Source organism: Oncorhynchus keta, chromosome 2, assembly GCF_023373465.1.
Source record: "Oncorhynchus keta strain PuntledgeMale-10-30-2019 chromosome 2, Oket_V2, whole genome shotgun sequence".
Taxonomy (NCBI): domain Eukaryota; kingdom Metazoa; phylum Chordata; class Actinopteri; order Salmoniformes; family Salmonidae; genus Oncorhynchus; species Oncorhynchus keta.
The window spans coordinates 26,568,652-26,640,740 of NC_068422.1; the positions used below are offsets into that span (position 1 = coordinate 26,568,652).

The 72,089-nt window shown below is 42.9% G+C and overlaps 1 protein-coding gene across 1 annotated transcript; it reads right to left on the reverse strand.

Moving 5' to 3' along the window:
• Positions 1–13,741: 13,741 nt before the first annotated feature.
• Positions 13,742–51,730, reverse strand: sfrp5 (secreted frizzled-related protein 5). Its single transcript, XM_035794393.2, has 3 exons — positions 50,551–51,730; positions 35,484–35,561; positions 13,742–18,829 (listed from the first exon to the last, which is right to left on the reverse strand). Exons 1-3 carry the CDS (start codon positions 51,137–51,139, stop codon positions 18,501–18,503), a joined length of 996 nt encoding a protein of 331 aa, XP_035650286.1. The 5' UTR covers positions 51,140–51,730; the 3' UTR covers positions 13,742–18,500.
• Between the last annotated feature and the right edge of the window lie 20,359 nt (positions 51,731–72,089).

The window sequence follows — 72,089 nt, forward strand, 5'->3', positions numbered from 1 at the left end:
TAACTCTCTCCTCTGCTCTCATCCTTCTAGACCTATCGGCTGCCTTCGATACTGTGAACCATCAGATCCTCCTCTCCAAATCAAATCAAATCAAATCAAATGTATTTATATAGCCCTTCGTACATCAGCTGATATCTCAAAGTGCTGTACAGAAACCCAGCCTAAAACCCCAAACAGCAAACAATGCAGGTGTAAAAGCACGGTGGCTAGGAAAAACTCCCTAGAAAGGCCAAAACCTAGGAAGAAACCTAGAGAGGAACCGGGCTATGTGGGATGGCCAGTCCTCTTCTGGCTGTGCCGGGTAGAGATTATAACAGAACATGACCAAGATGTTCAAATGTTCATACATGACCAGCATGGTCGAATAATAATAAGGCAGAACAGTTGAAACTGGAGCAGCAGCACAGTCAGGTGGACTGGGGACAGCAAGGAGCCATCATGTCAGGTAGCTGGGGCACGGCCCTAGGGCTCAGGTCCTCCGAGAGAGAGAAAGAAAGAGAGAATTAGAGAGAGCATATGTGGGGTGGCCAGTCCTCTTCTGGCTGTGCCGGGTGGAGATTATAACAGAACGTGGCCAAGATGTTCAAATGTTCATAAATGACCAGCATGGTTGAATAATAGTAAGGCAGAACAGTTGAAACTGGAGCAGGAGCATGGCCAGGTGGACTGGGGACAGCAAGGAGTCCTCATGTCAGGTAGTCCTGGGACATGGTCCTAGGGCCCAGGCCAGTTGAAACTGGAGCAGCAGCATGGCCAGGTGGACTGGGGACAGCAAGGAGTCATCATGTCAGGTAGTCCTGGGGCATGGTCCTAGAGCTCAGGTCCTCCTGAACGCACACTTAGATTCACACAGGACACCGAATAGGACAGGAGAAGTACTCCAGATATAACAAACTGACCCTAGCCCCCGACACATAAACTACTGCAGCATAAATACTGGAGGCTGAGACAGGAGGGGTCAGGAGACACTGTGGCCCCATCCGAGGACACCCCCGGACAGGGCCAAACAGGAAGGATATAACCCCACCCACTTTGCCAAAGCACAGCCCCCACACCACTAGAGGGATATCTTCAACCACCAACTTACCATCCTGAGACAAGGCCGAGTATAGCCCACAAAGATCTCCGCCACGGTACAACCCAAGGGGGGGGGGGGAAACCCAGACAGGCCGACCACAACAGTGAATCAACCCACCCAGGTGACGCACCCCCCCAGGGACGGCACGAGAGAACCCCAGCAAGCCAGTGACTCAGCCCCGTAACAGGGTTAGAGGCAGAGAATCCCACCCTCTCCGAGTTGGGCATCTCCGGCGCGGCCCACGCTTAGATTGCGTCCTACCTGACAGGTCGCTCCTACCAGGTGGCGTGGTGAGAATCTGTCTCCTCACCACGCGCTCTCACCACTGGTGTCCCCCAGGGCTCTGTTCTAGGCCCTCTCCTATTCTCGCTATACACCAAGTCACTTGGCTCTGTCATAACCTCACATGGTCTCTCCTATCATTGCTATGCAGACGACACACAATTAATCTTCTCCTTTCCCCCTTCTGATGACCAGGTCGAATCGCATCTCTGCATGTCTGGCAGACATCAGTGTGGATGACGGATCACCACCTCAAGCTGAACCTCGGCAAGACGGAGCTGCTCTTCCTCCCGGGGAAGGACTGCTCGTTCCATGATCTCGCCATCACGGTTGACAACTCCATTGTGTCCTCCTCCCAGAGCGCTAAGAACCTTGGCGTGATCCTGGACAACACCCTGTCGTTCTCAACTAACATCAAGGCGGTGGCCCGTTCCTGTAGGTTCATGCTCTACAACATCCGCAGAGTACGACCCTGCCTCACACAGGAAGCGGCGCAGGTCCTAATCCAGGCACTTGTCATCTCCCGTCTGGATTACTGCAACTCGCTGTTTGCTGGGCTCCCTGCCTGTGCCATTAAACCCCTACAACTCATCCAGAACGCCGCAGCCCGTCTGGTGTTCAACCTTCCCAAGTTCTCTCACGTCACCCCGCTCCTCCGCTCTCTCCACTGGCTTCGCATCCGCTACAAGACCATGGTGCTTGCCTACGGAGCTGTGAGGGGAACGGCACCTCAGTACCTCCAGGCTCTGATCAGGCCCTACACCCAAACAATGGCACTGCGTTCATCCACCTCTGGCCTGCTCGCCTCCCTACCACTGAGGAAGTACAGTTCCCGCTCAGCCCAGTCAAAACTGTTCGCTGCTCTGGCTCCCCTAATGGTGGAACAAACTCCCTCACGACGCCAGGACAGCGGAGTCAATCACCACCTTCCGGAGACACCTGAAACCCCACCTCTTTAAGGAATACCTAGGATAGGATAAAGTAATCCTTCTCACCCCCCTTTAAGATTTAGATGCACTATTGTAAAGTGACTGTTCTACTGGATGTCATAAGGTGAATGCACCAATTTGTAAGTCGCTCTGGATAAGAGCGTCTGCTAAATGACTTACATGTAAATGATGTAAATGTATATTTGGTTAACTTTATTACTAACTATTTAGCAGTCGTATGGCTTGGGGGTAGAAGCTGTTCAGGGTCCAGACTTGATGCTTCGGTTCCGCTTATCGTGTGGTATTAGAGAGAACGGTCTATGAATTGGGTGACTGGAGTTTTTTTAAGGCCTTCCTCTGATATAGCTTGGTATAGATGTCCTGGATGGCATGGAGCTCGGCCCCAGTGATGTACTGGCCGTAGGCAGTACCCTCTGTAGCGCCTTGCAGTTGCCATATCAATCGGTGATGCAGCCTGTCAATATGTTATCAATGGTGCAGCTGTAGAACCTTTTGAGTATCTAAGGGCCCATTCCATATCTTTTCAGTCTCCTGATGGGGAAGATGCATTGTCGTGCCCTCTTCATAACTGTGTTAGTGTGTGTGGACCATGATATATCCCTCTGCTGTTTCCTGAAGTCCACAATCATCTCCTTAGTTTTGTTGACGTTGAGTGTGAGGTTATTTTCCTGACACCACACTCCGAGGGCCCTCACCTCCTCCCTGTAGGCCGTCTCGTTGTTGGTAATCAAGCCTACCACTGTTGTGTCGTCCACAAACTTGATGATTGAGTTGGAGGCGTGCGTAGCCACGCAGTCGTGGGTGAACAGGGAGTACAGGAGAGGGCTCAGAACGCACCCTTGTGGGGCCCCAGTGTTGAGGATCAGCGGGGTGGAGATGTTGTTGGCGGCCCATCAGGAAGTCCAGTACCCAGTTGCACAGGGCGGGGTCGAGACCCAGGGTCTCGAGCTTGATGACGAGCTTGGAGGGCACTATGGTGTTAAATGCCGGCCGAGCTGTGGTCGATGAACAGCATTCTCTTGTCCAGATGGGTTAGGGCAGTGTGCAGTGTGGTTGAGATTGCATCGTCTGTGGACCTATTTGGGCGGTAAGCAAATTGGAGTCTAGGGTGTCAGGTAGGGTGGAGGTGATATGGTCCTTGACTAGTCTCTCAAAGCACTTCATGATGACGGAAGTGAGTGCTACGGGGCGGTAGTCGTTTAGCTCAGTTACCTTAGCTTTCTTGGGAACAGGAACAATGGTGGCCCTCTTGAAGCATGTGGGAACAACAGATTGGGATAGGGATTGATTGAATATGTCCGTAAACACACCAGCCAGCTGGTCTGCGCATGCTCTGAGGGCGCGGCTGGAGATGCCGTCTGGGCCTGCAGCCTTGCGAGGATTGACACATTTAAATGTTTTCCTCACGTCGGCTGCAGTGAAAGAGAGTCCACATGTTTTGGTTGCGGGCAGTGTCGGTGGCACTGTATTGTCCTCAAAGCGGGCAAAAAAGTTATTTTGTCTGCCTGGGAGCAAGACATCCTGGTCCGTGACGGTGCTGGTTTTCTTTTTGTAATCCGTCATTGACTGTAGACGCTGCCACATACCTCTTGTGTCTGAGCTGTTGAATTGAGATTCTACTTTGTCTCTATACTGACGCTTAGCTTGTTTGAATGCCTTGCGGAGGGAATAGTTACACTGTTTGTATTCGGTCATGTTTCCAGTCACCTTGCCCTGATTAAAAGCAGTGGTTCGCGCTTTCAGTTTCACGCGAATGCTCCCATCAATCCACGGTTTCTGGTTTGGGAATGTTTTAATCGTTTTTCCAGCCCTGGTTGCGCAATCGATATGCTGATAAAATTTAGGGAGATTTGTGTGTATTAGGTAGTGTTGGGAAATTGTTAGATTACTTGTTAGATATTACTGCACTGTCAGAACTAGAAGCACAAGTATGTCGCTACACTGGCATTAGCATCTGCTAACCATGTGTATGTGACCAATAACATTTGATTTGAATTTTATTTGAATGGGGCGTGCTTGGCCCTCCCTTTCCTATAGTTCACAATCAGCTCTTTTGTCTTGCTGACTTTGAGGGAGAGGTTGTTGTCCTGGCACCACACTGCCAGGTGTCTGACCCCCTGACCCCCTCCCTATAGGCTGTCTCATCATCGTCAGTGATCAGGTCTACCACCGTCGTGTCGTCAGTAAACTTAATGATGGTGTTGGAGTCGTGCATGGCCACACAGTTGTAGGTCAAAAGGAAGTACAGGAGGAGACTAAGCATGACGGATGTGCTGTTACCTACCATCACCACCTGAGGGTGGCCTGTCAAGAAGTCCAGGATCCAGCTGCAGAGGGAAATGTTCAGTCCCAGGGTCATTAGCTTAGTGATGAGCTTGGAGGGCACTATGGTGTTGAACATTGAGCTGTAGTCTGTGAACAGCATTCTCACATAGATGCTCCTCATGTCCAGGTGGGAGAGGACAGTGTGGAGTGCAATAGAGATTGCGTTATCTGTGGATTTGTTGGGGCGGTATGTTCATTTATTTATTTTGTATTTATTAATTCACCTTTATTTAACCAGGTAGGCCAGTTGAGAACAAGTTCTCATTTACAACTGCAACCTGGCCAAGATAAAGCATGTGAATTGAAGTGGGTCCATGGTGTCTGGGATGATAGTGTTGATGTGATAAATGACCAGCATTCCAAAGCATTTCATGGCTACAGATGTGAGTGTTACGGGGCAATAGTCATTTAGACAGGTTACCTTGACATTCTTGGCACAGGGACTATGGTGGTCTGCTTGAAACATGTAGGTATTACAGCCACAGTCAGGGAAAGGAGAGAAAATGTCTGAGTACACATCCTGCTAATCCGTCTGTTTACCTGTTTAAAGGTCTTACTCACATTGGCTATGGAGAGCGTGTTCACACAGTCATACAGAACAGCTGGTGCTCTCATGTATGGTTCAGTGTTGCTTTCCTTGAAGCATAGAAGGCATTTAAGCTGCTTGGTTGGTCAGAGTCACTGGGCAGCTTGCTGCTGGGTTTCCCTTTGTAATCCATGATAGATTGCAAGCACCACCACATCGGTAGGAATCAGTAAGTAGGAATCAGGAGGATAGAGTTATGGACAGATTTGTCAAAAGGAGGGCGAGGGAGACATTTATTTGCGTTTATGTGTGTGGAGTAAAGGTGATTCAGAGTTTGGTCACCTCTAGTTGCACAGGTGACATGCTGGTAGAAATGAGGTAAGACTGATTTCAGTTTCCTTACATTAAAATTGCTGACCACTTGGAGTTCCGCTGCTGATTGAGCATTTTCTTGTTTGCTTATGGCACTATACAGCTCATTGAGTGTGGTCTTAGTGTCAGCATCTTTTTCTGGTGTTAAATCAACAGCTACGAAAAATATAGAAGAAAATACACACACACACACACACGCACATGCACACACACATGCACACACACGGAAAATGACATATTCACACACTAACATGCAGACACACACACACACACACACACTCTCTCTCACACACACACACACACACACATGGACACACACACACACACGGAAAATGACATATTCACACACTAACATGCAGACAGATACACACACACACACACACTCTCACACACACACACACACACACACACACGGAAAATGACATATTCACACACTAACATGTAGACAGATACACACACACACACACACACACACACACACACACACACACACACACACACACACACACGGAAAATGACATATTCACACACTAACATGTAGACAGATACACTCACACACACACACACACTCTCTCACACACACACACACACACACACACACACACACACACACACACACGGAAAATGACATATTCACACACTAACATGTAGACAGATACACACACTCTCTCTCTCTCTCTCTCTCTCTCTCACACACACACACACACACACACACACACACACACACACACACACACACACACACACACACACGCACACACACACACACACACACACACACACACACTCACACACACACACACACACACACACACACACACACGGAAAATGACATATTCACACACTAACATGTAGACAGACACACACACACTCTCACTCTCTCTCTCTCTCTCTCTCTCTCTCTCTCTCTCTCTCTCTCTCTCTCTCACACACACACACACACACACACACACACACACACACACACACACACACACACACACACACACACACACACACACACACACACACACACACACACACACACACACACATTCTCAATTGATTAGGGACAGAAAAGGGCCTGACAGGAAAGAGTACAGGCATTATATAAATTATAGTTTTTTACAATTGCTAACACACTAGAATGACATGCACAACACAATTATTTAAACTGACACACAGAGAGCAAAACGTCTTCTCAAGTCTCCAAAAGTGTAAACACATTTTCTGCTTTACACACATTTTGCAATTCAAAATGGCACTTTTTAAATGCACTGCACACGGTTCTCTGCATAAGACACAACAATCTGACATAAAGTCACATGTTTACCATTTCAAAACACTGCCATTCAAAATGACACTACATGAGCAAATTGGCCGATACATGTGCAACCTGGCCAAACACTTCAATGGTTAATTGTTACCACTTCAATCAGGAAGTAAACATTATGAAAAGACCACAGGTGAGCACCTTTTGTTTTACAACAACAATGGAAGCCGTTGCAGAGAGAGGAAGAGGAAGAGGAAGAGGAAGAGGAAGAGGGAGGGTGAGAATGAGAGGGGAAGAGTGAGAGGTAGGGGAAGAGCTGGTAGAGGAGTTCATGGCCAAAGAAGACAACAACTTTCAAATGAAATCAGAGCAACCTTAGTTGATCATGTCATCAACCATGGGCTGACAATGTGAGAGGCTGGACAGAGAGTACAGCCCAACTTGAGCAGTTTTACTGTCGCCTGTGTCATCCGGACATTTAGACTGAAGTACAGGTATGTAACCAAAATGTATTTCACACTATGTAGTACACCCCATGTCATAGTGTATCAGTTGGGTGACACCTGTTTACTTCATGAATGGTTGATGTCATACACTAACTGCACCAATTTCCTGTAGAATTTACTCTACTGTGGGGGAAATATCTTTAGGCTGTATTGTCCAAGCCCTATATTTTTGTTTTTTTGAAGGGCTGAGAGAGGCAACCATGGTGGAGGAAGGGGCCAAATGTTCACCGGGGTACAGGAAGCTGCCATTGTAAACTTGGTTTTGGAAAATAATGGATTCAGATTATGAGAAATTCAAAGCCATATCATCCAAGACAACACCATATTCAACAACATTCAACGAGTCAGTCTGTCCACATTGGATCGCATTCTCACGCGAAACCAAATCAGAATGAAACAACTTTATAAGGTGCCATTTGAGAGAAACTCTCAAAGAAACAAAGAGGTCAGACAAGCACATGTGGATGTAAGTACAATATTGACTGCAGTACACTACACGCAACAATGTTTCCCAGTGTACTGGATAACACCATATTGATTGCTTTTGTTCTTTGTTTTCAGGGAGTTCTGGAAATGGATGCTCATGCAATCCCATGTGAGTTCATCTTTATAGATGAGGCTGGGTTCAACATAGCAAAGACCAGAAGAAGGGGGAGAAACGTCATTGGCCACATGGCCATTATAGATGTTCCTGGCCAACGTGGTGGGAACATCACAATGTGCGCTGCCATCTCCAATACGCATGGTGTCCTCCACCGTCATGCCAACCTTGGACCATACAACACAGCCCATATTCTCACATTTCTGGACAGACTCCACAACATTCTCATACCACCAGAGTGTATGAATGATGCAGACCATCAAAGAACCCGGTACGTTGTAGTATGGGACAAGGTGAGCTTTCATCGTGCAGACCCAGTCCAAAACTGGTTTGCTGACCACCCACCATTTCTTGTGCAATACCTCCCACCATACTCACCATTTCTGAACCCCATAGAAGAGCTATTTTCGGCACGGCGGTGGAAGGTATACGACCGGCAGCCCTTTGTGCACATGCCTCTTGTCCAGGCTATGGAAGAGGCATGTGATGAGATTGATGTGGGCGCGATTCAGGGATGGATAAGGCACTCAAGGCGCTTCTTCCCTCGATGTCTGGCAAGGGAAGATATTGCCTGTGATGTGGACGAGGCGTTGTGGCCAGACCCAGCTGTGCAGCAAGATGCTGCCTGTGATGTGGACGAGGCGTTGTGGCCAGACCCAGCTGTGCAGCAAGATGCTGCCTGTGATGTGGACGAGGCGTTGTGGCCAGACCCAGCTGTGCAGCAAGATGCTGCCTGTGATGTGGACGAGGCGTTGTGGCCAGACCCAGCTGTGCGGCAAGATGCTGCCTGTGATGTGGACGAGGCGTTGTGGCCAGACCCAGCTGTGTGGCAAGATGCTGCCTGTGATGTGGACGAGGCGTTGTGGCCAGACCCAGCTGTGCGGCAAGATGCTGCCTGTGATGTGGACGAGGCGTTGTGGCCAGACCCAGCTGTGCGGCAAGATGCTGCCTGTGATGTGGACGAGGCGTTGTGGCCAGACCCAGCTGTGCAGCAAGATGCTGCCTGTGATGTGGACGAGGCGTTGTGGCCAGACCCAGCTGTGCGGCAAGATGCTGCCTGTGATGTGGACGAGGCGTTGTGGCCAGACCCAGCTGTGCAGCAAGATGCTGCCTGTGATGTGGACGAGGCGTTATGGCCAGACCCAGCTGTGAGGCAAGATGCTGCCTGTGATGTGGACGAGGCGTTGTGGCCAGACCCAGCTGTGCAGCAAGATGCTGCCTGTGATGTGGACGAGGCGTTATGGCCAGACCCAGCTGTGAGGCAAGATGCTGCCTGTGATGTGGACGAGGCGTTGTGGCCAGACCCAGCTGTGCGGCAAGATGCTGCCTGTGATGTGGACGAGGCGTTGTGGCCAGACCCAGCTGTGTGGCAAGATGCTGCCTAATTATTTGTCTTGCCTCTTTTTTTCTATATATTTTTTCTGCACATTTTTTCTGCAATTTTCTTTTTCAGTTTATTGTTTTTTTGTGAGCATATTTTTGTTCAGTCCAATGTAAATATATCTGCTGTGCATATGTTGCACTGACTTGTTTGGTGAAAAATAAAGAAATACATTTTTCAACAGCATGTGTGTGTATCTGCAAATATTTCTGTGCATCTGAAGAATTTTCGACAATTTGAACTATTTTAGTATTATGGCAAAGCATACTAAAGATGAGAGTGCTTTTCATTATTCCCAACAGTGTGTAGTTGGTTAGACAAAAATCTGGTAATATGAATGAAGTGTGTGCCATTTCGTGCAAACGTTTGATTTTGATAATGCTATATGTAGTTTTGGTTGCAGTGCTTCATTTTTCATATATGGGGTATTTTGCAGTTTGGGGGTGTGGTTTTGTGAGTTGTGTTAAGTATTTAGATAAAAACCTAGATTGCAAAATTGTGTTTTAACAATTGGGAAAACTGTAGTGTTGTCACAGTGACACAACACTCCCTACGCTGTCATGGCCTCACGGGTCAAAGTTGACGACCATCATAGAGGTCACTCCTAATGACCTCCCACTGTGTGTCTTTGTGTGTTTGTGGGTGCATGTGTTTATTGTGTGTGTGTGTGTGTGTGTGTGTGTGTGTGTGTGTGTGTGTGTGTGTGTGTGTGTGTGTGTGTGTGTGTGTGTGTGTGTGTGTGTGTGTATACATGAGTGTGTGCTAGTTTTCTGACTATTGTTTCTGGATTGGAATATATTACTATCCTTTCCCTAGGGCTTTCAAATTGACTTTGTTATAAATCCAGGACTCTAAGCAAACACTCTCTCTAGTTCAAGTTGTAATACAAGTTTGCTGTGTGTGTGTGTGTGTGTGTGTGTGTGTGTGTGTGTGTGTGTGTGTGTGTGTGTGTGTGTGTGTGTGTGTGTGTGTGTGTGTGTGTGTGTGTGTGTGTGTGTGTGTGTTTACGTGTGTGTGTGTTTACGTGTATGTGTGCGTGCATGAGCATTTGTGTGTGTGCGTGTGTGTATCTGTGTGTGTGTGCGTGTGTGTGTGTGTGCGTGTGTGTGTGTATGTGTGTGTGTGTGTGTGTGTGTATCTGTGTGTGTGTGCATCTTTGTGTGTTTGTAAATAGAGACAAGCAGACAGAAAGGCTCTAATCAACTGTGAAAAATGTTCCACTTATCACTGCACATCAATAAAGGCATAAATGACCTATTCTCATGATGTGTGTGTATTTGTTTGCTTGAATGGGTAGGTGTGTGCGTGTGAGTTTGAGTGTGCTTCAGACCTGTGTAGAAAATATTTGTATTTTATAGTTTATTTGAAAACATCACATTTTCAAATACTCAAGGTAGTCAAAAGGTAGTGGAAGAAGAAGAAGTAGAGAATCCACTGAAGGCAAGTATTTCCTTTGATATTCATATACAGGTCTCAGAAAAACAAATCATATTTTAAAGCACAGATAATGGCCTTTTAATGAATTGGTTTAAAATAAAGTATTTTGAATACCTCTCAGAAAAAAATAATGTGGTTATTTGATGGCTGCGAAATATTTGATAAAGAACACAAAAACTACAACAATTAGTTTAGGTATTCTAGATACATGATGATTATCACATGGTTAATGCTATCACATGTACGACTTTCAGGTATGAATCTTAATATATAGCCTATCATTAAAAAGTTCATGATTGAATCAAATAAAACATTCACATGTATCTAAATAACGGAAAGGGATACAAATGTAAATCAATCAGGCATTCAGGTACATCAAGGCAATTGTTCGTGAGAAACATGGACTCATCTCAACATTGGAGTTGGAAGGCTTGTCGAAAATACATTTTCTTAATGAGTGAAACGTAAGGTACATTAACACTGGACATCAAGTTCATATAACATACATATACAATATACCATAGATGTAGTAACCTTGTGAATACTACAATAGCAACATGGTTATTAAATAAGACTTTAGATATTGGTTTATATTTGCAAAATAAGGGAGTTATTACACCAGTGGAATAAGGTACAATCACTAATCTTGTCCACAGTAGTTTCAAAATCTCTGGGCTCATTGCTATGCAATTTAATTACCCAAGTATTATGGAACAGCATACTAATAAAAATGTGCTCTAAAAGTGATTACAGTGTTGTTACACATGCGCAATAACTGTTATTAATAGTGCTAACAGTAACGGTTAAAATATAGCCATTAAGTGTCTAAGGGAACTAAATATAGAAAACTGCCTTCTTGACAGCCAAGGTGGGTGGGAAATCATGTTCATTTGTCTGATTAAACCATCCCTTTAAATATGGTTTACTGTGTGTTTGAAATAAGAACACTCAGATAGACAAAGAGGTTCTACGTTGTTTCTGTCGAGCATCCAACTCCCTGCCTGCAATGTTTGCACATTTCTTTGAATTTCTCTGCAGTATTTTCAGGCATCATAAAATGTATTACAGCTTTCAACCTTTTCAGTGGCATGTTGAAAGAGGCACACTGTAGTTTAGTGTCACAAATTATTTGTACTTATCTGTAAAAATATCATTGGTTGATTGGTTTGAATTGATTATCTACAGCTGGGGTCTGTTCAGGAGAAAGGAAATATACAGAATGTTCAGATAGAAATGTATTGTGTAGATCAAATTTGAGCTCCTGTCAGATAGATTGGAATGGTACAGGAGATTGTGTTTGGTCTATTCATTATATCTGCAACATGCAGTTCCTGAGTTTTTTGTTATGTTTGTTTTAACCCTATCTGAAACGTCAACCCTTATCGTAACCATTCAGAATTCATGCCTAAACTTAACTGTCAAAATTGGATGATTATCCCCCGTCTGAACAAACGTTGAATACTGAAGTCAAACCATGTCAGTGTGAGATCTTGTTGGGAAAGCAGGGTGGAGGACATCAGCCAGGCTTGACAGTCTGACAGAAGCTGATGGGGGATCTGAATTAGTTTGATATTGGCCATGTCTACGTGCGTGTGGATATGCATCCTTGTGAGTGTGTTTGTGTGTCTTTGTGTGTATGCACGTGCACATGTGCTTGTGTGCATGTGTGTGTCAAGGGGACCAGGGGACAAAGCTGGCTCCTGTCTGTGTCCTGGGTCCCTCATCAGGCCCTCATTAGTCACGCTAAGTGACCTTTGAGGAGGTGAAGATAGACTTTCTGGCTGTGTCCCATCTCCTGTCTATCTACCTCTCCTTCTCCCTCTCTCTCTTGTCCCTCTCCCTTGCTAGCTAGTCTGTCTGTCTGTCTGTCTGTCTGTCTGTCTGTCTGTCTGTCTGTCTGTCTGTCTGTCTGTCTGTCTGTCTGTCTGTCTGTCTGTCTGTCTGTCTGTCTGTCTCTCTCTGTCTCTGTCTGTCTCTCTCTCTCTCTCTCTGTCTGTCTGTCTGTCTGTCTCTCTGTCTCTGTCTCTCTGTCTCTCCTCCTCTCTCTCTCTCTCTTCTCTCTCTCTTTTCTCTCTCCTGTCTGTCTGTCTGTCTGTCTGTCTGTCTGTCTGTCTGTCTGTCTGTCTGTCTGTCTGTCTGTCTCTCTCTCACTCTTTCTCTCCCTCCCTCCCCCTTCTCTCTCTTTCTCCCTCTCTTTATCGCTCTCTCCTCCGTCACTCTCTGTCTCTTCCTCCCCTCCTGGGTGGTTCAGTGGTTCGAGAGACGGTTCAACAGAGGAAGGTTTTTATATCTCATAAAAATACAGTACAGCATTGTCTAAGAATGTATTCGGAGAATGTGTGAACTATCAACTCATTTGAGTGTTTGTTATTGTATGTGTATTTGTGTGTGTTCGTTTTAGTGTGTCAGAAATGCAGCCTCTGTCTGTTGGAATCATATTTCTTTCTCTCTCTTTATCTCTCCATTTTTCTTTCTCTCGCTTTCCCTCTCTCACTCTTTATTTATTTATTTATTTCTCTCTCTCTATCTCGCTCTCTCTCTCTCTCTCTCTGTCTCTCTCTCTCCCTCCCTCCCCTTGACCCGGGTAGCAGCTCCAGCCTGGGGGGACTAGTCTGTGTGTAGCCTGATTAGAGGCAGTGTGGGCTGGGGAGAGCTGGGCGTTGTGCTGGGCTGTCTGGAGCTCCTTCAGACATATTCAGACCTGCTACTGAGGAGACAGGCTGGAACGTGGGAGGAAACGCACACACATACACACACACATACAAGGACTGGAGAAGGAGGACACCCACATGATCACTAGTGGAGAAAGGGCACTTAGAAAAGGTGACTTAGCCCTCTGAGACAGAGGCTGTTGTGTGTGTGTGTGTGTGGTCCCTTGTTTTACTATCTTCTCCCTTCTTAGACTTGAGTTAGTATTAGAAATGTAGAAAGAGAAGCAAACAAAAATGCCTAAAAGTTCCATAGAGTAAACAACATTAGATAGTGAATGACAAAATCACATATATCTTTTGGTTTGAAAATAAATGGCACCATCTTTATAAAAATGTCAATTATATTTAATTTTATATTTTATTTATTTACTTTTACAAAACAATAAAAAGTGGTTCAGTAACAGAACTACTTAAGTTTTAAAGGGTTAAAAACATAACTGCCTAAGTGAAATTAATCTTTTCATGAATTCAAGTGCTATGTCTGTATATGATTCTTGATTCTTGGTGTACCGTACCATAAAGTATAATTCAAGCAAATTATAACAAATTCATTTTTTTGTTTTAAAGTTGGGTGCTGTCCCTTTACAGTCCTTTTACCACTGGAATTGTCATCTGGTATGTCATGTGACATTTCTTCTAACATAAGGTACTCTCTGGTCTATATTACACTCAATTCCCAAATGAACCGATATTTTTCTCACAATATATTTTAATACATAGGTAAATACCTGGTAACTAGAGAGCTGTAAAATCAAGCGGTACTAAAAAGTGAAAATGTTCAATAGTGACAGTGAAACATAGTGAGAACCAGAGAGTTCACCACCCAATGGGTAGTTTTATTCCATAATATGAGTCTCTCTCTCTCTGGCCTCTCTTCTTTTTCTTTCTGTTCTCAGATTTAGTATCCTTCTCTCTCTATGTCTCTTTCTGAGGAGTAGGCTGATGGTCCCAATGCAGGCTGCTCTGTACGATAGTCAGTGGCAGCATCAATCCATCAATCCATATCTTCTTCTTCTTTCTAGGAATTCATACATCCATCTTCTTTTTGATATTTTTGATATCAACAACCTATTATTATATTTTTTTCATTTAATTAACTTTTTCATTCATTTCTACATAAAATGAGAAACACAACAAGGTATGGAAACATGTTATTTGAATATTCCATAATGTTTCTGTGTAGGCCTGCAAAATTCTGATAACTTTCCCCAAATTCCTTGGTTTTCTAGAATTCCTGGTTGAAAAATTCCTGGAATCGGGAGGGAATAGAAAGGACATGTGGATATCCTCCAATCACGTTTCTGAAAAACCTGTCTGTGTTTTCAGGAAATACCTGATCCTGCTCAGTCATGATTTTGAGCGTATGACAGAACATTCAAATAAGGTGTCATCAGCAGCTAACTAACTTTCTATATCCACTCTGGACAGACAGGTAGCTTGTCTATTTCAGTGTCTACTGAACACACAAATGGCTTGCTAAGGGCACAACCTTTAACTCAAACTTTACACATGCATTTTCTCTTACCCCTTTATCTCAAAAGCATAAACTCTCCCTTTTGACTATTAATAAATCTTGAAGCTTGCTTTACTCCAATGTCTGCATTCTTTTGAAGAATTATAAAATCATTCAAAGCACCAAAAGCATTGTCCTTACCGCAATCTGTGCAAGTCTTACCATACTTTTTACTAACCCCCTCTGCTATCGTCATAATGATAAGGGGACATCTGTAAAATATACATGTGATTGTTTTATTTATAGAATCTAACAATCTCATAGTGTCTTGGAGGATCCCGTTACCTTGTGACTGTGATAAACGCTGACTCCAATATATGGCAGGTTAGTAGCACCACCACCCCTGTATCAAAAATCTGTAGTAACCATCTCAAAAACAGGAAAGTCTGGGTTTCTTTGGGGCTCTCAGGTCAGGTATAAAATAGTGCTACTGTAGGGTAGGGGCTAGGGTAGGGGCTAGAGAAAGGGTAGGGGCTAGAGAAAGTGCTACTGTAGGGTAGGGGCTAGGGAGTGAGTTATCAGAATAGTCTACAGGGGGTGGGTGGGTAGCAGAAAGGAGATTGGGCCACAAAAAGGTTCAATGTTTGGACTAGTGGTCAGGAGGGTCTGGAGGGTCTGGAGGGGTCTAGTGGGTCTGGAGGGGTCTAGAGGGTCTGGAGGGGTCTAGAGGGTCTGGAGGGGTCTGGAGGGGTCTAGAGGGTCTGGAGGGGTCTGGAGGGGTCTAGAGGATCTGGAGGGGTCTGGAGCCGAGGTGCATGGAGGGTGTTTTCTAGAGCATGGTGGGATATGTGGGAGACTGGTGTGAGACCGGGCGAGACTTGGGAGAGAGACTGGGGAGACTTGGGTGAGAATGAGGGATAGATAGCCAGGTGAGAAGTAGCCCGAGTGCCAGTCTGTTTGTGGTATCATGCCCAACTCATTGTCATTTTGGCTTGACAAGGACAGAAATGGAGTTCGCAAGAGCACAAAGAGATCTGGGACCAGACTAGATGGGAATACTAATCCAATACTAATAGAGCTATTTGTGAGATATGAACAGTGGCTTAGTGGAGGGTATCCCCAGGTATACGCCGTATACCCGAAAAAAACGTCAGTGGAAGTACACTCACCTCTTAATCCCCCGTGGGCACTGCATACCCTCACAGCTTTTTTTTACCCCTTTTTTCTCCCCAATTGGTAGTAGTTCCAGTCCTGTCTCATTGTTGCAACTCCTGTACGGACTCGGGAGAGGCAATGGTCAAGAGCCATGCATCCTCCGAAACACAATCCTAATCCGGACGACGCTGGGCCAATTGTGCATCGCCCCATGGACCTCCTGGTCGCGGCCGGCTGTGACAGAGCCTGGGCTCAAACCCAGAATGTCTGGTGGCACAGCTAGCACTGCGATGCAGCCTTAGACGACTGCGCCACCCGGGAGGCCTCTACCCTCACTTTTTAATGAGTGTACTTCTAGTGTAATGGCGGTATACATCGGATCAATTATGTAGTACAATAAAGAAATCATGCACAAAGTATCCTACACAAACGCAAGGCATGTGAAATAAATTACATGACCAAAAGTATGTGGACACCTGCTTGTTGAACATCTCATTCCAAAATCATGAGTTGATCCCCCTTTGCTGCTATAACAGCCTCCACTCTTCTGGGAAGCCTTTCCACGAGATGTTGGAACATTGCTGCTGGGACTTCCTTCCATTAAGCCACAAGAGCATTAGTGAGGTTGGGCACTGATGTTGGATGATTAGGCCTGGCTCACAGCCATTCCAATTGATCCCAAAGGTGTTTGATGGGGTTGAGGTCAGGGCTCTGTGCAGGCCAGTCAAGTTCTTCCACACTGATCTCGACAAACCATTTGCGTATGGACCTCGCTTTGTGTGTAGTCATGTTGAAACAGAAAAGGACCTTCCACAAACTGTTGCCACAAATTTGGAAGCACAGAGATGTCTAGATTGTCATTGTATGTTGTAGTGTTAAAATTTCCCTTCACTGGAACTAAGGGGCCTAGACGAAGAACAATTATTGTGCTGATGTTGCTTCCAGAGGCAGTTTGGAACTCGGTAGTGAGTGTTGCAACAGAGGAGAGACATTTTTTTTTACGTGCTACGCGCTTCAGCACTCAGCAGTCCCATTATGTGAGCTTGTGTGGTCGACCACTTCGCGGCTGAGCCATTGTTGCTCCTAGATGTTTCCACTTCACAATAACAGCACTTATAGATGACCAGGTTAGCTCGAGCAGGGCAGACATTTGACTTGTTGGAAAGGTAGCATCCGATGACCGTGCCACGTTGAAAGCCACTGAGCTCTTCAGTAAGGCTATTCAACTGCCACTGTTTGTCTATGGAGATTGCGTGGATGTGTGCTCGATTTTATACACCAGTCAGCAATGGGTGTGGCTGAAATACCCAAATCCACTCATTTGAAGGGATGTCTAAATACTTTTGTAAATATGGTGTATATTCACACGTGAGCTGCACACATAGCCTAGTTTCAGAGCAGACAGCAAGAGTGCGCAGCTATCAACTGGTTGTTTCATGGAGCAGCTCACAGAAGAACGACATCGGTTAGTAGGGTAGGTAGGAAAGAAGTTTCAACTTTTGATATCTACCAGTAAATGCTAAATAAGGCAACAATGTGTATGCAAACCAGATATTGAAAAAGTGGGGTCCGAAATTGGTGTGCAATTCAGTCATCATGCTCTGTGTGAATGAAAATGTCTGGCAAAAATCCTTTCCAATTAAATGTTGATTACAAAGTAGGCCTACCTGGTAGAATGATACCATGATGATTTGTATCAATTGGGAGGGCATTTGTTTTACAAACTCTGCCATCACATGTAGGACATTGTACAGTACAGAAACACCACGAGCCAAATTCCACCCTACAAAGGCAAAATGCAGTAACTACGAATTTGTTCAAAAGTCTTTGATCCATTCTAATGGCTAAGTATATTATCTGATTAATGTGGAATTAAGTTTCCTCACACAAGAACAAACCAGTTGATCAGAAGATATCATTGAGAATCAGAGAATGCTGTCTGTCTAGACAGAAAAATACTTTGAAGACGGATCATACAGTCAACAAATATGTAGTTACTGTATTTTGCATTTGTAGTGCATAAAGGGTATCTCGCTAGGTGCACAACTGAATTAATGGGCAACTACTACCTGCCAAAAAGATTTTATTACGATTTTCCCAGGCCTCAAAAATGGTCCCCTGATGTGGTTAAGCATTATCGTGGACTTAGAACATACATTTGTTTTTCTATATATAAAAAAGTGTGATTCTGAGAGTGAAAACCTGAAAAATCTATAGGAAAATACAGAAAAACTATAGGAAAATATATATATTTTTTGCCTTTCCTTTGACGGGCCATTTGGGAATATTTTTGGCAGAATTAGAGTATACCCACTTCTACAGGCATCACAAAACCACTGGATATGAAGGATACATCTCCACAGTGTCACAGCAAAACAGTATGATAGGTAGGACAATGGAAGGATAGACGGGAGAGGAGGGGACAACTGGGGAAGACTGGGAGTAGGGTTGTGATTGTTGTGTCACTAAGGTCACTGGAAGACAGTATGATAGGTGGGACACTGATGACTCTTCATATACTTGATGGCGAACTTCAACTCCTTGCTTTTCTTCTCCCATTTGTGGATGGACATGAGCAGCAGCTGCTGATCCACCTTACGACCCATGATGAGGAAGTTACTGCCAAGACTGTCGAGCTGAGCACAGGGGCAGTTGGCTCCGTTCTTTATGTACAGTGTCAGCTTCTTCAAGTCCTTCTTACGCAGGACACCCATCTTGAGCACCTTCTTCTTCTTCTGGGCAGCGATGAGTTTACGGTCGCCCTTCTCTTTCTTCACTTCTTTGATCTTCATCTTGATAGCTATGGGAGAAGGGAGCGAGAGAGAGGACAAAGAGAGGGAGTGAGGAGAGAAGAGGAGATGGAGGGAGAAGGGAGAGAGAGAGAAAGAAAGGAGAGAGAGAGAAGGGAAAGTGACAGAGAGAGAGAGAGATGGAGAGGGAGGAAATATGGATTTGGATCAATGACAATTTTATTTCAGATGAACATCCTAATGATTGTGTTGACTTTAAGCAACATATTTAACTTATTTGAATCTATGGTAGGGTAAACAGAGACAACTTAAATCCATGAGCTAAACAAAAAAAACATACAATCCATTCTTTAGCAAATCAAATCTGCCTAACATTGGACCTGATCATTCAAAGACGACAGTATATGAAAGCTAATCATGTGTTTTATGTTGTGACTTGGCCATTGCTTTGACAGCACACAAACGCATGTACGCACACACGCAATACGCAAACACACGAGCTTAGCTCCCGCCCCAAGCACAGGGGTACTCTACACCTCTCTAGATCAGGGTTTCCCGGTCCTGGGGCCCCTCCCATGGGTGCCTTTGGTTTTTACCCTAGCATTACACAGCTGATTCGAATAATCAAAGCTTGATGATGAGTTGGTTATTTTCTGAATTCACTGTGTGGTGCTAGGGCAAAAACAAAATGTGCACCCACCGGGGGCCCCCAGACCGAGTTTGGGAACCCTGGTCTAGAGGGTCATCATTTACCCCTGACACAACTAATCGCTATTACCTTGGGACTGCCTCAAGACTACATCCTCTGTGTGTGTGTGTGTGTGTGTGTGTGTGTGTGTGTGTGTGTGTGTGTGTGTGTGTGTGTGTGTGTGTGTGTGTGTGTGTGTGTGTGTGTGTGTGTGTGTGTGTGTGTGTGTGTGTGTGTGTGTGTGTGTGTGTGTGTGTGTGTGTGCCCTAATCATTGTCCCTCTATTGAGCACCTAAACACTACAATGGAAAGTTACACTGTTGGATGTGTCCCAAAATGGCATACAAAGTAACACACTGTAAAGGGAAAAGGATGCCATTTGAAACGCAGCCCATGACAAACATTTTATTCTCTTACTTACTGAAACCCAGTTATAAAGCATTTATAATGTAAATATTGCTACATGTGGCACTGTATATTCCTCTATATGGTTGTTTACATTCTGGTGAACCACAAATAGATAGCAACAGCGTAGATACGTATATGCTATGACAAACAGAGCATTAAGCTAGTGACTCCAATACATTCATTTATACAGCTTAATGTATACACGTGAAGGCGGGTTAAATGGGACTGCCCTGTGTGTGTGTGTGTGTGTGTGTGTGTGTGTGTGTGTGTGTGTGTGTGTGTGTGTGTGTGTGTGTGTGTGTGTGTGTGTGTGTGTGTGTGTGTGTAACAGAGAGGAATTCTCCATGTGAACACACCCTGACAGGCAAAATTAATCATGTTGAGGGTAAGGACCAACGTTGGTATGAAACATTGCTATGTTTCCAAACCGCCTGGAAGATTGCCATTTCACTTCTCGCCTGCTGTTTTATAAACATACATTCCATATTCATTTCATGCACACATATACACACATGGTCTTAGTATGTTCAGGGGGATATGTGTCTGTTTAGTGTTTGTGTGTTCCACTGGCTAGGATTTGACTTGAGACATTGCACAAAATAATGCAAGTAACATACAATAAAATGGCCATGGAAAGAGTTGTCTCACACAGTTTTCAGCGAGGAAACTGCAACACACACACACACACACACACACACACACACACACACACACACACACACACACACACACACACACACACACACACACACACACACACACACACACACACACACACACACACACACACACACACACACACACACACACACAATGATGGAAGCTTCAAAAGGGGTCAGCTGTAAGTAAAATGCCCTGTGTGCCCACCTAGAGATATGTCATAAGTAATGTTCTCGGAGTCTGTGTTGAGTGAGTCTGACCTATGTCCTGATGACAAGCTCAACCTGCTTTATACAATGAAAATGAAAGGAGCGAGAGAACGAGGGGGGCAGACAGACAGAGACCGAGAGAGACTGAGAAAGACAGAGAGAGACAGAGAGAAACCAAGAGAGAGGCAAATGAGGAGAAAGTGACGGAGAGAGAGAGAGAGGGCCTGTCATTTTGAGCAGAAACAGCACTTCCTGGGGCGAGAGCACGTCAGCCTCACTAACACGCAGGTGTTGGGTATTTACAGGACCACACCTAAGAGGGTTATACCTAGAAGGTCCACAGCCAGGTCTCTCTGGGACTGCTTTGCTTGTTCAGCAGTTTATTGCCAGTGACTGACTGGATATCCAGCTGCCCAGTGGGTAAAAACCTGACAACGTCAAATCAACGTCCAATTTTGGTTGCCTGATTGACAAGAAACTTTAATTCAACTTGAAATCATGTCTGAGTTATTGTCTACGCAATAGTCGGAAGACAGCTAGTTTCCATTCTCCTCTGGGTAAATTAAATGCAATACCGAAACTAGGAGGCTCTTGGTTCTCATGCCATTCCATAGACACAGTAATTATTACAACATCCGGAGGACGTCCTCCAACCTATCAGAGCTCTTGCAACATGTTGTCCCCCCAATCAAAGAATCAAAGAATGAATCTAGTACTGAAAGTATACGCTACAGCTAGCTAGCATTGCAGTGTATAAAAAGTGATAAGTAGTTGACTCAAAGAGAGAGAATGTCACATGGAATGACGCTGGAGAGACAATGCAGGTACGGGGAGTAAAACATTTAATAAATAACGGACATGGAACTAGAGAGTAACAGTGTCAGCAAACAGGTAACACAAACAAAAAGCAACTAATGGGTCAGCAGGGAACAGAGCAAGGTAACTGACAAATATAGGGGAGGTAATAAACAGATGAGTGAGTCCAGGTGAGCCAATATCGCTGATGCGCGTGACGAGGGAAGGCAGGTGTGCATAATTGATGACAGGAGTGCATGATGCAGGGCAGCCTGGTGCCCTCAAGTGCCAGGGGGGGGGGGAAGAGCGGGAGCAGATGTGACAGAGAAAGGCAATAGTTGAACAGTGTTGAATAAATTAATTTCATAAAATATTAAGGAGAAGAGAGAGAGATAGCTATAATTGATTTAATTTCTTTCTTTTTCACTTTCACTTAGTTAGGTAGCGAATGCAGCGAGCTAATTTAGCCTACTCAAACCCGGCTCAAACAGAGAGGGATGCTATGTTAGCTAGCTGGCTTTAACTATCCAACACTGGAACTCTTCCAAGTCAAGTTAAGCTTTTGGTTTTATTAATTTATTTCCACTGAGGCCTGCTGGTGTAAATGCCAAACTGCTTGCTGCTGACTGTACACTGTACTTGTATCGGGTTTACTAACACGTTAGTTCTAGTAGCTATGTTGACTATGCCGTTAACATGGTGACAATGATGTAGGCTGTGTGTAGCAGTTAGCAGTTATGATATGAAGGTTGGCTTGGAAAGTTTTTTTTGCCTGGTCACAGAAAGCTGATGTGTTGTGGCCAGGCACAACTCCAACACCATCATTAAGTTAGCTGATGACACAACAGTGGTAGGCTTGATCACTGACAACGATGAGACAGCCTATAAGGAGGTCAGAGACCTGGTCGTGTGTTGCCAGGACAACAACTTCTCCCTCAACGTGATCAAGACAAAGGAGATGATTGTGGACAACAGGAAAAGGAGGACCAAGCACACCCCCATTCTCATCGACGGGGAAGTAGTGGGGCAGGTTGAGAGCTTCAAGTTCCTTGGTGTCCACTTCACCAACAAACTATCATGGTCCAAGCACACCAAGACAGTTGTGAAGAGGGTACGACAAAACCTATAGCTGCACCATCGAGAGCATCCTGACTGGTTGCATCACCTGGTATGGAAACTGCTCGGCCTCTGACCGCAAGGCACTACAGAGAGTAATGCGTACAGCCCAGTACACCACTGGAGCCAAGCTTCCTGCCATCCAGGACCTCTATACCAGGCGGTGTCAGGCCCTAAAAACTGTCAAAGATTCCAGATTCCAGATTCCTGCCACCCAAGTCATAGACTGTCCTCTCTTCTACCGCACGGCAAGCGGTACCGGAGCGCCAAATCTCGGTCCAAAAGGCTTCTCAACAGCTTCTACCCACAAGCCATAAGACTCCTGAACATCTAATCAAATGGCTACCCAGACTATTGCATTGCCCCCCCCCCCCTCTTTTACACTGCTTCTATTTTCTGTTTATTAACTATGCATAGTCGCTTCAACTCTACCTACATGTACATGTTACCTCAATTACCTCGACTAACTGGTGCCCCTGCACATTGATTCTGTACTGGTGCCTCCTGTATATCGCCTCGCTATTGTTATTTTACTGCTACTCTACTTTTATTTCTTATTTTTTACTTATCTATTTTTTAAAACTTAATTAACACATATTTCTCTTAAAACTGTATTGTTGGTTATTAAAGGCTTGTAAGTAAGCATTGCACTGTAAGGTGCCTGTTGTATTCGACGCATGTGGCAGTGAAGTCCACAAGCAAAGGGAAGAGGTGAGAGGAGGAAAACACGTAGATGTGAATAGGAATTATACAACAATCAGTGTGATCATGTTGGCTGCTATGAAAGTGAATTGTGTTTGTGTGTGATCAGGGGTGTATTCATTCCACCGATTCTGTTGAGAAACATTTCTTAAACTGAAGCAAACGGAATGAAACTGGAATAAACATACCTGATTTTGTCTGGTTTGCAAATGTTGGACTAATGATTACACCCTAGATCAGCTAGATGCAGACAAGATTGTGCAAGGCGGTATTGAATGTGTCAATGTCTGTCACCTTCATTACTCAAATTTCTCTTGACCTGTGCACTTACGTTGTAAACTTTCATTCACAGGTTAGGTTGTAGTTATATCTGGGAAACCTCATGATGCTTATAGGGAAAATGTTTGTGTCATGTAGTAGCCTAAACCTATGGATGTTACATTGAGCTGGGTGAATGGGATATGAATGACAGTCATCCAATATGCTGTAATAGAAATAAGGCCATGCTGATAAAAAAATATATTGTCCTCCCTCATCTTAAACGGCACCGACCGCACCTGGTGTGTGTGTGCATCTGCATGTGTGTTTCTGTGTCTCTTCAAATGGCCATCATACGCAATCATATTACATTCTAATAAGAGAGTTATTGCGTCATGCTTTTTCAAGCTATATTCCCCTGTTATTCTCTTTCATTCCCCCTGGACTCCACAATTGACCATTTATTCAATCTCACAATTAAACAGACAAATAAATATATCTTGATTAGTTTCTGAGTTCATGTTAGATGACAAGTGTGTGTGTGTGTGTGTGTGTGTGTGTGTGTGTGTGTGTGTGTGTGTGTGTGTGTGTGTGTGTGTGTGTGTGTGTGTGTGTGTGTGTGTGTGTGTGTGTGTGTGTGTGTGTGTGTGTGTGTGTGTGTGTGTGTGTGTGTGTGTGTGTGTGTGTGTGTGTGTGTGTGTGTGTGTGCCTTTCTGTGACCTCATGCTAGATGACAAAGAATAAGACTTTGGCTGCTACTCTTAATGTGAAAGAGAATGAAGACATTGGATGTGTCCTATTCCCTATATGTGACTGACTGCCTTGATTCGGTCTTATGTAGCAAAATTTGAAATTGTGTTTTTTACATTGGATAAAAGCAGAGACACAGAGCTACAACATGGTATATCATACACTACATATGAGGAAAAATGGGAAAGTAATTCTGCTTTGAAAGTTGATCATCTTCTAACCTCACTTTTGAGAAAAATGCCTTTGAATGTTTTGGTACCCACTGGAGAGCCCTTCTTTGTCTACACCCATTCTGCATTGTTCACACCCTCTTAAGCTTTAGCCCCACCCATCTCTTTAACCTGTTACTCCTACACCCTACTTTTTCGAACATTCTGTTAAAAATGGCGCAACATTTCAGCGCCCTGCTGCTCATGCCAGGAATATAGTATATGCATATGATTAGTATGTGTGGATAGAAAACACTCAGATGTTTATAAAACTGGTTAAATCACGGCTGTGACTATAACAGAACGTGCGTTTCATCGAAAAGAGCAGGAAAATCTGATCACTGAAAATGGAAATATATATCCATCCGCAACTTCAACCCATTGATAGGGGCGAACCACAATAAATGGGGCTGAGGTTGCAATATACCTACAGCTTCCACACAATGTCAACAGTCTTGTCATTTGCCTAGGCTTTGTTTCTTGGTCAAACAAAGAAGAGACAAGCCATTTGTTCAGGTCTCCGACCGGATATTTTGGTTGAGATTTACCCGGACATTATTTCCAGACGGACAGCTAAAGAAAATACATCGCCTCGTGATCAATTTGATCGCTTATTAACGTGTACTAATACCTAAAGTTGCATTACAAAAGTATTTCGAAGTGTTTTGTGAAAGTTTATCGTCAACTTTTTTAATTAAAAAAAATGACGTTACGTTATAAGACGCTATTTTTTTCTGTTTATCACACAGTCTTCATAGATCGATATCTAGGCTATATATGGACCGATTTAATCGAAAAAAAGACCCAATAGTGATTATGGGACAACTAGGAGTGCCAACAAAGAAGATGGTCAAAGGTAATGAATGTTTTATATTTTATTTGTGCGGTTTGTGTAGCGACGACTATGCTAATTATTTTGTTTACGTCCCCTGCGGGTCTTTTGGGGTGTTACATGCTATCAGATAATAGCTTCTCATGCTTTCGCCGAAAAGCATTTTAAAAATCTGACTTGTTGCCTGGATTCACAACGAGTGTAGCTTTAATTCAATACCCTGCATGTGTATTTTAATGAACGTTTGAGTTTTAACTAATACTATTAGCATTTAGCGTAGCGCATTTGCATTTACATTTGCATTTCCAGTCTAGATGGGACGCCTGCGTGTGAGGTAGGAGCAAGAGGTTAAGGGTTGGTGACTGCAACTGTGCTGCTGGCAATGCTTTTTTCGTAATCAGATACGTCATCAGAGCGCACAATAGAACACTGTACTGTCTACACTCGGTTTGTTAATATAATTATATTTTTATTCAAATCGATTTTAATCAGAACTAAAGTTTTGTTGCTACGGATTTCACAACGTGGATAGCCTTTACAGCTGGGACTGCAAATTTCTGGTCCATTTTCTTTTTGCGTGGATTCTGCGAGTGCTAGCTGGCTGTACTGTGGACACCTGTCATTGTCATGGGAAAGACTCATGGTTATCTTTTCGTAGAACAACTGATTGCAGTAAAGAGCCAACCGGCATACTAAGGAGATCCTGAGGGTAATCGATGAGTACCAACAGATTTACGCTATGGAAAAACAACATACTCCATCATGGAAAGACAACCTCACAAAATAACTTCAACCTGACAAAAAAAAGAAAACAGTGTCTACAGACATGGACAATTTACTTACCGTTGAAGTAGAGGCTAGTGCTCTGGCTGGAATCCATGTGACACTGAAAAGGTTGTGTGAGGAGGTAGCAGGGCTGGAATCCATGTGACACTGAAAAGGTTGTGTGAGGAGGTAGCAGGGCTGGAATCCATGTGACACTGAAAAGGTTGTGTGAGGAGGTAGCAGGGCTGGAATCCATGTGACACTGAAAAGGTTGTGTGAGGAGGTAGCAGGGCTGGAATCCATGTGACACTGAAAAGGTTGTGCGAGGAGGTAGCAGAGCTGAGGGGGAGTTTGGAGTTCAGCCAGAGTGAAATTCTCACGCTCCAAAGAGAAAACAAGACACGCACAGCCAAGGTAAAAATCCACGATTTCAACAGGGATTGTCTACTCAGGGAAAACAGGGTGATGAAGGAGTCGCTACTAGACATACAAAGTCAAAGCATGCGTGAAAATCATTTTTTTTCTGGGATTCCTGAGGACGCATCCAATAATCCAGAGTTCGCGATCAGAGAATTCATGCAATCCGTCTTGAAACTTCCTCTAGAGACTGTAAACAAGGCTTTCCACTGAGTACACAGACTTGGAGCTCAGAGCGACAAGACCAAGGATCCCCGTCCGATCATCGCATTTGAGCACTACCAACAAAAGGAGCTGATCAAAAGCAGGGGAAGGGAACATATCAGAATAGGGGTATTAGGGAATAATAACATTTGTTCTATAGTGAAGCTGTCTCTAGAGTAATGCAAGGTCTCCTCCATGTGAAACGTCAATTGCTATGGAAATGCTGGAATATGTTTTTCAATGATACTCAAGGTAATTATGATGCAACTATGACGGTGATATGTATGGATTACAATTATCATCATGAATATTAAAACTATACGCACTACATGTTACACACAGACACTCAACGATGCAAATTGGCGGAGTTATTATTTATTTGGAAATCATACATTATAATCGTACACTTATACAGACGTCGTACACACTCTCACATAATCACATCCAATATCATACACATCAACTTACTCAGATTTACTACACACATAGTATCTTGTCTCAATTTTCTAACATCTGTGGGATTGGCTCACAGGCAAACAGACAAGGGAATAAAACAAATATTGCTAGAACCCATTTCTTGAATTCTAAATATCAGACATTTGAAAGCTCTAGTTTTGACTGTCATAATACCTCTGATGGAGGTAACTTTACGAGCATTAATTATGGTCTGGACTGAGAAAAGTATCTAGTTATGGTAAGTATCACGATCGTTGTTGTAAGAATCGGACCAAAATGCAGCCTGGTTTGGGTTCATCATCTTTAATTAACGTGAACTGGCAAAAAAAACAAGAAAGAAGAAAGAATCGAACGTGAAGCTATGTAGTGCTAACCAGCAACTATACACAAAACAAGATCCCACAACCAACAGGTGGGAAAAGGCTGCCTAACTATGATCCCCAATCAGATACAACGATAGACAGCTGCCTTTGATTGGGAACCATACCAGGCCAACCTAGAAATAAAGAAACTGGAATGCCCACCCTAGTCACACCCCAACCTAACCCAAAATAGAGAATAAAGGATCTCTAAGGTCAGGACATGACAGTAAGGGGTGAAATAAGTATAGCCATTTATAATTGTAACGGTTCAGCAGATTATAAAAAAGAAGATCAGTCTTTACATGGCTTAAAGAAAAGTAATATAACATATACTGTTCACAGGAAACTCAAATATCAAAATAGATCTGGCTCATTAATCTATATGGTCCAAATCAGGATGATCCATACTTCGTCTAAAACTATTTTTCCAATTGACTGAACTTACAGTTCATTATATCATTATAACACAGTTTTAAGTTCCTCAATGGACCGTAAAGGTAAATCACTCTACAAACTATCATCACCGTGCCCTTAAGGAAATCACAAATAATGGACACATTAGAAATAGTGGATATTTGGAGACTAAAAAACCCCGACCTAGTGAGATATACGTAGATGGAGGGGACTTAATCAAGCTAGTCACCTTGACTACTTTCTTGTTGCTTTCTCTCTTCCATCAAAGGTGAAAAAAGTTATAATAGGGGACAGAATGTGATTGGATCATCATCTAATTGGCATTCACATAACTCTTATAGATTTTCCACGTGGACGGGGATATTGGAAATTTTATCAAAGTTTACTGGAGGGCAACTTATTTTTAACTAAAACAAAATTATTTATAACTGAAATTTTCCAGTATAATATAGGTTCAGCAAATCCCTTTATTGTTTGGGTTACCTTTAAATGTACCTTAAAGGGTCATTCACTTCAATATTCATCAATAATAAAAAAAGCCGTTTCTGGCTAAAGAGACAAGACTAACAAGGGAAATACATTAACTAATAGTACAGATAGATAGCAATAAAAACGATGTTACAGAGACAAAATAAGTTAGAGGAAAAACAAAAAGAACTCGAGGAACTTATTCAAGAACGATCTAATGAAATATATTACAAAAATAAAGCAAACTGGAGGGAATATGGAGACAAATGCACAACATTCTTCCTGAATCTCCAATACAGGAACGCTAACAAAAATAATTTGCAGAAAGTCGTTACTGAAGACGGAGTCATCTATGATTCTCTGAATGATATTTTAAAAGAGGAAGATAATTATTTTAGGCAGATGTTCTCTTTTCCGTCTCATCCTCTCCCACTGAATGAAGATTATGGAAAGGAATTCTTTCCAAATAATATAAAAAATGGAACATTATTAAATGTACAGAAAGATCAGTGTGAAGGACAAATTACAGAGCCATAACTTTTTGAGGCTATTAAATGCTTTCAGTCTGGAAAAACCCCAGGGCTTGATTGCATACCGGTAGGGGTATATCAAGCCTTTTTTTGATATACTAAAAGCTCGATTGTTAGATTGTTTTAACTACTCCTATAGAAATGGTAGTCTGTCAGGTACTCAGCAGGAAGGTCTGATTATTATTTAAACAAGACCCAGAATGCAAATATAAAGACCCAGTCTACAAAAACTGGAGGCCCCTTACACTTCAATGTTGTGATGCAAAAATCCTCGCGAAATGCATAGCACTCAGAATTAAAAGGGTTTTTACCAGGTATTGTTCATCCTGATCAGACAGGTTTTTTACGTGGACAATATATTGGAGATAATATACAACACTACTAGAAATAATAGAAACATCTAAGAAGCCAGGCCTGGTATTTTTAGCGGATTTTGAATAGGCATTTTATGTGGATAAAAATAATGTATAGCAACCCCAGGCGTAAAATAGTAAATAATGACTACTTCTCAGAGAGTTTTGAATTGTCAAGAGGAGTTAAACAGAGAGTCTGCTGTCACCATATTGTTATGGCCATCAAAATGCTAGCTATTGAAATCGGAATCAATAACAATTTAGAGGATTAGAAATCCAAGGCTTAAAAACAAAGGTGTCCATCTGCAATGTCTCATTGGAGATCTAGATAACTTTTCTGTGCTCTCTGGAATAAAACCTCATTATGATAAGTGTACAATTTTACAAATTGATTCTTTAAAAAATACAACTTTTACATTACCCTGCAGTTTACCTATAAAATGGGCTGATGGTGAAGTAGACATACTTGGTATTCATATCACAAAATATTTAAATAACCTCTCCACAATTAATTTAAATAGAACACTTGTAAAAATAGACAAGATCCTGCAACCATGGAGAGATAAATAACTGTCTATTTATGGAAAAATTGCCCTGATTAACTCCTTAGTCATATTTCAGTTTATTTTGCTTTATCTGGGACACTAAACCAGACCAAATAAAATGTGCCTGTCTATATAATGAATATGTAATGCTCCGGGTGTCGTGGGTGTGGAGTCAGACGCAGGAGACAGAGAGTGCAATGCTGTGCTCTTTAATGCACCAACGCACCACAGGGTGCTCACAATAATAACGGCCCCACACACGGGGAATGAAAATGTACAACTGAAAATTCACGACCAGGAACAAACACGTTCCTCTACTACAGAGCCGAAGGTTACAATAATTAATCCTGCACAACAAACAGGCGGACCGGCTGTCTAAAGAAGTCCAACTAATCATCACAAACAGGTGCTACCAATAAACATACAAGGAGGGGGAGGAAAGACAATCAGTGGCAGCTAATAGGCCGGTGACGACGACCGCCGAGCGCCACCCGACCGGGAAGGGAAGCCCCCCTCGGTCGGACTCGTGACAGAATATGAATTGGGTTGGTTGAGATTATTAAATATAAAAGCACTAAACCCTAAATGGTTCTCAGGTAGATTACTAAGAAAAGCTCATCCATTGTTTAAGAATGGCCTTTTTGCCTTTGTGCAGATGGCCATGTTTTATTTTCGATTAATTGAAAATTATACTTTTTTCAAAGTATCTCTCTTTTTCAAACAAGCATTGTAGAGCTGGCTACAATTTCAACTTCATCCCCCTGAAAAGATAGAACAAATATTATGGCTGAACTCAAATGTGCTGGTTGATAAAATAAAACCTGTATTTATTTGTTTTTAAATTATATTGTAAATTGGAATGGTAGAGTTATGTCCTTCATGGAATTATCAGAATTATATGGGAAGGTCTGCTCAATCCAAGAGTACAACCAATTGATTACAGCATTACCCCAAAAATGGAGGAGGCAGCTGGCAGCGAGAGGAGGTGGGGAACTGGTCTGTCTGCCCAATATAAAGGATCCAAACTGGCAGAGGAATAAAAATAGTATAAATAGGAAAGTATACCAGTTTCATTTGAGGACCAGGATGTTGACAACTGTGCCATACAGATTGCAAAATATTTGGGAAGAGATTTTTGATGTACCGATTCCATGGTACAAGGTGTATGAGTTGATATATGACAACGCAAGATTCAAGACTTCATGCTTTTCAGCTAAAATTATTACATAAAATTCTTGCCACCAACAAAATGTTGACTATTTGTGGCATAAAATCATCGAAGCTCTGCAGATTTTGTTGTGAGGATACAGAGTCAATAGACCTCCTATTTTTTGTATTGCCCTCAGGTAGCCTGTTTCTGTTCTCAGGTTCAGGAATGGCTGAAAATGCATAGCATTGAACTAAAATTGACCCTAGAAATAGTACTGTTTGGAGATCTGGAGAGACCGGTCAGTCAATTACTAATATACTAATACTCTTAGTAAAAGTATTTATCTTCAAAATGCAATCTGTAAATTCTATTCGATTAGATAGATTGGAATTGTACATTAAGCATCACAGAATAGTTCAAAGATATGTGTTGCGTAGAAAGACAAAGTGGGTGGCCAGCAGAGATGGATGGGATGGGCTGAGGGAAGCTGGGGGTTGGTATGTGGAATAGGAGACAAGTGGGAGTACAGTTGCAGTGTGGGATATAGAATGATTGTTAAAGATAAACGTTTTTTTTTAAGTACAAATAAAACATAATAAAAAGTATGTTTGAATGACACAGGGGGGCAATGTTTTTACAACTATTGTTGGTCTGCCTGAGGATGAGTGCTCTGAAATTGACGTAGATAGCCAGAGCGAATTTAATAGCTTCATCTATCAACAGTTGTCACAGTGACATTATATTGAAATGGTTACCTGCGTAGTGGAGTCTTTTTGTTAAGACATGTAGCTAGCTAGCTAGCTAGGTAAACAATTAGCCATAATCCCAACTCATGAAGTTACTACCCTGCATAAATCTGCAGGTAGCTAACCAACCAAGTTCAATGTTAGCTAGCTAACATTAGGCTATAACTAGCAAAGCAAATGGCTCCGAGATACAAATAATAAGATCATACACGTAACATTAGCTAGCGAGCCAGACAGCTAACGTTAGCTAGATAGCTAACAGTACACTAACTTGAAATGAAAACGACCTTCGTCAAAATTAGAAACGTGTAATATCTGAAAATGTAGCTAGCTAGACTATTTTACCCGTGCTCTGAAATCGGAGTAGATAGCCAAAGTGAATTTACCAGCTACGTCTATCAACATTTGTCGCAGTGACATTCTATTGAAATGGTTACTTGCGTAGCTTTCTAGACTATCTTACCCATATACATCATAAACGCTTCTCCCTGTCATGGATGCCATGGTTGCCCTTAGTTTGAAGATGTAATCCGGAGAAAGGTGTTTTCTCCATCTACTTAGCTATCATACTCTAATTCCACTGATTTCAAAACTCGGTCCTCCAGAAAGTGGTGAGCAACACTTATGCTGTTATATGATGCGATATATAAAAAAAGCTGCTTAGACAGCATTACTTACACCTGCTCAAATACTCAGAAGCGTGCTATAAGGCAGACCAATCCGAACTCATCTCTCGGCATGTCCAGCCCACTCATTATCTCAGCCAATCATGGCTAGCGAGAAGATTGCTGTCTTTTTCTGTGGCTAAACCAACTACAGTAGGCTCATAATTTAACATTTCATTTGCATTTACAGATGGCATACAAGTCTGTTATTAAGGCACATGAAAGTTTACATTCCAGAAGGCATTTCTGCCTTTTTAAAAAGTAGTGACCTGCGAAATATGGCTAGCGCAATGCGCGTACAGTGCTCTGGTTTTGACTTGGGTTTATAAGGCTTTATGCACTATGTAGGGAATAGGGTTCTATTTGGGACACATTCACTCTTTTGTGTTTCTCTTGGAATTGTATTAATGACACTGTTCCGCCATGCTTCAAACAGAAGTACCTTCTCATTAATTAAAGGTATGGCTGGTATCATATGAACTTGTGAGTAATGGACAGCAATAATATTTCGGGTAATATCTTACATTTTGGGGTGATACATTAAAGAGGTTATACTCTGTGATCTCATGTACTAACCTGAAAGACGTAGAATATCTTTGCTTTAGTTGCTTGTTTTGAACAATGATTGATTGCCACTAGAGATCTGGACAGCTTGGGCAATGTCCATGATTATCATAATCATTCAGTGAATAGTTCTACACAGCGTGTGAAGAACGTGTGTGAAACTCGTCAGTCTTTTATTGATGTGTGAAATTAAGGCTAATCCATGCGAGAAATTGTCAAGAAACTGAAGATCTCCTACAATGCTGTGTACTACTCCCTTCACAGTACTGTGCAAACTGGCTCTAACCAGAATAGAAAGAGGAATGGGAGGCCCCAGTGCACAACTGAACAAGAGGACAAGTACATTAGAGTGTCTACTTTGAGAAACAGACGCCTCACAAGTCCTCAACTGGCAGCTTCATTAAATAGTACCCGCATAACACCAGTCTCAATGTCAACAGTGAAGAGAGTGAAGAGGATGCTGGCCTTATAGGCATAGTTGCAATGAAAAAGCCATATCTCAGACTGGCCTATAAAAATAAAAGATTAAGATGGGCAACAGAACACAGACACTGGACAGAGGAAGATTGGAAAAAAGTGTTATGGACAAATGAATCTAAGTTTGAGTTGTTCGAATCACAAAGAAGAACATTCGTGATACTCAGAAAAATTGAAAAGATGCTGGAGGAGTGCTTGACGCCATCTGTCAAGCATGGTGGAGGCAATGTGATGGTCTGGGGGTGCTTTGGTGGTGGTAAAGTGGGAGATTTGTACAGGGTAAAAGGGATCTTAAAGAAGGAAGGCTATCACTCTATTTTTCAACGCCATGACATACCCTGTGGACGGCGCTAAATTGGAGCCAATTTCCTCCTCCAACGGGACAATGACCCAAAGCACAGCTCCAAACTATGCCAGATCTATTTAGGGAAGAAGCAGTCAGCTGGTATTCTGTCTATAATGGAGTGGCCAGGACAGTCGGATCTCAACCCTATTGAGCTGTTGTGGGAGCAGCTTTACCTCATGGTACGGTACGTAAGAACATCAAGCCAATCCAATTTGTGGGAGGTGTTTTAGGAAGCATGGGGTGAAATCTCTTCAGATTACCTCAACAAATTGACAACTAGAATGTCAAAAGGTCTGCAAGGCTGTAATTGCTGCAAATGGAGGATTCTTTGACTATATTTCCAATTCATTTTGCAACTAATTTTATATATATTTTCATGGGAAACAAGGACATTTCTAAGTGACACCAAACTTTTGAATGGTAGTGTATTTGTATTTTGGTCAACAGTACCCCCAAACCAAAACATCTTCCTGCAGCCATGCATTGACCTCTATGTTGTATGGACGTTACTATCAGGACATTGCCTGAAATGTACCATTTAAAATATGAAATGGATCAAATTTACATTTAAGTCATTTAGCAGACGCTCTTATCCAGAGCGACTTATCAGATTGAGTAGATTAAATTGTTTAACAATTTACATTAAATAGTTTAAAAATGCACTTAAACTGAACTCGAACACAACCTGCTGACTAGATTTTCTATTTGTATTATTGTATCTTTCCTATTTGTAATCAGCGTTGGGGAGGATCTGATTACACGTACAGTACCAGTCAAAGGTTTGCACACACCTACTCATTCAAGGGTTTTTCCTTATTTTTTACTGTTTTCTACATTGTAGAATAATTGTGATAACATCAAAACACATATAAAACTGTCATTAGCCATTCCTGTTAAATGGGTCGTTCCACTTTTGCGTCCCTTTAAAATGAAAAGATTATGCACCAATATAGAATTTCAAGGCCTGTTATATTAAACGAATTGCCCTTTGTTAAAGACAACATGGAGAATTCAATAAATCAGATGTTTTAAATGTTCTGAAGATCATGATTTATTTCATGTGATTAGTGTCGCTCATTTAAGGTCAACCCTGTTACTGAACTCTTGTTATAATATATTTTTTCAAAAGAAACATGAAACATCTAATAGTGAAATAAATCATAATGTAAAAGCTGGTTCTACGATTTTTGGCAATTTGACACGTTTTGCACACAACAAGCTTCCATTCCTCATGTCACAAGGGGATTTATGGCTGAATTAAGATGAAATTGTCAACCCTGTTACCGCCAACCCTGTTACTTTATTTGGCACTTAAATAGGCCATTACTATATTATTTTGAGATGGGAAAACGTGTTTTTAATGAAGTTTAACATGTAGTCAGAATGTAAAAATTAGGCGAAATCAAACTTTTTTTCTCAAAAGGCACTGAATTGGTGGAATGACCCAACTACACACATCACACGTCACACTTCTGTGTGTGTGTGTGTGTTTGCATATGTTTGCGTGTGTGTGTGTGTGTGTGTGTGTGTGTGTGTGTGTGTGTGTGTGTGTGTGTGTGTGTGTGTGTGTGTGTGTGTGTGTGTGTGTGTGTGTGTGTGTGTGTGTAGTACTTACCAAAGTCACTGGCACAGTAATGTTCCATAATGGTGTCAGCTTTCAGTTCGTTGTCACATGGAGGGCAGGCTTTAGATGCTGGGAAGAAATAGAGAGAGAGATGAGAATGATTGATATTGTGGCAAAGGCAGAGGGCAGTCCCAACCTGAACTTGAACCTTGGACCTTCCGACTTTCAGCCCAACACCTTGGATTTCACACCAAGACATTCAAACCTCTTCACGACAAAGCTCTGTGTTGGGTTAAGATCGCTACGATATAATTAATTATTACTGAAAAATGCATGTATTAATTTCAGCTAGTGTAGGCAGTTGCTTATATACAACAGCCAGAGTACAGTAGAGTAGAGTGGACTAAAGGAGAGAAGAAGGCTATCGTAGAGCAGAGAATCAGCTTGTTCATACAGTGCATTCGGAAAGTATTCCCGCCCCCTTTACCTTTTCCATACTTTGTTACGTTACAGCCTTATTCTAAAATGGATCATTATAATAACAACACCCCAAAATGATGAAAACAGGTTTTTAGAATTGTTTGCTAATTCATTAAAACAAAAAAACAGAAATACCTTATTTACATAAGTATTCAGACCCTTTGCTATGAGATTTGAAATTGAGCTCAGATGCATCTTGTTGCCATTGATCATCCTTGAGATGTTTCTACACCTTGAGTGGAGTCCACCTGTGGTAAATTCAATTAATAGGACATGATTTGGAAAGACACACACCTGTCTATATAAGGTCCCACAGTTGACAATGTATGTCAGTGCAAAAACCAAGCCATGAGGTTGAAGTAATTGTCTGTAGAGCTCCGAGACAGGATTGTGTCGAGGCACAGATCTGGGGAATTGGACAAAAACATTTCTGCAGCATTGAATGTCTCCAAGAACACAGTTGTTTCCATCATTCTTAAATGGAAGATGTTTGGAAACACCAAGACTCTTCCTAGAGTTGGCCGTCCAGCCAAACTGAGCAACCGGGAGAGAAGGGCCTTGGTCAGGGAAGTGACCAAGAACCCGATGGGCCACTCTGACAGAGTTCCAGAGTTCCTCTGTGAAGATGGGAGAACCTTCCAGAAGGACAACCATCTCTGCAGCACTCCACAAATCAGGCCTTTATGGTTAATTGGCCAGACGGAGGCTACTCCTTAGTAAAAGGTACATAACAGCCCGATTGAAGTTTGGCAAAAGGCACCTAAAGATCTGATGAAACCAAGATTGAACTCTTTGGCCTGAATGCCAAGCGTCACGTCTGGAGGAAACCTGGCACCATCACCATGTGAAGCATGGCAGTATCATGCTGTGGGGATGTTTTTCAGAGGCAGGGACTGGGAGATTAGTCAGGATAGAGGGAAAGATGAACAGAGCAAAGTACAGAGAGCTCCTTGATGATAACCTGCTCCAGGGTGCTCAGGACCTCAGACTGGGGGCGAAGGTTCACCTTCCAACGGGACAACAATCCTAAGCACACAGCCAAGACAACACAGGAGTGGCTTCGGATGTCCTTGAGTGGCCCAGCCAGAGCCCGGACTTGAACCCGATCAAACCTCTCTGGAGAGAGCTGAAAATAGGTGTGAATCGACGCTCCCCATCTAACCTAAAAGAGTGTGAGAGGATCTGCAGAGAAGAATGGGTGACACTCCCCAAATACAGGTATGCCATGTTTGTAGAGTCATACCCAAGAAGACTCAAGGCTGTAATCGCTGGCAAAGGTGCTTCAACAAAGTTCTGAGTCTGAATACTTATGTAACCAGTTTTTGCTTTGTCATTATATGGTATTATTTTGTGTAGATTGACGAGGGAAATAAAACTATTTAATACATTTTAGAATAAGGTGTAACGTAATAAAATGTGGAAAAAGTCAAGGGTTCTGAATACTTTCTGACTGCACTATATATAGATCAGCCTGTGCTGTTTTATGCCCTAGTCTAGACTGAAGCACTTGTTTAGAAGCAGCCTGTCAGAAGTTATTTGCCGAAGAGGGAATATATAGCGCAGGATCTTGAGTGATGTTTTCACTGCAATTACTCTGGAGAAAATGTTTTAATTTGAGAAGTTGTATATTTTGGTGTTGAGGCGTGGCATGTGTGTTCGTATGTGTGTTTTTCTCATTACTGTGTGTGTGTGTGTTGGGGCTTAGATTGTGTGTGTGCGTGCGTGCATCTGTGTCTGTGTTCATGTTTGTGTGCATGTGTGTCTGTGTGTAAAAGGTAAATGGCTACAGTAACAGCTAAGTTTAATGAACAGTGATTTTGTTTGCAGAAGCAGAGAACCAGTCATACAGTATGTCCCAAACATGAAACACAAGTGTAGTCTGATAGGCTACAGTGGAAAAGCAAAGCAAATTACTCAAATTAGGCCTCTCGTCTCAGTTTAACTGTGTGTGTGTGTGTGTGTGTGTGTGTGTGTGTGTGTGTGTGTGTGTGTGTGTGTGTGTGTGTGTGTGTGTGTGTGTGTGTGTGTGTGTGTGTGTGTGTGTGTGTGTGTGTGTGTGTGTGTGTGTGTGTGTGTGTGTGTGTGTGTTAAATCACATGGTTTTATTAAGAATGTCTATGCAGTTGTCTTATGCCATTTCCTATAGAGACCGAAATTAGTTAATTGATCCACACGTAAACGTTTAGGGAAGAGAGAAAGAGAGCAAGAGGGGAGACAGCAGAGGTAAGGATGTGGTTGCCAATAATAGTATGTTTACCACTGTAACATACACTGAGTGTACAGAACATTAGGAACACCTACCTAATATTGAGTTGCACCCACTTTTGCCCTCAGAACACCATCAATTCATCAGACATAGACTTTATAAGATGTTGAAAGCAGGGATGCTGGCCCAAGTTGACTCCAATGCTTCCCACAGTTGTGTCAAGTTGGATTGGATTTCCTTTGGGTGTTGGACCATTCTTGATGCACACAGAAAACTGTTGGGCATGAAAAACCCAGCAGCGTTGGAGTTCTTGACACACTCAAACCGGTACGCTTGGCACCTACTACCATACCCCGTTCAAAGGCACTTAAATATTTTGTCTTGCCCATGGCAATTGATGTCTCAATTGTGTCAAAGCTTAAAAATCATTATTTAACCTGTCTTCTCTGCTTCATCTACACCAGTGGTTCCCCAACTTTTTATAGTCCCGTACCCCTTCAACATTCAAACTCCAGCTGCGTACCCCCTCTAGCACCAGGGTCAGCGCACTCTCAAATGTTGTTTTTGTCATCATTGTAAGCCTGCCACACACACACTGTACGATACATTTATTAAATATAAGAACGAGTGTGAGTTTCTGTCACAACCCGGCTCGTCAGAAGTCACAAAGAGTTATTATTGGACGAGGACGCAAATAATAATACAATAATAATAAAAAATGTTGCTCTTTATTTAACCCTCTTATATATAAAACCTTATTTGTTCATCAAACATTGTGAATAACTTACCCCACAGGTTAATGAGAAGGGTGTGCTTGAAGGATGCACATAACTCAGCAATGTTGGGTTGTATTGGAGTGAGTCTCAGTCAAAAATAATTTTCCACATACAATCTGTGCCTGTGTTTAGTGAGGGCCGAGAATCTACTCTCACATAGTTATGTGGTTGCAAAGGGCATCAGTGTCTTAACAGCGCAATTTGCCAAGGCAGGATACTCTGAGCTCAGCCCAATCTTGAAATCTGGCAGTGGCTTCTGATTAAATTACATTTTCACAGAACCGCTTGTTGCAATTTCGATGATGCTCACTTGTTCAGATATCGGCAAGTGGACTGGAGGCAGGGCATGAAAGGGATAACGAATCCAGTTGTTTGTGCCATTTGTTTTGGGGAAGTACCTGCGTAATTGTGCACTCAACTCACTCAGGTGCTTCGACTATATCACATTTGACATTGTCTGTAAGCTTGATAGGCCAGTCGTGTGAGAAACTCGTCATCATGCAAGCGGTCAGACAAGTGAAAATAATGGTCAGTAAAGAAAACATTAAGCTCGTCTCTCAATTTAAAAAAAACGTGTCAATACTTTGTCCCTTGATAACTAGCGCACTTCTGTATGTTGTAAAAGCGTTACATGGTGCTGTCCATATCATTGCATAGTGCAGAAAGTACATGAGAGTTCAGGGACCTTGCTATAACAAAGTGAACCAGTTTCACTGTAGTGTCCAAATCGTCTTTCAAGCTGTCAGGCATTCCCTTGGTAGCAAGAGCCTCTCAGCGGATGCTGCAGTGTACCTAAGTGGCGTCGGGAGAAACTGCTTGCACGTGCATTATCACTCCACTATGTCTCCCTGTCATGGCTTTTGCCATCAGCACAGATACCGACATGAGCAACAGCTATGTTTGTCTACATATGGACCGTTAGTGGAATTCCCATGAGAGAGTGACGGTTTTATTTGTGGTACCTTCCGACGGATTTGCGAGCTGAAAAACATCCCCACAGCATGATGCTGCCACCACCGTGGAGATGGTGCCAGGTGTCCTCTAGATGTGACGCTTGGCATTCAGGCCAAAGAGTTCAATTTTGATTTCATCACACCAGAGAATCATGTTTCTCATGGTCTGAGAGTCTTTAGGTGCCATTTGGCAAACTCCAAGCAGGCTGTCATGTTCCTTTTACTGAGGAGTGGCTTCCGTCTGGCCACTCTACCATAAAAGCCTGATTGGTGGAATGCTGCAAAGACAGTTGTCCTTCTGAAAGGTTCTTCCATCTCCACAGAGGAACTCTAGAGCTCGAGTTCTTGGTCACCTCCCTGACCAAGGCCCTTCTCCCCACAATTGCTCAGTTTGGCCAGACAGACAGCTCTAGGAAGAGTCTTGGTGGTTACAAACTTCTTCCATTTAACAATGATAGAGGCCCCTGTGTTCTTTGGGACCTTCAATGCTGCAGACATTTTTTGGTACTCTTACCCAGATCTGTGCCTCGACACAATCCAGTCTAGGAGCTCTACGTACAATTTCTTCCAACTCATGGCTTGGTTTTTGCTCTGACATGCACTGTCAACTGTGGGACCTTTCCAAATCATGTCCAATCAATTTAATATACCACAGGTGGACTCCAATCAAGTTGTAGAAACCTCTCAAGGTTGATCAATGGAAACAGGATGTACCTGAGATCAATTTCATATCTCATAGCAAAGGGTCTGAATACTTATGTAAAAATTGCAAGAATGTCTAAAAACCTGTTTAGCTTTGTTATTGTAGGGTGTGTAGATTTAGGAGAGAAAACATTTATTTAATTCATTTTAGAATAAGGCTGTAATTTAACAAAATGTGGAAAAAGTCAAGGGGTCTGAATACTTTCCCAAATGCACTGTATATTACCTGATTGTTAATTTAAATGCATAATAACAGAGTGTATTTGGACAAGGGAAAAAATCACAAGTCAAATTTCTTTAAATTCACGATTGCTATGGGAATATCTAATTAAAAGCAACTTATTATTCAATTCACTTACATCACACAACAATATAGTATGGGCCCTGGTCAAAAGTAGCACACTATATAGCGATTAGGGTGCCATTTGGGACCTATTCACTGACTGCAGCCAGCCCAGTCTAATTGATTTCCCCTGTTAATGAATAAACAGGACAGAGCGTTGGTTGTGCTGTATAGAAGGAATGTATTCTCCTGACACAAACCCTGGCACTGAGACAACTGGGCAGCCAGCCAACACACCACAACCCCAGAGAAATTACAATCTATTACTCTATGGGATGAATAAGATGCAACAGCCTCCAAGTGAATCGTTCAAAACAGGCAGAGCAGAGAGGGAGAGAGAGAAGGGGGGAGGAGAGAGAGGCTGTGTGTGTGTGTGTGTGAGAGAGAGAGATGAGTGAGAGAGAGAGAGAGAGTGAGAGAGAGAGAGAGAGAGAGAAACTGTCATTCCACCGTGAAGGTTCCCATGCATTAACACAGTGAGGCCTGCTACACAGAGGGGGTCAAGGCTTTAATTGTGTGTTGCTGACAATAAGACAAGGGCACGCACACACACACACTGAGGGTTTCTGTGTGACTAAAGAGTTCACCTCGATGCGACCCAGTGCAGTGAGGCATGTTGAACTCTGACCCCTCTCATTATCAGGCCAGACGGCTAGTTAGGACCAGGTGATAACCTCCAACCTTTGACTTTTGACCTTTGGAGGTGAACGGGCTGGCCTGATAATGAATGGACTCTCTCTCACTCCCTCTTACTTTCCCTCTCCTCCCTCTCGCTCTTTATTTAGTTCTATGAGTACATGTTTGCATGCATAAGTATCTGCACATGGCAGTACAAACTGGACAGGGGTCATGTAAATACACTAGCCTCTAATCATTTCGTTAAAGTGGTCAGTGTATGTTCTAAACATTGACAGAGAGTCAGCACTGTCATAGCCAGTTCTCAGATCTATTTGTGTTGTATAGGTCCTAACGTTGCTGTATGACCAGTGACCATAGGAGTTGGCAGGACTGATCTGGGACCAGTCTAACACTTTCAGGTCACCAATAGCACAATGCCCACTAGTCATACTGCTGAGCTTATGTTAAAAGGGAACATCTGATCCAACGCTCTGAACACGGAACACTGGCCATGCCTTTGGAGAATATTATTTCTGTTCTGTAGAGGACACACACCTACACACACACACACTGTGGGTATAGGATTCCTACAGATGCGAGAAGCGTGCTGTATTTTAGTGGTCCCAGGGGTCGGCCTGCGGGGCGATGTTTAAACTCTTCTCTGTCTGTGAGCATGGTGCATTTAACCAGATGTTAGCCTCACTGACATAAATCACATGCTGTATTTCATGTGTGTGTGTGTGTATTTCATCCCCGCCACAGCAGCGTTTTATGTCAGAAGTGTCTCTGCTCGTAAGTTAAACGGCCCAAATGAGCCGTGAGATTGTGACCTGTGCATAGTTTATCCATAAAAGCCCCTCTGATACATGGGAGTGTGTGACTGTGTGTGCAAATATGAGTGTGTGTCTATGAGTGTGTGTCTATGAGTGTGTGTCTATGTGTGTGTGTGCGTGTATATGCATGTGTGTTTACATGTGTGTGCGTGCGTGTTTGTGAGGGTGCATGTGTGTATGCATGGGTTCGTGTGTGTGTGTGATACTGCACACTCTGTTTAGGATCAGTGTTATTCAATCTGACAGTAGACAGCAGGCCAGTCATCACACACTCAGTGACCAACAAGATGTCACTGTCTCGCTTCAGTATCCAACGTTTGGGGGGGATAAACATCACATTTTGACTGGTTAAGTTAAATGTTAAGGTTAGGGTTAAAACAGGAAAAACTTGACGGTTAAGTTTAGGGATTAATTCCGACTGGCTAAGACAAGGGTTAAGGGTTGGGACAGGGTTAGGGTTAAAACAGGAAAAACTTGACGGTTAAGTTTAGGCATTGGGCCTCTCGAGTGGGACAGCGGTCTAAGGCACTGCATCTCAGTGCTTGAAGCGTCACTATAGAAGCTGGTTTGATCACAGGCTGTGTCACAGCCAGCTGTGATCGGGAGACCCATAAGGCGGCGTACAATTGGCCCAGTGTCGTCCGGGTTAGGTGAGGTTTTGGCCGGCCGGGATTTCCTTATCCCACCGCGCTCTTGCGACTCCTTGTGGCGGTCCAGGCGCCTGGAAGCTGACCTAGGTGGCCAGCAGGATGGTGTTTCCTCCGACACATTGTGTCAAGAAGCAGTGCGGCTTGGCAGGGTCGTGTTTCGAAGGACGCCTCTCCCGAGTACATAGGGCAGTTTCAGTGATAGGACAATTGGAAATTACGTAAATGGGGAGAAAAAGGGTTAAAATAAATAATAATAATACGTTTAGTCATTAGTTTCGACTGGCTAAGGTTAAGGGTTAAAGGTTAAGGATAGGGATGAGTTAAAACAGAAAATAATAAAAACAAGTGTCCTAGCCTACCAGCTCTCACAGCCTCACGTCAGAGTTAGATGTTCATTCATGTTTCTCAAACATCACATTTCTAAGTTATTCAAAGTGTTTAAGCTTAAGTTTAGGCATCACCCTGGAATTTTAAGGTTAGGATGACAGGGCTTTCCAGACCTCCCTCTCATCTCTCTCTCTCTCTCTCTCTCTCTCTCTCTCTCTCTCTCTCTCTCTCTCTCTCTCTCTCTCTCTCTCTCTCTCTCTCTCTCTCTCTCTCTCTCTCTCTCTCTCTCTCTCTCTCTCTCTCTCTCTCTCTCTCTCTCTCTCTCACACCTCCTTTTCACCTCACCTCATCTCTCTCTCTCTACCCTCTAGACCCCCTCATCCCATTTCTCGAGTGAGCTGAGTACGTCTCACAAAGTGGTTATCAAATCCTGCTCCAGCTCTGCACCACCACTGAGTAACACCCTACAACACAGTACACATGCACACTTGCACTGTCAGTCCAATCCTCTTCTGCTTGTTATGCTTTCATACACTCCAGCCTCCCTGTTCCGCTCTCTCCTATAACAACCCCAAAACCCATGGTCCTGCCAGGTACCGCTGCTTGTTTGTGTTGCCTTGCTATCTCTAGGTGTCAGTTTCATGTAATCGCACACCCAGTGCCCAAACACACACACACACACACACACACACACACACACACACACACACACACACACACACACACACACACACACACACACACACACACACACACACACACACACACACACACATAGCACACAAACACCACAAGCACACAGACACACAGTTGGACATTGGTAGTGCTCCTCTCTCTCGATCTCTCTGGCACTCTCTCTGAAGCGAGAGGTGGAAAGTGAATCTAACTCTGTTGTGCTAGTTTCTACACCAGCTCCCTAACTGTGTTCCCTTTCCTCTTTCTCTTGCTCCCTCTATCTGTCTTTCCTGTCTCTCTCTTTGTCGCTCTCTCTGTCTTTCCTCACTCTTCCTTTTTCTCTTGTGTATGTGTACGTGTGTGTTTGTATGTGCGTGTCTGAACGTGCACATGTATGTGTGAATGAACATGTATGCGTGCGTGCGTGTGTGTGCGTGTGTGTGTGTGTTTGTGTGTGTGTGTGTGTAGCTGTGCTATATCATGCAATTACAGAATAGCTGGTATCTGGTTCTTGCAGACAGACAGGAGAGATCCCTCTGAGTGATAAAAAGTCAGAAAGACGATACAGGGAAGAATGATCTAGAGGTTTCTAAAGACCAACCATTCATTACACTTTGAAGTGATTTTAGAGCTCTGAGTAGAGGAACAGAGGCTATGAGAAAAAAGTTGAACAAATAATCACTACCTAAAAATATAAATAATGTGCTTTGATTTGTTCCATTAAGGCCACCTGTTTATGTGCTTAAATTTTAAAACTCTGAAGTTCCCCCTCAGTTCTCCAGATACTATCGGGGACATCCCGAGACCAGACCAAGTAGTGTATGTATGAGATACCTCTAAGCTGGTACTCTACCATGTTGGAAAAATTGTGACTTCACCGTTGGGCAAAACATTTCAAAGATTTTACTGAGTTTTACAGTTCATATAAAGAAATCAGTCAATTGAAATAAATTAATTAGGCCCAAATCTATGAATTTCACATGACTGGGAATACAGATACTGTATGCAGTTGTTTGTCACAGATACCTTAAAGGTAGGGGCGTGGATCAGAAAACCAGTCAGTATCTGGTGTGACCACCATTTTCCTCATGCAGCACAACACATCTCCTTCGCATAGAGTTGATCAGGCTTTTGATTGTGGCAAGTGGAATGTTTCCCTACTCCTCTTCAATGGCTGTGCAAAGTTGCATCCCAAACATGCTCAATAGGTGACATGTCTGGTGAGTATGCAGGCCATGAAAGAACTGTGACATTTTCAGTTTCCAGGAATTGTGTACAGATCCTTGAGACATGGGGCCGTGCATTATCATGCAGAAACATGAGGTGATGGAGGCGGATGAATGGTACGACATTGGGCCTCAGGATCTCGGCATTCAAATGGCCCTCGATAAAATGCAATTTTTTCAATTTTCCGTAGCTTATTCCTGACAATACCATAACCCCACCGACCACCATGGGGCAATCTGTTCACAACGTTAACATCGGCAAACCACGCACCCACACATGCCATATACGTGGTCTGCAGTTGTGAGGCCGGTTGGACGTAATGCTAAATTCTCTAAAACGGTGTTGGAGGTGGCTTATGTTAGAGAAAGGAACATTTAATTCTCTGGCAACAGCTCTGGTGGACATTCCTGCAGTCAGCATGCCAATTGCACACTCCTTCAAAACTTGAGACATCTGTGGCATTGTGTTGTGTGACAAAACTGCACATTTTAGAGTGGCCTCTTATTGCCCCCAGCACGAGGTGCACTTGTGTAATGATCATGCTGTTTAATCAGCTTCTTGATATGCCACACCTGTCAGTAAAGTGGATGGATTAACTTGTCAAAGGAGAAATGCTCACTAACAGGGATGTAAACTAATTTGTGCACAAAATTTGAAAGAAATAAGCTTTTTATGCTTATAGAACATTTCTGGAATATTTTTTTTCAGCTCATGAAACATGGGACCAACACTTTACATGTTGCGTTTATACTGTATGTTCTTTCAGTGAAGATTGCGTCTTTAGAGGAGTTTCGTAGCAGTTGTGTGTTAGAAGGATTATTATGGTGTGTCTGAAACGTTGCAGGGTTAGGTGTGGTATCAGACTAAGAGGCTCTCGGTCACATGGAGCCGGTACATCAGAGAAGCTCTGGATCTTAACAGCATGTCAGCAGCCTCTAACCCGCCAGGCTAGAACTGATAAGGGTTCAATCTGCTTCACACACACACACACACAGGCACACACACACGCATGCACACACACACACGCACGCACGAACAAACACACACACACACACACACACACACACAAAGACACAGACACACAAAGACACAGACACAGACACACAAAGACACACACACACACACGCTCGTTTGCCAAGCGTAAATCTCAAATGCTCCACTCTAACAGGATGGAGACATACACCGGGAGCAATATTCAATCAAAAGCTGTGACCAGGTTTCCAGAAAAAAGTCAAAACTGTATTTTGTTCTTGAAATCGTTTATTTTTATGACACTGACCCTGTGATCAGTATTTAAAAAAATGCATTAATCTGAACACAACAGTGTAAAATATTTATATAAAGCGTTTATTTTATTTGTACCAATATTTGGGTATTTCAAAAGCAGCATATGTTGTAATATCACATTGTGTGCTTGGACTTTGCAACTGTATTGTAACTATTTGACCATGAACCAGTCATCGAAATTAAATGTACACTCTGAAGTAACCTATATATTATCATTTGAATAGATAAACATGTGGTTTTCCACATAAAAAGATAAAGTTCAGGTACAATTCATGCCGTCTACTTTCCAAGGACCATGTAAAAGAGTGAGTTATGGCTCAGGGAAGTGAATATGTCACATAGTTGATTCTAGTCCTATAAAAACACAACACATATTTTCATAATGGAATATGATCTGCATCCAAAATGGCACCCTATTCTCAATATCGTGCATGGTTTTTCAAAAGCAGTGCACTACATATGTAATAGGGTGCTATTTGGGACACACTTCTCTCCTCTACATGAGCTCAATGAAACAGCTTCTATGAATCTCTGTCTTCCAATGCTATCAAATGCCTTCCTTTCACACCGCCTGCAATAGAGAGAGTGTGTGTGTGTGTGTGTGTGTGTGTGTGTGTGTGTGTGTGTGTGTGTGTGTGTGTGTGTGTGTGTGTGTGTGTGTGTGTGTGTGTGTGTGTGTGTGTGTATGTTCGTAGACACTTGCTGAATGAGTTTTCCCTGAACACTTCATATTTCCTGATGAAACATGAAAGGTTTGCAGACTTTATGTTATCATTCAGAGTTCAGACTGATTAAAACTGACACATGTTTTCCTAGATTAAGTCGGCCATATGTCTCTTTCATCCTTCTCCTATCCACACTTTACATTGTCCTCCTGTTCTTCTCGGCCAAGTTTGTCTGACTCTATTAAGCCAGTTTCTTGTCTTTGTACTCTTTAAAATAGATTGTTCAGTCTGAAGCATAGAACCAGAAGGATTCTAGTATTACATAGACCGATTATATTCATATTGCCTGAGATGGTGAACTGTAGGTGAAAACCTGGGCCCAGATTCACAAAACCTTCTTATTAAGACATTTCTTATTAACTGCCATTTTCTCCTTAACTATAGACTTATTAAGAAAGATAAGCAATGTTGCTATTCCTCAAAAAGGTTATTATGTTTATCCTTAAGCAAAAAGTAAGGAAGAAAATAAAGTTGTTGGAAATGTTCTTAATTTCAAGATAGATAAACCCTTGTTTTAAACTCAGGGCAGTGATAAACAAATCTCATGAAAGCAAAGATGTTTAATTCACTCACAAACTTCAGCTGAAAGTTTCAGTGTTGACTATTTTAAACCCAATAACATGTTTTACAACAGTAATCTCAGTGCTAGCTGGATATCTAGTTAGCAACAAACATCATAAGAAGATTTGTAAAAAGATATTTGAGAAGTTCGTAAGAAAATCATAAAATCTTAAGATATTGTTGAGGAATTGCACTTAAGAACTATCTTATGAACTTCTTTTTCTTAAGATGTTTTGTAAGTTTTTGCGGAACAAGTGTTTTGTGAATCTGGGCCCTGGTTCTAAATTGACCAACCTGGGTAGCAAAGTACAAAACAAAACATAATATATAATAATATAATAATATATAATATATGCCATTTAGCTGACGCTTTTATCCAAAGCGACTTACAGTCATGTGTGCATACATTCTACGTATGGGTGGTCCCGGAATTGAACCCACTACCCTGGCGTTACAAGCGCCATGCTCTACCAACTGAGCCACAGAAGGACCACATGAATGAAGGAATGAATGAATGAAACGTTCTCTTTCCCATCCTCATTGAAACTGGAAGGGAACCACTCTCTTTTCTTTACTTTTTTCTTTTACTTTACTTCCCTCACAACCTCCCCTCTCTCACTAAACTCTCTTTCCTCTCTTTCTCCTCCCCTCTACTTTTTCATTCTCTCTCTAAAGTCCACTCGTTCTCTCCTTCTTTCCATCACTCTCTCACCTCCCTCTTTTTCTCTCTCCTTTTCTTCCTCATTCTCTCTCTTACACCCCATTCTCCCTCACCCCCCCTCTCTAACTGCCCCCCTCCCCCCGTCTCTCCTTTTCTCTCTATAGACTAATTCGCCCTCAGTAATTAGTTGGCTAGTTAATTGGCTGTCTAACTGGCCGACCAGACAAAAGACAGAGCAGGCTTGGACAACAGAGACACAGAGGAGAGTGTCCCCTTCACATTCTATAGACTCCAGACTCACATTGACTCTCACACACAGTCTCTCTCTCTCTCTCTCTCTCTCTCTCTCTCTCTCTCTCTCTCTCTCTCTCTCTCTCTCTCTCTCTCTCTCTCTCTCTCTCTCTCTCTCTCTCTCTCTCTCTCTCTCTCTCTCTCTCTCTCTCTCTCTCTCTCCTCTCTTCTTTCTCCTCTATCTTTCTCTTTTTCTCTAGCTAGTTACTGTGCACACACACACACTCACTCTAAATTTCACACACACACAAACACACAGATCAGGGGTCATACAGTAGTGGATTTGGGAAAAGTGTGTATTTCTCTGTCCTGCACTCGAGTCGTAGCCGGAGAGCCCTCCACGCTGCCTGTCTCACTGTGCTTAATCTACTCCTGGCTAGTTTCTCACTAGACTCACTGTCTGTTGTCAGCACATCACTCATAACATATGAGATTTAATGCCATTTTCTATGTTACATTAGCAAAAATATAACTAATATGTCACTGTCAGTAAAATATGTCTCAAATGGTTAAATATCACAATTTTTACATATACTAAATGAAACCATGTTGAAATTAACATTATGAATGATGATAATGTATTCATCACTTACTGCATGTAAATGTAACATCTTATATTTCATGTTAGATCATTGTGAATAATAGTTCATCCCTACTTTCCATGAATTCTACAGGTATGTTACATAGTTTGTCTTGTGATTTTATTAAGGTTTTATTATAGAATAGCTCCCTGATCAGCCCAGTCACTGATAATGTTCAAGATATGTTGCTTGCTAAAATCAGTTAAAATATTAAAAGACAAACATGGTTTCATTCAGCATCTGATTTTGATATTTTGATATTTTCTTATTTTTTTGTTTTAACTGAGAATTTGTTTGGAAGCACATTTAAGTTTAGGGTCGGTTTCCCTGACCCAGAAAACCTACTCCGGGAGTTAAAAGCATGCAGAAGGCAGAATCTCTGAAAGTGTTTTCAGAGATTCAGGAATAGCCTTAGACTGTGCCTGGTATAAGGGTTTATCTGAAAAGTTGCTGTCACTGAGATCAGTCTGAAACTGTCAACTTGTTCTTCATTTTATTTTTTACACACACTAGCAGTTCTACTGTAGTCTGATACACAAACTGAAAATGTTTCCCTTGTCGACAGTAACTTTTATTTTAATCTCTGCCATTGCAATAACAATAAATCGTTGCAATATTTGACATGAAAACGTTCCCTTGGTCTTTCTTTAATGTCACTCTGTTTTATAGTGGAAGTTATATTGAACACATGGACATTTCATTGTGGTCTCTCTATTATTTCCAGCTTTCACATACAGTAGAAGAAACACTGACTTGCATATTAGCTGACCTAATGGAATATAATTCATTCTGATATCTAATCTGGAACATCACTATACTTCCTTCTCTAGCTACAGTATATCTTATATCAGTTACATTGACTTTAAAGGTGTATATTTGTATCTATAACTATCAAAATTGTTTCAGTGGTTTGTTCTTTCCTATCCAAAGATTATTCCTTCCATTACTTAAAATGAAACGTAAATCTTGTTCTACCATATCTTCTGTTCAAAGCTCTGAAGCAGGAGTAAGAGTTAACCTGCATTGGGGCATCTAGAGCCAGTGTGATGTGTGGAGGCACAAACAACATTCAACCTGACAAACAGTCAACTAAACAAGTTATTACTATAGGGAAGGGACAATTACCATGTCATTTGCAGGCAATCTTTTACACAAGTCAGCATACAGTCTCTAAACATGCAAGAAAAAATAAGGTTGTGAATAAGTGTGTGTGTGATCTTACCTGGAGCCGGGGTGGCCTGGTTCCCAGCAAACTGCATGGGGATACACAGATCATTATCAATAGGAAACTTATCACAGGTCAACATCTCTGGCCAAGGGAACCCGTAGGTTTCCATAACTGGGGCACAGCTATCCCTCACGGCCTCACACAGCGAGCGACACGGGTAGATGGGCCTGTCCAGACACACCGGGGCGAAAAGGGAACACAGGAACACCTGTGTATCTGCGTGGCACCGCTTGGCGAGGAGCGGCACCCAGCTACCCGCCTGCTGTTTGACCTCCGGCATGGTCTCGTGGTCCAGCAGGTTGGGGAGGCGCATCTTCTTGTAGCCCACGTTGTGACAGAGGCGTAAATCGGCGGGGATGTCCACACACTGCGGCTGCTTTGTGTAGAAACGACCGTTGTGGAAGTTGTCTGATTGCCAGCTGTAGTAGTCGTATTCGTCGGCGGTCGAGGCAGGAGAGGTGAGGAAGAGGAGGAGGAGGAAGAAGGACATGGAGAGGGACAGTGCCATGGTGGAGAAGGGGTTAGTGAGGAGTTGTGCCCGCTGCTGCCTGCTGTTATTGTGGTTCTTTTGTCCCTGTGCCATGTTGCTCTGTGCTCTTGGAGGGAGAAAGAAAAGAGGAACGTATCCAAATTGTCCAACGTGACTCGGGGCTTTTGGAGAATAAAGACTGTGCTGAAGAAATAAACTGTAATCCTTTTTTTCCTGGCCAAGAACGAGAGCAGGAGCTGAGACAGAAAACAAAAAGAAAGTGTGTATTCTGGTCTTCTTTCAACAGAGAGAAAATGTGTGCGTTAGTGTGTGTCCAGTCATCTCATCTCTGCGCTGGTAGAGCTGTGTGTCTCTGCCTCAGGTTGTTGTAAGTGGGGAGATAAGGGTGAGTCGAGGGTAAGACGAGGGGTCAGTGGAGGGTGAGTGCTGTGTGTGCCTCCTTTCCCACTGTCTAATTCTCTGTCTGTCAAATTCTAAACCTCTCTATCTCTCTCTTGCTCTCTTCCTGCAGTTCTCTCTATCTCACTCCACAGCTGTCTCTTCCTCTGTCTCTGCCTCCACCTCTCTCCTTCTCTCTCTGTCTGTGTCTAGCAGTGTGTGTGGAGCAGCTACAGTATATCAGCTAGTGGGATAGTTTCTCCCTGTATTCTGTCAGGTCCCCTAGCAGACTCCCAGAACACTCTCCCTCCCACTGGCCCCACACAGCTCTGGCTCAGCTTATCACAGGCCTCACACAGTGCTACCTCAACCAATCAGAGACCAGGGGGAGGTCCTGAAGGGGGATGAGATTCTCCCCCCTCATCACCCTCTCTGGTGGACACTCCCTGAGGCAGAGAGAGAGAGTAGCACTAACAATGCCCAAGTGTGTGTGTGTTTGTGTGTTGTGGAGAGAGAGAGACAGATAAAGAAGGAGAGTTACAAATGTAGAGGGAGAGGTAGAGGGAGAACGAGAGAAAGCAGGAGAGATATAGGAGAGGGAGAGTAAGAAGTGAGAGAGAAGGAAAGCCCAATGTGTCAAGACTTTTCTACTCTCCATGCTCTCTCTCTCTCACACACACACAGAGAGAGAGAGTGGGGTGGCAGTGAAATGTTTGTGCACTATATTGAGAGTCAGGCAGGCTACAGCAGCTACAGGTGGCTAGGTCGTTTGGTTACACTCTGTGAGATATGCTAATGTCTATGGTGGTGTTGAATAGCGGCGCGCTGCCTTTCTGTCTCTTTCCATCAGTAACACTGACACACACAACACACAGAGGGGCCCAGCAATAGCATCAAAATGAATCCAATTCTCATTAATCTCTCATTCAAAGAACTCTAACTTAGTGGGTGGACTGGTGTGTTGGATTCATATGGATGTCCTCAATTAGGTGATTTTTCAGTGTTCTACACATTCTTCAGAGTCACCATATTGGGTGGACAAAGAAAGTACCAATGGATTTTAGAGTTATGTCCACTAATTAGGGGGGTCAAACACACACACAGCATTTAACCCAATGTCCATGCAACTTTGCTGAAACCTCCCCGCTGCCAGAACATATCACTGTCACTGTCCAGACACTCCATCAATACCACAATAAAGCAGGGTTAGAGATTGGGAAAGGGGCTTCAATCAGACACATTTGAATGGATTTGCGTTTGCATGTTCTTTGCATGCTAAAGCTGGTGAAAATATTATATATAGGGGTTCACAGCGAAGCCTACCTTTCAGTCAGTCAACTTCAGTATAACATACTATGGGGAGTTGCACTCTCGCGACATCGGTTGAAGGATCTACATTCACACCTGACAAGGCCAAGGAATTCGATGGCTTGCTGGAAGCCCCACCTTCCACAGGTGATAAGCCTGAGACTCAGATTCATTCATTCAATTATTCTGCTCTTCACCTTGGTGTGAAGAGGAACAATTCACACTACTTAAACAAACAATTGTTGTGCTAACTAAACTGTCTCTTAGTGCTAGATTGTGCTCACCTCCACAACATTGTGTGTTGAAGGTTGTGCTTGTTCTCATACGTTTCTAATCACAAACAATTAATTATTCTTCAATTTGCTGGTGCAATTGTCACGTTCTTTCAAAATCGAACCCAGAAGCAGACCAGGACAAGGAGAGTAGGAAGAAGGTGAGTATTTATTTACAAGTGAATGTGAATGGGTAGATATATCCAGGTGGCGTAGCGGGCAGCGGTGGTGAGTTGATGGGAGTAAATAGGTGGATCCAATGGGGTAGCGGAAACCTCCTCCGACCAGGCGGGAATGGGGTAAATGATCTGGGTGAGTAACTGAAGACAGAACAAATGGAGGTAAGTTTAAGGCAAGCAATACGTAAAAAAACAACAAAACAAATTCTATCCAACTTGAGGCTGATACTATGGCACAACATACTGTTCATGGCTAACGATCCGGCAGGGAATGGATGTCAAGTCAGAGCTTTTGAAGGGGAGAGGTGATGATCAGGACAGGTGTGCAGATTACTGATGGAATACAGGTGCGGGTGAACATCGATCTCCCAACAAGCTAATTCGCTCGGCAACCAGACAGGGTGCGTTCCAGGACACCGGAAACACACTCCAGGACAGAAACACAGGCAAACACAGACTCAGGAAGCGGGATTCGTGACAGCAATAGATGCAATAGGGTCGAGATCATGCCGGCAGTCATGGGGTTATAGCATTTCTCTGAAAGATACTCACAGTCTATGCTATGTGTAGTGTGTCTTGGCTTGGGGCATGCTTCGGCGGCCCTCGCTCGAACCAGTCCATGTGCACATTGCCACGTACTGTGTACAAACGTCCTGGAAGGACTCTTGAGGAAGAATGTAAGCATTCTTGAGGAAGCTTGAAATTACCGATGACCACTTTCCTTTCCCGGATGCCAGTATTGGCTGGGACAGAGGTGCTGGAAGAGGAGATGGATTGTGTGGTCGGAGCAAATGTCTTGTCTGTCTTGTCTGCCCGCGCCCAACCCGACTCCTGTGTGCTCTGTCGCCGATTTCAGGAGGCTACTCAAAGAGAGAGGGCGGCCAGGTTTGGTGGGTACACCCCGCACTGCTTGCCTCTCTTCCCAGACTTATTGATGAAGGGTCTGGTCCCACCTCGGTGAGCCGGTCCAATGTGAAGTTTTGAGACCGGGCTAGCTAAATGAGCACTGCATAGCGTTTTAATCAGGTTGGCTATCTCACTGAGGAAAGCTTGCTATTACTAGCTATTCCTGCCTCCCCACGGTGGAGTTTCTGAGGTAGCTCTCTTGTTTAGCCTATGTTCAGTCCCTGGGGTAACTCCTGGAACAAGGGGCCTTGGCAAGGGTCTGAGTGACCAGTGTGCCTCTCCACAAAAACATTACTGTGATTCCTGCCTGTAGCTCACTAGTCCATATGAGGTACAGATTATGGGCTCTATAGGCAATTAGTTGTTGGCAGCAGAGTCGTGCGGTCCAGTGTTGGGTGCCAACCGGTTCCCGGAACCCATCTTACAGCCTAAACCTAAACCGAGGGAGACTCGTTGTGACAGCAGTACCCCCAAGTGGCACTGGCAATTGGAATACGTCACTGATCGCCGGAGCCTTTGTACCCAGAGTGGGCCGGGCTTTAGGGAAACCTTGACACATAAAGACTGTTTTTTCAACTGAGTTCCAGTGTTCACTGGTGAAAAAAGTGTTTTCTCCTGCATGGGAGTTCGATAAAAAGTGTTCCCCATGTTCAGACACACGGTTGTTAAAGGTGGTGGAAATGGAAGAAGAACCAATCGCTCCCTTTTCACAAGGCGGCGTCCAGCCCCTTCAGATTGCACTTCACGGGAGTCTCGCTATCTGCTCCGACCAATGGTGTGCATGCGCAGTGTCTCCCTGTGAACATTGAGGTCAGGGTACAGGCTACAATTTGTTTTGTGTCCCACACGCTTCTGCAGCGTCATCACGTTGAGGTCCCGTGGCCCCAGTGCCCATTTTGAGGGAGAAAATATCCTCTCGAATCCAGAAGCATGCATTCCGAGTGGTTCCTATGTCGAACACCCGGGACAGCCGGTGTTCCTTGTAACTAAAAGGGAAGGGACTTTATGTCCCATTCTAGACCAAAGACCTCAGAGTCTACAAACTCATGAGCCGCTGACTATTACAGCTATTGGCTGTTTGCAGTGTCGAGGGGCCAAGCAGTGTTACACACATCCATGCTACCATATTCAGTCTCTAGGCTTCATAAGAAACCAGAAAAAGAGCTGTCTAACTCCATCGAAGCGCATTCCGTTTTAAGCTAGTATCATGCTTTTCTACACCTTTACTCATTTGGGACCCTCTCCCCTTCAAATCAAATCAAATCAAAATCATATTTATTTGTCACATACACATGGTTAGCAGATGTTAATGCGAGTGTAGCGAAATGCTTGTGCTTCTAGTTCCGACAATGCAGTAATAACCAACGAGTAATCTAACTAACAATTCCAAAACTACTACCTTATACACACAAGTGTAAAGCGATAAAGAATATGTACATAAAGATATATGAATGAGTGGTGGTACAGAGCGGCATAGGCAAGATGCAGTAGATGGTATCGAGTACAGTTTATACATATGAGATGAGTATGTAAACAAAGTGGCATAGTTTAAATGAAGTGCTTTGGCCATGCAGTTGTGGGTGAACACTGCCAGGCCTCTGACCTCCTCCCTATAGGCTGTCTCATCATTGTCGGTGACCAAGCCTACCACCATTGTGTCATCAGCAAACTTAATGATGGTGTTGAAATCATGCTTGGCCATGCAGTTGTGGGTGAATAGGGAGTACAGGAGGGGACTAAACATTTACCCCTGAGGGGCCCCCTTGTTTAGGATCAGTGTGGCAGATGTGTTGTTGCCTACCCTACACTATGGTGTTGAACGCTGAGCTGTAGTCAATGAACAGCATTCTCACATCGGTGTTCCCTTTGTCCAGTTTTTAAAGGGCAGTGTGGGGTGTGATTGCATCATCTATTGATCTGTTGGGGCGGTATGCGATTGGAGTTGGTCTAGGGTTTCCGGGATGATGGTGTGAGCCATGACCAGCCTTTCAAAGCACTTCATTTAGGCAGGTTACCTTCGCTTTGGTGATCTGCTATGGTGGTCTGATTGAAACATGCAGGTATTACAGACTCAGATTCAGGAAAAGGGTGAAAATGTCAGTGAATGCACTTAACAGTTGATCCGCGCATTCTCTGATTACATGTCCTGGTAATCTGTCTGGCACCACAGCCCTGTGAATGTTGACCTGTTTAAAGGTCTTTCTCAGATCGGCTACAGAGAGCGTGATCACACAGTCGTCTGGAACAGTTGGTACTCTCATGCATGCTTCAGTGTTGCTTGCCCCGAAGCTAGCATTAAAGGCATTTAGTTCATCTAGTATGCTCGCGTCACTGGGAAGCTCATGGCTGGGTTTCCCTTTGTAGTCCGTAATAGTTTGCATGCCCTGCCACATCGGACGAGCGTCAGAGGCAGTGTAGTAAAATTAAATCTTAATCTTAGTCCTGTATTGATGCTTTGCATGTTTGATGGTTCATCTGAGGGCATAGCGGGATTTCTTATAAGTGTCCAGATTTGCGTCCCGGTCCTTTAATGCTGCAGCTCTAGCCTTTAGCTTGGTGTGGATGTTGCCTGTAATCCATGGCTTCTTATTGTGATATGTACCTACGGTCACTGTAGGGACAACGTCATCGATGCACTTATTGATGAAGCTGGTGACTGAGGTGGTGTATTCCTCAATGCCATTGGATGAATCCTGGAACATATTCCAGTCTGTGCTAGCAAAAGAGTCCTGTATAACGTAACTTTTTACACATCTCTGTGTGTGGAGTAAAGGTAGTCTTGAGTTTTTTTCCTCTCTGGTTGCACATTTGACATGCTGGTAGAAATGAGGTCAAATGGATTTAAGTTTGTCTGTATTAAAGTCCCCGGCCACTAGGAGCCCCACTTCTGGATGAACATTTTCTTGGTTGCTTATAGCCTTACACAGCTCGTTGAGTGCGGTCTTAGTGCCAGTATCGGTTTGTGTTGTTAAATAGATGGCTCCGAAGAATATAGTGTGGTCTTTGGCTCATGAGGTACTCTACCTCAGGTGAGCAATACCTCCAGATTTCCTTAATATTAGACATTGCCCACCAGCTGTTGTTGACAAATAGACACACCCCCACCCCTCGTCTTACCAGAGGTAGCTGTTCTGCCAATGCACAGAAAACCCAGCCAACTATATATTATCCCTGTCGTTGTTCAGCCATGACTTGGTGAAACATAAGATATTACAGTTTTTAATGTCCCATTGGTACTATAGTTTTGAACTGAGATCATCCAGTTTATTCTCAAGTGATTGCACGTTGGCCAATAGAACATATGGTAGAGGCGGGTTACCCACTTCCAGAAGATCTCCGCCTCCTATATTTCCATCTTTACTTCATGGTAATGACCAGATTTGGAGAAGCAGTAATCTCTGTTCTGATATCCATAAACTCTTTTTTTAGTCATAAGTGATGGTAGCAGCAACATTATGTACAAAATCAGTAAAAACCTATGTGAAAAAATACACAAGTCTGTAAAATGGAGTCTAAAATGGCAACCCTCCGGTGCCATTCAGAGGACTGTGTGTATGTACCCCATATCTGTTGCTAAGGCGTAATGATGTTAGGGACAGAAGCAGATTAAAAGCCAAAAGCATTTCCAACTCCATCTCCTCGATTGTATTCTATACTGTTATTTTTTGTAAAAGAAATATTATTAAAAAGGTATTTCCACAATTAATTAATAATATACATAATAATGTAAGCACTTCATACAAAGGATTCTTACCTATAAACAGGACTGGCATTACACATGTGATTCATCCAATACTGTCCCTAACATCATTACCCCTTAGCAACAGATGTGGGGGACATACACACTCTCTCCCCACCCTTCCCCCACAAACAACCACAAGCTCAGGTGTTCAACAGTTGTTCCATCCCTGAGCCCAACTCAAGAGAAGACTTGATGTGCGAATGCATATACAGTTGTAGCTGTTTGAGAAGGCATGCAAAAAATGTAAAGAATGGGGAGTTACTTAACTAATGTCAAGTCCTAGCTGATGGAGCCCAGATACATCCCTTTCCCCTGAAACACACACACGCTGGTCCACCGTTGTGACCATTTTCCCAAGCATCTCTGAGCAGTCAGACCTTTCGATTATTTTGTGCCGCCAGATCCACAATAATTCCCCATGGGTTACTGCAGCTAGTGTTGCCAGCACTGCCACTACCTTGGTGGGGGTCTCCACCGGAATTCCCACCGGCTAGGGACAAGGTCATCAAGGTTCTCGTTAGCAGCTTTGAGAAATTCCTTGTATATTATGCTCACCCACCCGGGGGCTTTAGCTTTGTTGTACCAACACTGCCAGGCAGGCATAGGCTCTTGAGAGGGCGGTACTGCTTTAGTGAGTCTCTGACCGCATTTATCTTTCTGTCTTGGCTGCATGTAAGCTACTTGCAGTAGGCCTATGAAACAGATAAGGACTTCTCCTTTGTGTGTGGGTCGCTCAGGTGGGTTTCTAAGGTACAGGGTTGGGGACCGGTCCATCATGAAAGGAAATAGACTATAAAAAAATAGACTATATTTGCAATTTATTTTGAAATGTATATCCTCTATCTGCACAAAATTTCAACCATTTTCCTTTTTCACTCACTTAACTCACAACACTTTTCCAATCATAAAAACACACACCCCATCTTCCATCACAACTACTCTCACCATATACACCCACACATACCCACATACAGTGCCTTCTATGTCCTCTAGTATGACCTTCTTTAAAAAAAATCCATATAGCTTAGTAGAACCCCTTCCCTCTCCTGGCTTAGACAGGGCTTAGACTCTTATGAGTTAAAGGGTTGAGTATAGGAGATATTTGTGCTGCGGCGAGTTGGGCATCACCACACTTTTGTGAGGTTTGTGAGGTTTTATCGCTTGGATGTCACTGCTCCCATTAAAGCACACAGTGTGCTTACTGCTGGGACAAGGGAAAGTCACTAGGCAGCGCGCCGTGTGCGTAATATCCAGACTGCCACATCTGGCAGGGTCTGGTCTGGGTGGTCTGCCATGGGCCGTTTCATTTAGTGTCCGTTGGAGTCAGCTTGGTGCATTATTATATTTTCCCATAGTATGTTATACAGAAGTTGACTGACTGAAAGGGAAGGTAACGTTATGACTTTAACTACTGTTCCCTGAAGAAGAGAAATGAGGTACAACACCTGTTTGGCCCTGCTCCGCCTATTCCTGGGCTCGGGGAAGAGCGGTATTACATTGAGGGAATGAATCTGAGCCTCACGCTTATCACCTGTGTAAGGTGGGTCTTCCATTCCAGCAAGGTGTAGATTTCATTGGCCTTGTCAGGCGTGATTGTAGAGCCGTCAACCCAGGTTGCGAGAGTGTGACTCCCCATAGCATGTTGTGCCTCTTTTCCCTCCTTCAGGGAACATTAGTTATATTCATAAAATTACTTAATTCTTGGATCACCATTTTTTTCCTTGACATGGTCAAATAACGTAAGCATATACTGGTAGCTTTTTATTCAAATTTGGCACAAACTAAAGGCCATGAGTAACTTGGTCAAAAATAATGGCACCGGTTGAGCTATAAGTGGCACTGATATAAGCAGTCTCACATAAACCCGCATATCGACCGTCTAGTTTGACCTAGAGGTTTCTGCTCATGCTGAATTTATTTTGCCTCCAGGACCCATAAGGTCTGTCAGGATAGATTTTCCTCTATCTTGGACATTTTGGAAAACCTTTGAAAAACGAATTCTCATAAAGTCAAAATTACACCAATTCGGCCCATGATACATCTCTTAACTTAGTTTGAGAAAAGCTAAGGGATTGGTTATTAGTGCACAGATCAAAATAAACAACATCCGGTGAACCTGGAGCGCGACAAATTCAAATGACAAAATTGTAATATTAAACATTCATGAACATACAAGTGTCCTACATCATTTAAAGTTTTCAAAAATGTTTTAATGGCGAAAACATAACATGCGATTATCTGAGTACAGCGCCCCACACACAAAAGTATTAAAAACATTTTCCAAACTAGCAGAGGCGTCACAAAAGTCAGAAATTGAATAGCTACACAACAAATGGTTGTTTTGTTAGATAAAGTCCTTCTTTATATTCCAAAAAAGTCAGTTTAGTTGGCGCGTTTGATTCAGTAATCCACCCGTTCCACTAGTTCAACATGCATACAAAGGAATCCCAAAAGTTACCAATAAACTTTGTCCAAACAAGTCAAACAACGTTTCTAATCAATCCCCAGGTACCCTAATATGTAAATGAACTATCAAATTTAAGACGGAATGTAGTATGTTCAATACTGGAGATAAATAACGAGGTTTGCGCCCTCATCCATGCGCGCCACAAGCCCACAGTCAAAATGAGAGCCACCTTGAAAAGTGTTGAGATGGACTGTGACCTAAAAAAAAAACATCCTAGATGGATTTTCCTCAGGTTTTCGCCTGCAATATCAGTTCTGTTATACTCACATACATTATTTCAGTGTTTTCTATCCAATGCTACCAATATGCATATCCTAGCTTCTGGGCCTGAGTAACAGACAGTTTATCTGAACTTCCGAACACTGCCCCCTAGCCCTAAGAGGTTTTAAGAGATGGCTGAGTTATTGATAAATCAGCAAATCAGATTTTACGTGTCCATTTAAATCCTTTGTAAATTCCCTCCATAATGGCATATCAACATGAAACTATATTGGGTCATCAAAGACATTACCATGATAAACCATGTAAAGTTTGTCATTGATACCCTAAAAACTAAGGAAACTCTTTTGACTATGTAAAGCTAATGCTTAATGGTAGTTGTTACATTATAGAGTGCTTGCTTTGTTATGCAACTGATCTTGTGTCCTTTGTGTCCTTTCTGTCATCCTGTGAACCCTGTTCATTGCTGCTCGCAGTTATATTTAGGATACAAATCCTGCAAGCTCTGGTTTTGGAGCATCTTGACTATTGCCCAGTTGTATGGTTAGCTGCAGCTGGTCCAAATCAGAACAGCATGTCAGACCCTCAAATGTACACAGAGGGAAATGTCAATCAGTGGTCTCTTCGCAGTCCTCAGGTCCAAAACTGAAATGATAAAACAACACCTCAAGGAACAACACAGACTGTAAAGAGACACACACACACACACACACACACACACACACACACACACACACACACACACACACACACACACACACACACACACACACACACACACACACACACACACACACACACACACACACACACACACTATTATTGAATGTTTGACATTAAGATATGCGCATTGTTCTTTAGTCATAGTGTTCTAAGTTTAGTTTAGTTTGTGTTGCTGCTCTTGTCCATTAGTGAGGTGTATTTTTTCATGCTCTATGTTTTATGTCGACCACAGGAAGAATAGCTGCTGTTTTCTTCAACAGCTAAATGGGATTAAAAAAGAAATAAAAAAGATGAGCATTTTATAGGGTTTTTACTCTATTTTACTTTATTCTAGAATGACTTCCAGCACTGCTACACATCTACATTTCTCCTATTTCAGGGAGATCTGAAACAAGCTCAGGAGATTATGTGATCATGTGATGGTTGGTAGTGGTGGAAAAGTACCCAATTGTCATACTTGAGTAAAAGTACAGATACCATAATAGGAAATGACTCAAGGAAAAGTGAAAGTCACCCAGTAAAATACTATTTGAGTAAGTGTATTTGGTTTTAAATGTACCTAAGTATCAAAAGTAAATGTAATTGCAAAAATGTACTTAATTATCAAAGTAAAAGTATAAATAATTTAAAATTCCTTATATCAAGTAAACCAGATGGCCCCATTGTTGATGTTTTTTAAATTACGGATAGCTAATGGCACACTCCAACACTCAGAAGTCATTCGGAAATAAAGTGTTTGTGTTTAGTGAGTCCGCCAGATCAGAGGCAGTAGAGATGACCAGGGATGTTCTCTTGATGTGTGAATTGGACCATTTCTGTCCTGCTAAGCATTGAAAATGTAACGAGTACTTTTGGGTGTCGGGGAAAATGTACGGAGTAAAAAGTACATAATTTTCTTTAGGAATGTATTGGAGTAAAAGTAAAAGTTGTCAAAAACATAAATAGTAAAGTACAGTTCAGATAACCCCCAAAACAAACCCCCAAAACACTTTACACCATTGATGATTGGTTTATGTCATATCATTATGTGATGATAACCAGGAGAAATTCACCAGGACTACTGTCACTAGCTGCATTGTTCTCCCCACAGACCACAACTATGAGACACACGTCTACAACTATAAAACAGGTCGACCTGTACAGTTAAACAGATAAGCCAATAATGGATTGGCAGATATTGTTAGTGTTGTGTGATTGTTGTTTATATGAGAGGTCCACAGATATTGTTAGTGTTGTGTGATTGTTGTTATATGAGAGGTCCACAGATATTGTTAGTGTTGTGTGATTGTTGTTATATGAGAGGTCCACAGATATTGCTAGTGTTGTGTGATTGTGTCACGCCCTGGTCGAAGTATTTTGTGTTTATCTTCATTTATTTGGTCAGGCCAGGGCGTGACATGGGTTTTTGTATGTATGGTGTATATAGTGGGATTGTAGCTTAGTGGGGTGTTCTAGTTAAGTCTATGGCTGTCTGAAGTGGTTCTCAATCAGAGGCAGGTGTTTATCGTTGTCTCTGATTGGGAACCATATTTAGGCAGCCATATTCTTTGGTTGTGTTGTGGGTGATTGTCCTTAGTGTCCTTGTTCCTGTCTGTGTTAGTTTTCACGAGTATAGGCTGTTTTCGTTACGTTCTTTGTTTTTGTAGTGTTTGTGTTTTAGATTCGTGTTACGTTTTTGTTCATTAAACATGGATCGCAATCTACACGCTGCAGTTTGGTCCGACTCTCCTTCACCACACCTAGAAAACCGTTACAGATTGTTGTTTATATGAGAGGTCCACAGATATTGTTAGTGTTGTGTGATTGTTGTTATATGAGAGGTCCACAGATATTGTTAGTGTTGTGTGATTGTTGTTATATGAGAGGTCCACAGATATTGTTAGTGTTGCGTGATTGTTGTTTATATGAGAGGTCCACAGATATTGTTAGTGTTGCGTGATTGTTGTTATATGAGAGGTCCACAGATATTGTTAGTGTTGTGTGATTGTTGTTATATGAGAGGTCCACAGATATTGTTAGTGTTGCGTGATTGTTGTTTATATGAGAGGTCCACAGATATTGTTAGTGTTGCGTGATTGTTGTTTATATGAGAGGTCCACAGATATTGTTAGTGTTGTGTGATTGTTGTTATATGAGAGGTCCACAGATATTGTTAGTGTTGCGTGATTGTTGTTTATATGAGAGGTCCACAGATATTGTTAGTGTTGCGTGATTGTTGTTTATATGAGAGGTCCACAGATATTGTTAGTGTTGTGTGATTGTTGTTATATGAGAGGTCCACAGATATTGTTAGTGTTGTGTGATTGTTGTTATATGAGAGGTCCACAGATATTGTTTTAGTCCGAGTCGATTGCTACATTGTAAGAGGCTGGATGGCACTGACTTTAATATGTACTGTAATATAGCATAAATGCAAAATGATGTCCAATGTTTATCAAACTTCAAGTGAGAGTATGGACCTTTTTTAGTTCAACTCTACAGTTTGTTATCAGATATCACCAGGGATTATAACACATTATAACACATTATAACACTGGCAATAATGTTTATTGTAGAAAATAGATTTGAGAACGTTCCAACTTCCACCATTATCTGTCAAAGCCGTAGTTAAAGTGCCTGCTGAGTTGTTACCTTGCTCGTGTGTTGAGACGGATATAATGGGAAACAGTCTCTGCCAGCAGAGTAAACAGTCACTTAGCTCTATGATGAGTGTTGATTCTGAACTATAGTAAAAATATGTGAAATTATGGCAAACTATAGGGTCCACTGAAAGAAGACCCAATGGAAATTCATGCATGTTTTATTTGCCAAATACACAGTTACATTTTGGGAAATGTGTTTGCACAAGGATTGTATTTTGAGAGTAAGTTCGATGGAAGATATGTTGACATAAAATATCTGAATACAAGTTTAGTATTTATCTTCACCTGTCTGATTCAATCTTGTTGTGAATTATTTTTGTCCTGAATCTTCCTGAGCAGTGTAACTCAATGTAGCTTCCAAACAAAGGACCTTGGTGCAATACTTAGTGCTTCTAGTTGGTCTACGCTTCACCAGTTCCACCCCTTCATACACCCCTCCACTCCTTCATTGATCCGTTGTGCCACTCCTCCACACCTTCATGTACTCCATCTCTCCACACTCTGTCTAGATTGGCTAATTATACTGATTGAGAGAGGCCTTCTGATCTTTGAACCAGAGCTAATCAATATTAGGAGCCAATATAGGAGCTAATGGTCGGGAGACATTATTCTCTACTGATAAGGTATGCAGATGGTGTCAGAAAACACATTTACACACGCTGGAATGCACTCACACACTCATACACACACACACGGAAACACACACACACATAGAGATGATGTAAAAAAGAGAAATGAACAACTGTGTTACAGTAGTCTATACTGCTTGTGCTGAGATTTGCATTGAGATTTGTGATTGTATTTTTTATTTCTAATCCAGCATCTCTGACAAAAGTATTTTGAGAACACTGTGGATCACATTAAAGTCTTTGTACATTTCCAGTAGTTATTGACAAGGAAGGAGGTATCCAATGTGCATTGTATAGTGATCACTCATAAATAGCTGTCTTCATGTTATTTTCCCTCATCTATGTCTTTCTCTGCTATTGGCCACTCAGCCACATGTGCTGGAGTTTCCTGCTTTGTGATTGGAGGAAGGATTAGAGATTAAAGGTCCAGGCAGCATTAAAAAGGCCAGAGATTCAGTGTGGTTTGAAAAGACTTTCACAAACACACACACACACACACACACCTCAAACAGCTACAATAGGGATTCGCTGGCAGAGCTTTCAAAACAAGAGTAAGGGTTCTCCACTAGTATTACACTGCAAAACAATATTCAGTTCAAATATCCCTTTTAAAATATGAAATATCTGTTTAACTCAACTCTCTGAAAAATACACTGTATGTGCCAATGGAAAAGTCTTTTATATTGTTTTTTTTGTCAACTTTAAGCTCATTAGCAGACTAATCTGCCCCTTAACTCTGGATGTTTGCAAACAGTGTGAGGTCAGTCAGTCCATACAGTGAGACGGTAAAGATTCCGATCCTGAAACGCATGCACACACACACACACACACACACACACACACACACACACACACACACACACACACACACACACACACACACACACACACACACACACACACACACACACACACAGTAGCAGTGCTCCCAGTGGAGTCTCTATGGACACGGGCCTTACTTTTTTAACCATTAAAAATATCAATTTTCAGGCAAAAGGAATGAGCAGCAGCTACGTTTGGCTACATACAGACCGTTCTCCCGAGAGAGAGGAACGGTTCATGTGATTGGATGTTGATTATTTGACTGGGCTACATGTATTTGACATTGTGTTGTTATTTCGCTGAACACTATATGGTTTAATTCGATTTTTGGCAGTGAAACGAGGCTACTCAGGTGAGAAAAAAAACTCACCCAAATATATAGCCCCGTTGTGAAATATAAATGGACTGTTTGAAAATGTGAAGAATGTATACTTAAAAAAAAAAGTGAATCAAATTTTGATTTGGCGTACCCCCGACAGCATTGTGCGTACTCCCGGGGGTACGCGTACCCCAGTTTGGGAATGCCTGCTCTATGCTGAAGTCTCTCTCTCGGAGGGACTGTTGCATGTACTTGTTAAAATGTGATGAAATCATGTAGGAGAATTTTCTCACCACACATTGAGACGGTGATAAACCCTGCTATCTGTCACACTGGACAGCGGACAGAAGAGCAGGCAGCCAAACATTTATACTACTTTTCACAGCTGTCTCTCATTTGTTCTCTCCCTCTTTCTCTCTCATTTGCGCTATCTCTCTCATTTGCTTTATCTCTCTCTCTCTCTCTCTCTCTCTCTCTCTCTCTCTCTCTCTCTCTCAATTTCAATTTCAATTAAATTCAAGGGCTTTATTGGCATGGGAAACATGTGTTAACATTGCCAAAGCAAGTGAGGTAGATAATATCTCTCTCTCTCTCTCTCTCTCTCTCTCTCTCTCGCTCTCTGTCTCTCTGTCTCACACACTTTCTTTGCATAAAAATAGTTTAGGCGACCAATAAGGGTTCAAAAGGTACACACACAAAATCACACACACTCAGGCACTCCCACTCGTGGATCTGTCCACTGGAGGCGCGGCCCTCACGTTTGGCTCGAGTTTGTCCAATCACAGGGTGGCTGTGTGAAAAGGCCATTGAGAATGGATCAGCGTCATGGAGCCTAGGTAAAGAGACAGATCAGAGAAAGAGAGATTGCCTAAACCCAGCTAGGGGTGTGTATGTGCGTGTGCATGTAATGTGTGCGTGTGCGTGTGCGTGTGTCAGCATGTGGTCCACTTTCAGTAAATAGCGTTGGATTACGTGACACTTCCTCTGACGTGTTGACACTACCACATTGCACATCCTGACACACACACACACACACACACACACACACACACACACACACACACACACACACACACACACACACACACACACACACACACACACACACACACACACACACACACACACACACACACACACACACACACACACACACACAACCACTTTGCTCTGCCCCAAGGAACAAAATGGCATATACAAACATCCATGCAAGGATGCACATCAGCCTGATCGTTCAAGATTGACATCAAAATTGGATGTCTATCCATGTCCTGAGGACATCAGGAAATGCCTTTAAAACCGACAACTAGAGGCAATAGTAAGCACTATTACCATCAAGTAGGAGTTGGGTTTTGCTAATGTATTGTTTACAGGGGTGGTGGATGGAGTCTGATCCAGGATTCTGGATTAGAAGGCTGCTGTTTTATTTTATTTTAACCCTATCTAAAAATGAACCCTTAGCTTTACCATTCGGAAGGAATGCCTAAACTTAACTCTTAACTTTGAAATTTGACGTTTGGAGAAATGGAATGATACAGAGCAGCAGAAGCAACAAAAACACTAATTCTGCAGTGAGACTGTAAGAGCTTATTGTGCACACACACACACACACACACACACACACACACACACACACACACACACACACACACACACACACACACACACACACACACACACACACACACACACACACACACACACACACACACACACACACACACACACACACACTAATTGGAAATGGTCATCACTGTTTGCCTGCAGTGCTTTTAATAACAGATAGTGACGTGGAAATTAAAGATTAGAAAGGACAGGCTTCCTTACTCAGAGCTGTGACTATCTGTCAACATTTTGTCTCAGAGTTTAACCATGGTGATAAAATTCACACGGCTGGGATGTGCGTGTTTTACAGTGGGTGTCTATGAAAAAGTGTGTCCTTTATAAATCTGTTATCTCCGTCTTATCCAGCTGTGTCTAAGCTACAATATAAAACCTGAAGGCACAGACCATTCACATATTCCACATACACTTTTAGACAAATCTGAGGAATACACTTCGAGATAAACTTTGAGACACACTCTCAGACACACTTTGGCTCATCAGGATTGGCTTAAACTCTTCATCCCTGTTTCACCACAGGGATGCTATCTCTCTCCCTCCTTCCCTCCCTCTTTCCCTCTTCCCTCTCTCTTTCTCTGCCTCTGTATGTCTTATAGGAGATGATAAGCAGCTGTGACGTTTTAAACCATCATTAATCTTGTCAGGACTCTTCTCACCTGACTCACAGTTTTCCCAGCACAGTAACATAGTTACAAGGCACAGAAGAGCAAATATACACATTTTATCTAACAACCTGTAGCCAATCTCTCTCTCTCTCTCTCCCTCCCCCTTGTTCTCTCTCCCTCTCACTCTCACTCTCTCCCCCTTGCCCTCTCTCGTTCTTTCCCTCTCGCTTTCTCTCGCTCTTTTCCCCTCTCTCCCCCTCAATCTCTCTCCCCATCTCTGTATTTCTCACTATCTTGCTCTCTCCTGCTCTCTCTCTCTCTCTTTGTCTGTCTCGTGCTATCTCTAAGCTTCTGCACTACCAATCATGTAGGTCGAATTAAGGTTAGTGTCGGTATTTACAGAACTCTCTTTGGAAAGGCTCTAACTAGGAATCTGAATAGCTGAACTGCTTTTCTTCCCTTTTTCCCCTTTATGAAGAAAATGTATCTTTCAATTCCCCTGTGTTATAAAAATGTCAACCATATCCATATCCATTCCTCTCTCTTTCTCTTTCCCTTTCCCTTTCTCTCTTTCTCTGTTGTGTTTCCGATGTCATTAGCAGCCAGGTGAAGCAGGAGCAGGGAGAGGTGTGTGTTGTAGAGCCAGACAGGGTCTAAAGGTAAAACATGTGCCTTTGCTTAGTCCCTTGGTGGCTCTGGCATAGAGTGCGGTACACGCACACACACACACTAATGTACACACACCCTGCTCCATGCTGCCATGTTCCTCCTCTACACTAGGTGGTGTGTAGGCAGGTATATTAGGCCATAGCATTACACGTTTCTCTTCTCCACTCTTCTCCATCATACATTGACTTGGTGGCTGTCCCAGGTCAGATGCAGGGGAAAAGCCAGGGGATACACTCACTCCAAACAACTGGGGTCCATCCCTGTAGTAGAAACTTGAGCAGTCTTTGTTAAAGACAGGCATGCCTTTCCCATCCCTCTTGCCCCCCTTGTTCTCTCTCTCTCTGCCACTGTTCTACTGTTCTTTTGTATTAGGAGAAAAAAACAGTAAATGCTATGCTAAACATGGGAGAGGCCTTTACCCAGAACAGACCATCCCTGTCCTCTGTGACCCTTTCATTCTACTGTAACCAGGAGAGAAAACCCTCTTTGGATCCTATTATCAATCAACTGAATCACACATACACACACACACACACACAAATTCCCTGGTCGTTTCTCTTTCCCCCAGTCTTCTTTGATTAGTTCCACTGGTCTGTGTCCCACTTGTCTTCAGATAAATAACCACCTGAAAGAATGGGTGAATGGGATTCTGTTTGATCAGATGGGAGTCAACGATTGGTGTAGTGGTGTGTGTGTGTGTGTCTTGTCAGCGACTGAGTGAATGTCATTGTCAAGTATATCAGTCCCACCTGGGGACCAGGGCTGTGGCCGGGTTGAGGTCAAGGCACAATGAGGACATCTGAAATGAGACCAGGTTTCTGGGATTTAATACAACAACCACGGTCGGGATCAATTCCATTTCAATTGCCTTCCTGAATCAACCAAATTGAAATAGATTTGACCCCAACCCTGGTAGAAACATTTGAACCACTGGGAGTCTTTAGATGACCCACAGTGGACAATCATTAGTAACTGGGAGTGTGAGTGTGAGCATGCAGCCTACCTACTTTTGTTCTCACATACTACTTCCCGTAGGCCTACCATAACTGTGAAATGTTCTTGATGTGCGAACATTTTGTTCTAAAGGGTCTTTATGAAGCTTGACAAACAACGGTAGCAGTCTAACATTGTTTTTCAAACTGGTCAAAGACCCAAAGTTGCTTTCCTTTAGAATCAGTTAAAAGGTGTGATTATATGTTAAATGTTCCTTTTTCCGTTGCTACGTTGTATTACATGCACCTGTGAAACTGGTTAGATTGACGTTATACACGTATACCCTACCTTGAACCAGATTTTAGTTAGCACCAGAGTAGTGTCCTGGACCCATCCCAACCCATGCCTTACTAATAGCCTTGAAATGTGAGTGGGACTGCCTGCGCTCGTAAGACACTGGACCTCATTGATGGAAATGGGAACATTTTCCTCTGACCTTGCTAGAATATCCAGGTGGTCTGGACTTGGTCTTTTCGTTCAGCGCCCATGAGTGTGGGTGGGTGGTGATGTGTGTGTGTGTGTGTGTGCCTGCGCGTGTGTGTGTGTATATGTGTGAGGTATGAGGTATGTTTCTTAATGAGCCTCTTCCTTCTCTAAAGACAGTGCTGTCCAAAAGCAGCATTGGTGTAATTCCTGTGTAAGAGGAGAGAGGAGCAGCTTGGAACAGTCAGTGAGCCTGCCAGGTGGAATCGCCTGCTTTTCTCATATTCTATGCTCAAATATCTATTACACATACTGTACATACTCACTGCTTACTTACACACTTACTGTAGTTACTTCACATTATTTTGTATATGTTGAATGGATCATTTTTACACATTACGACAGTTAAAAACAGTAACAATAAGAGAAAGAAGAGGATTAACATAAGGCAGAATTCAACCCATTGGAGAGGATTGGGCAGCGTTGTCGTACAATAAGGTTCAACAACTGATTCTGACACCCGTTATGCTAGTTCTGTACGGCATCCATATTAGGAAGTAATCCGTTGTCAGACAAAATTCAGTGATGGTTGATATTGAGAACAATCTGTTATATTATAGGCAGAGGAAAAATACATACGTTCCCATGGCTGTATCTAGAAAAACATGACTTGGAAAGACACAAAAAATTCCCATGGCTCCCCTATTACCCAGACATCTTATCCTATCTTATCTGATCTGAGATATGGAGAAGTCATTCTCTGTTTGTAGAACAGAGTACTGTTGCTTAAGAGCCAGACCTCAACCCAGTTAATAGATGACCTGGGCCATCAAAGAGACGGAAAGATGAGCAGGGATGAGTACCTTGTCCTCTTTGACATGTGTAGGGACTGAAAGACCTCGCATTATGTTTTGAGTACTGAGCACCTCCTCCCAGCTGCCCACTGCACTGAGGCTAGGTAACACGGTCACCACCGATAAATCCATGATTATCGAAAACTTCAATAAGCATTTTTCAACGGCTGGCCATGCCTTCAGCCTGGCTACTCCAACCTCGGCCAACAGCTCCGCTCCCCCCGCAGCTCCTCGCCCAAGCCTCTCCAGGTTCTCCTTTACCCAAATCCAGATAGCAGATGTTCTGAAAGAGCTGCAAAACCTGGACCCGTACAAATCAGCTGGGCTTGACAATCTGGACCCTCTATTTCTGAAACTATCCGTCGCCATTGTCGCAACCCCTATTACCAGCCTGTTCAACCTCTCTTTCATATCGTCTGAGATCCCCAAGGATTGGAAAGCTGCCGCAGTCATCCCCCTCTTCAAAGGGGGAGACAGCCTGGACCCAAACTGTTACAGACCTATATCCATCCTGCCCTGCCTATCTAAGGTCTTCGAAAGCCAAGTCAACAAACAGGTCACTGACCATCTCGAATCCCACCGTACCTTCTCCGCTGTGCAATCTGGTTTCCGAGCCGGTCACGGGTGCACCTCAGCCACACTCAAGGTACTAAACGATATCATAACCGCCAATCGATAAAAGACAGTACTGTGCAGCTGTCTTCATCGACCTTGCCAAGGCTTTCGACTCTGTCAATCACCATATTCTTATCGGCAGACTCAGTAGCCTCGGTTTTTCGGATGACTGCCTTGCCTGGTTCACCAATTACTTTGAGTTCAGAGTTCAGTGTGTCAAATCGGAGGGCATGCTGTCCGGTCCTCTGGCAGTCTCTATGGGGGTGCCACAGGGTTCAATTCTCGGGCCGACTCTTTTCTCTGTATATATCAATGATGTTGCTCTTGCTGCGGGCGATTCCCTGATCCACCTCTACGCAGACGACACCATTCTATATACTTTCGGCCCGTCATTCGACACTGTGCTATCTAACCTCCAAACGAGCTTCAATGCCATACAACACTCCTTCCGTGGCCTCCAACTGCTCTTAAACGCTAGTAAAACCAAATGCATGCTTTTCAACCGATCGCTGCCTGCACCCGAATGCCCGACTAGCATCACCACCCTGGATGGTTCCGACCTTGAATATGTGGACATCTATAAGTACCTAGGTGTCTGGCTAGACTGCAAACTCTCCTTCCAGACTCATATCAAACATCTCCAATCGAAAATCAA

Coding starts and splice junctions, on each gene's coding strand:
- sfrp5 (XM_035794393.2), bottom strand. CDS start 51,139: ATGGCACAGGGACAAAAGAACCACAATAACAGCAGGCAGCAGCGGGCA. Junction 35,562..50,550: donor CCAGGCCACCCCGGCTCCAG/GTAAGATCACAC, acceptor ATTTCTTCCCAG/CATCTAAAGCCTGCCCTCCA. Junction 18,830..35,483: donor TTACTGTGCCAGTGACTTTG/GTAAGTACTACA, acceptor CTTCTCCCATAG/CTATCAAGATGAAGATCAAA.